Source organism: Nerophis ophidion, linkage group LG09, assembly GCF_033978795.1.
Source record: "Nerophis ophidion isolate RoL-2023_Sa linkage group LG09, RoL_Noph_v1.0, whole genome shotgun sequence".
NCBI classification, from domain to species: Eukaryota; Metazoa; Chordata; class Actinopteri; order Syngnathiformes; family Syngnathidae; genus Nerophis; species Nerophis ophidion.
Genome location: NC_084619.1, coordinates 24156005 through 24228093, shown reverse-complemented (window position 1 = coordinate 24228093; position 72089 = coordinate 24156005). Strand labels below are relative to the sequence as shown.

The 72089-nt window shown below is 41.6% G+C and overlaps 1 long non-coding RNA gene across 1 annotated transcript; it reads left to right on the top strand.

Annotated features, from left to right (window-relative positions):
* Nucleotides 1-18306: 18306 nt before the first annotated feature.
* Nucleotides 18307-40703, top strand: LOC133558786 (uncharacterized). Its single transcript, XR_009807996.1, has 4 exons — nt 18307-19079; nt 26151-26232; nt 26582-26645; nt 39822-40703. It is a non-coding gene; the product is annotated as an uncharacterized LOC133558786 (long non-coding RNA).
* The last annotated feature ends 31386 nt before the right edge of the window (nt 40704-72089 follow it).

Sequence of the window (72089 nt, the reverse complement as noted above, 5' to 3'; positions counted from 1 at the left end):
CTGCTGTGAAATATGTCAGCGCTACATATTGTTTCATCAATGGTCATAAAATCCCCCATTGGCTGTTGGATTGATTTATGTGACACGGCCTTGTTCATCAGGCTAAGTGAAAGGCGATAACGGATACGGCCTGGCCTCCTAATGGTTAACCAAACTGTAGGTCGGCATGTGATAGTGAGGCCGCCGCTTGGTGCAGAGTTCATATTTGTTGTCTTTGGAACTTGGCTTAGAGCATCGAGTGGACTCTTTGACTTGAATACGCAAACCGGATCTGTTTGCATTGTGCATACATCATCGCCGTGTGCTTGTTTGTCCAATTTTTTTGGTTTTAGAAGCAACGTATTACGCATAAAACAGGTTTTGTACTAAAACATCACTCAATGTTGTGGGTGTATACGTCCACATGTGCCAATTCGAGCGTTATAATCCTTGCAAGGCCAACTGTCATCAGTGTTTGCATAAAACGTCGCAATCAGCAAAATTCCAGGTTTACGGGCCAATTTACATACTCTATTTGCAAATATATCTTTATTGCCAACTGTCTGACAGTATGATGATCCGAGGTTGAGGTGTTGTGTGTCATCGTGTAAACAAAAGAGGTGTGGTCTAACGCGGAACTTTTGAAGGACGGTTTTGAGATACGTCATGCTGTTTGTTTTTTTTGCAACATACTTTTTTGACACGGTATGCATTAGAACAGGAAACATGAATTATGAATAAAAACTCAAAATTATAATTTGAAAATTGTTTTTTTATTTTTGTTTTATTTTTACCCAACAGCCACTAACTAATACCCAGCAATCCTCGAGGAGCAGCAAAGTGTCCCTAAAGTCAAGAAATTACATTTTCAACATTTTCATTAAATTAGAATATAGAGAAATTACATATTCTACAATACAATTTTCAATGTTTGTGGTGAACGTGTTGCAATAACGCCACAGTTTCATCGTTTCCCTTTAGTATTCTGGTTCAACCAAAGCAAAGTGAAAAAAAGAGTTGTGGTTTGAAGTGGAAGTACACGTTTTGATGAACTTGTTATGAACATGCCATTAATATTTGGGGTGTTTGGGCACATACTTCTAACAGGACTTACTATTAATTCTAATTATGTTGAAAATGTATGTAATATGGAGATACATTTTCGTTTTCTTTTACATCTGAATATTGACTTCAGTTTGTCCTAGGAAGTAGTTTACTTCTATTGTCTTGTCCTCTGTTGAGCCCTGCAAAGTATTGTACTTATTATTACACATCCCCTGTTTGATTGTAATGTGCATTCTAATTGTGTACTTGTCAAATTTGGAGGTGTTGAAACTGCTAATGCTAACCGGTAGCATGTGTAAAGCGTATCCAGCGCATTTGTTTTAATGCCTTTTTTTTTAATGCCGGGATGTCACTGAGAAGCTATTTTGTATCCCATGTAAGTTATTCACCGACATACTTTCTTTCTGTATGTCCAGTTTACATTGCTTGAAGTAAAGACTCTTATAAGGACCTCAACTGGAGTCTTTATTGACAACCTTTTCGCGGTCTGCTAAGCTAGCAAGAGGGGACTCTTTAGCGGGAGCGCAACAAGAACAATTCTTTGGCGTTGTTGTGTCACCTTGGCATTCCGCTTCAACCAAAGCCGAGTGTCTTCACTCGCCCTCCGAAACTGAAAGTAAGACATGTGGTTTAAAGTGGAAGTACATGTTTTGATGGACAGCACAAACAGTAAATGTCGATACTTAGAAATATGCCATTAATAATTGGGTGTTCTGAGTACATGCCTTTAACAGGACGTACACATGGACTAATTATAATTATTTTGAAAAGTGAAGACATAGGATTTGTGACAACAGTATCTGTGCTGTCCAGTAGTTCCATTTTTTTTCACTTCTGAGTACACACTGAGTTCTGTTTGTCCTTTTTTGATTGATTGATTGAAGCTTTTATTAGTAGATTGCACAGTACAGTACATATTCCGTACAATTGACCACTAAATGGCATCACCTGAATATGTTTTTCAACTTGTTTAGGTCGGGGTCCACGTTAATCCGTTCGTGGTACAAATATATACGATCAGCATAATACAGTCATTACACAAGTTAATCATCAGAGTATATACATAGAATTATTTACATTATTTACAATCCAGGGGGTGGGAAGTTGAGTCATCAACAATTATATCATCTGAGAAATGGAAATTTTAACAGTGTAGGTCTGACTTTGTAGGATATGCACAGCGAGCAGTGAACATAGGGAGCTCAGAAAGCATAAGAACAAGTATATACATTTGATTATTTATAATCCTAGGGGTGTTTTAGTGCGGTTTTGAAGGAGGGTAGAGATGCATTTTCTTTTACACCTGTTGGGAGTGCATTCCATATTGATGTGGCATAGAAGGACAATGCGTTAAGACCTTTGTTAGGTCAGCTTCTGGGTTTAACGTGGTTTGTGGAGCTCCCCCTGGTGTTGTAGTTATGGCAGTCATTTACGTTAAGGAAGTAGTTTGACGTGTACTTCAGTATCAAGGAGGTGTAGCGAATTTTATAGACTAGGCTCAGTGCAAGTTGTTTTACTTTGTCCTCCGACCTGAGCCAGCGCACTTTGGACAAGTGGGTAGGAGTGAGGTGTGATCTGGTCTGGAAGTAACCTTATAGCTTGTTCTAGGATGTTTGGAGTCTAGATTTGAGGGTTTTGGAGGTGCTGGGGTAACAGGAGTGGATGCGTAGTCGAAAAAGGGTTGAATGAGAGTTCCCGCTAGAATCTTCACAGAGGAGATTCTGTAGAGAAATCTTGTTCGTTGGTTGACCTTTTCGATTACCTTGGTTGCCATTTTATCACAGGAAAGATTAGTCTCTAGAATGGAACCGAGGTAAGTGACCTCATCTTTCCTGGTGATGAGGTCCTTGATGAGTTGCCGTATTTAAGAAGTGGTCTATTGCCATTGTCTTGTCCTTTGTTGAGCCCTGCAAAGTGTAACTGTAAGTTTTGTTCTTACTATTACACACATGCTGTTTGATTGTAATGGTTATCTTAGTTGTGAATGAGTCAAATATGGAGGTGTTAAAAGTGCTAATGCTAACCAGTAGCATGTGTAAAGTGTATCCAACGTATTAGCGTCAAGCTAGTGCATTCGTTTTAATGCAATTATTTTATTTTGGAATGTCACTGAGAAACTATTGTGTATCTAATGCAAATTATTTATCAACATATTTTATTTGTGTAGGTCAAGTTTTACATTGAAGTAAAGGCTCTTAAAAGGACCTCAACTGGAGTCTTCATTGACTACCTGTTAGCTGTCTGCTAAGCTCGCAAGAGAGATGTTAGCAAAAGCACAATAATGCTATTGAGTTTTTTTTAATCCATAGTTACATTAGAGGTGTAAAAGTGGGAGACATGATGCCAGTTGTTGCACTAAACCATCTATGTTTAGCACAATAATACGCCAAAAGGAGAATCTGGACCACATTTACCCGCTCCCGTTTGAACTGATCTGCTTGGTTTAATTTTAGAGCTGTCAGGGAAAACAAGGTCACAGCAAGTGTTGTATTGAGGACATACTTTTTTTTTTTTTCATCAATCAGTTTCCCTTTAGAGTTCAGCTTCCTTTGAGGCCAGTAATGAAGGCTTCTCTTCCCGGCAGTGGAAAGGAGAGAGCTGCAACCAGCAATTAGGAGGAGCATGGCGACATGTGTAAAATGTCCCTTTTCTTTGCCTGGACGGACCATAAAAGGCTGCGATGTTAACTTGATTACAATGTGCCTTCTCTCCGAATGGGGGGGTTCACTGAGTTTAGGGAGAAACGGAGGTCATAGAAACATATTTTTGCTCCATCCCTCCGTTTGACACAATGTATTCTTGTGGGGATAGGTTGATTGGCAACACTAAATTGGCCCTAGTGTGTGAATGTTGTCTGTCTTTCTGTGTCTGCCCTGCAATGAGGTCGTGACTTGTCCAGGGTGTACGCCGCCTTCCGCCCGATTGTAGCTGAGATAGGCGCCAGTGCCCCCCGCGACCCCAAAAGGGAATAAGCGGTAGAAAATGGATGGGATGGATGGATGGTTCTGCTGCAGCGTTGCTGAGAATCAAGTCTGTGGAATGGAAATGAGGACTCTCTCGCTCTCTCTTTCTCTCTCTCCCTCCCTCTCTCTCTCCACACATTGAACCAAGCTATGCCTCCAATGTTTTTCTCACATCTTGGAGTGTTGCCAAATCTTATAAGTGGAGCAGCTGAGCGAGGAGGAGGAGAAAGAGAGGAGGAAGAAGCAGGGAAGACGAAAAAAAAAATTGCAGGAAAGCGGGATTGGAAACAGGCGATGTGAGAGACGAAAACAAAGCATGGAGCAGATCCCGAAAGCATTTTTAAGCAAAGCACGACACTTGCTATTTTTCATTTTTATTTTTCAACCTTAGACGCTTAGCTCAGGATCAGCTGATAAGATGGCGTGCTGCTGCTGCTAGTACTACGCCACGTGAAAAACAGGATATGTCCTGTTTAGAACATTATAGCTTAAGCCATTCATACGAGACAAGCTGTCGTGTTCCACAAATGATGGGATTTCCAGCTGCCGTATTCCCCCCAATATATATATATATATATATATATGTATATATATATATATATATATATATATATATATATATATATACACACACACATACACTGTACAGGCCAAACGTTTTGGCACACCTTCTTCTCATTCAATGTGTTATCTTTATTTTCATGACTATTTACATTGTAGATTGTCTCATCAAAACTATGAATGAACACATGTGGAGGTACATGTACTTAACACAAAAGGTGAAATAACCGAAAACATGTTTTATATTCTAGTTTCTTCAAAATAGCCACCCTTTGCTCTGATTACTGCTTTGCACACTCTTGGCACTCTCTCGACGAGCTTCAAGCACACCTGTGAAGTGAAAACCATTTCAGGTGACTACTTCTTGAAGCTCATCGAGAGAATGCCAAGAGTGTGAAAAAATGTAATCAGAGCAAAGGTTGGCTATTTTGAAGAAACCTTTTTTTGTTAAGTACATACAGTAACTCCACATGTGCTTATTCATAGTTTTGATGTCTTCAGTAACAATCTGCAATGTAAATAGTCATGAAAATAAAGAAAAATCATTGAAAGAGAAGGTCTGTACTATATATATATATATATATATATATATAAATATATATATATATATATATATATATATATATATATATATATATATATATATATATATATATATATACACATATATATATGTCTCTTACATGCCAGTCCAGTTAATTTAGATTTTCTGGCCTACATGAGCCAGGCTAAGAGTAAAAACACAGATTTTCGGTTGCCTGCATCGCTACTTTACTCAGGACTGAAAATGTCAAACTTGTTAAAAATGTTATGCAATGGTGGTTTTCACAGTCAAAGGCGTATCTAAGAATAATACTTCTGTAATGAATAGTCCACATTTAATGAAAATATGTCAAACAGCAAAACTATTTTTTTTTTATTACTCATGATCTCAGTACAAGAAATTTGATCAAAGGCAAAAAACAGAAGATATAACAAAATCTTTGCTATTAATTATTTCCTGTCAACGAGAAAAAAAAAATCTAATTTTTTTTATCAATATCATCAACTAGAGGACAATAATACAAATGTTGGTATTGTTCCAATACAAAGTACAGTAAGACCTCTACTTTCCAGCTTAATTGGTTCTCTTAACTCAAAATACTTGTATCTCATATCAACCTCTCCCATTGAAGTTAATTTGAGTTAACATAATTGGAACCTGGGCAAAAAGCACCATTTTAACATGCCTTGTGAAAAGAAAACACAAACATTTAGGTGGGAAATATTGTCTAAAAACAATAGAACAGAACAGAATGCAGTACTAACAACTACTGTAGTTTTATGAAAAATGGAAAGTGGACTTCTACGATATCTCCTTCCAGCTGCTTCTCCATATTTTAATTGATAAATGTCCCTTGTTTAGATGTTATTTTAACATCCTTGTCTGGTGTTAGACTACATTGCATACAGAATACATTCTGTTTCAGCATGATGTTGACTAGCAGTGATACGTTTAAATTGCCTTGCCAGGTTTTCAACACGCTCTGTCATTGTTTAACGATTTCTTTGTCTTAATTCATTAAATACACACTCACTTTTTTACTTTTAATGATTGGAAAACAAATTTTTTGTCAATCCCTAGCTATTAGCCAATGATAGCGATTTAAGCCAGATATTTTGGGTGGCTCTTACGGGGTTCACTGGGACATTTGCTACGCCAACTCATGGTGCGGATGCTTGTAACTAAGGTTTTTGGTTGCAACTCAAAACATAACAATTAGCTGAGGGACAGCTCTTTTACTATTACTCTCTTACGTCGAGGTACCACTGTAAATACGGCGGGACCAGTGATGCCAATACTTGATTTATTTGTAAAGAATTTTTTTTCTTTAAATTTGTCAATCAAGCCAAGCTCTGCTTTTTCCCACTGCTTTCCGGACATGTTGTAAAGAAAAAAAGAGATGCATCATATTGAAATTGTATACAAGTTCGAAATAAACTTCAACAGAATCATAATTTTAATGACAACAAAATAAGATCATGAAGATTTAACATGTTAACTATATTTACCGGTAAATACTATGATATAAGGAAACTTAATATTGACACGAATAATGGAATGATTGCCAAAAATTACACACAATTGAGCAAAACAAAGTCAGTAGTTCCAAATAAGCAAACCAAAATTTTGATTAACTGAAATTTAAATCATTTGGCTTGTTGCACAATAAACATTTTTTTAAATAAATATATATACTACATTGAGTTGAGTTGAGTTGAGTTTGAGTTTATTTCGAACATGCAAGCATACAACAAGATACATCACAATTTTGAGTTTCTCTTTTCAACATGTTCGAAAAGGAGTAGGAAGAAGCAGAGCTCATTTAATGCTACCCTTTTTCTTTTACATTACAGTTGCTAAAACTTTTGTTCACTTCCTGTTCTCAATGTATTCACAATATACTCCATAAGTAATCACAATAAAAATAAATAATTGTTGAAGTAAATTTTATCCCATACGATGAGATAAGTAAGATTATTTTGAGAATGAAAGAAGGAATGGGTGAATAAAATCAGAATGTTTATCATGGTTCTTCTTTTTTGTAATTTGTAAACACTTTAAGTTTGAAGAGTTTCTTGAAGTGGATCATATTAGTACATTGTTTGATTGCTTTGCTTAATCCATTCCATAATTTAATTCCACATACTGATATACTAAAGGTCCTAAGTGTTGTACGTGCGTACAAATGTTTTAAATTACACTTTTCTCTAAGATTATATTTCTCCTCTTTTGTTGAGAAGAATTTTTGTATATTATTGGGAAGCAGGTTATAGTTTGCTTTGTGTATAATTTTAGCTGTTTGCAATTCCACTATGTCGTGGAATGTCAGTATCTTTGATTCAATAAATAAAGGGTTTGTATGTTCTCTCTATCCAACATTATGTATTATTCTAACTGATCGTTTTTGTGATAACACAACAACAAAAACACAGATTTGTGGAAATAAACATAAAATACAATTACAAAATAAATAAGACAGTGCTGGTATTGTTATCAATATTGTCTCAATCTGCAGGATTCTATTGTCAACCAAAGGACTCCTGCTGAGCCTTGTTGGGGGTCTATTTTTATCTGGCAGTCTGTCCTCTGCAGGTACTACTAAATAATACACATATTTTAGCTTTTATGACTTTGACAGCACTTCATGCAACTAAAAACCATTGTGGATAGCCAGACATCAACTGCCATTTCCCAATGTTCCCTATTGCCCCTAAAACCATCCAGTCATATGTCTGCAACTTCTCAATGAAGAATGGGGGCTTGCTGATTTACCAACCCATATAGTGGTACCTCAACCTAGAGTACTTTGACAGCTGGGCTAATTGTTATGCTTTAAGTTGTTGAGTTACAAGCATATGCGCCATTAGCTGGCATAGCAAATGTCACTGTAAACTCCGTAAGAGCCAAACAAAACATCTGGTCTTACTCGCTAGTATTAGCTTCAAGCTAGAGATCGACATAACTTTGTTTTCAAACCACGGTAAAGAGGATAAGATAGTAAGTGTGAAGGACGGTGCTTACAACAAATGGATGCTATTCATTTAATACAAAAATAAAAAAAACTTTAAAAAACATGACCAAGTTTGTTGCCAACTTGGGACACATGTATCACTGCTAGTCTGCACCTAGTGAAGAAAAAGGACTCAGCCAAGGATGTTGAAATTATATCCTAACAGCGGTCATTCATCCATGAAAATTTGGTAAAGCAGCTGGAAGGAGATATTGTAGAAGTCCACTCCAAGACCAGAAGGCGGGCCCGCATTAGACCAGTTTAAAAATCTCTGCATTGGCTCTCTGTGTGTTTCAGGATCAATTTTAAAGTTCTTCTTATTGTTTATAAATGTTTTTTATGGTATTGGGCCTTCTTATCCTACAGATTTGCTTTTACCCACAAACCCTTGTGAAACCCCGCAGCACTAGTCTTCTAATTATTCCAAAACTCAGGACACAAAATCACGGGATGGCATCTTTCCATTTTCATGGCCCCAAGTCTAAGGAAGAGCTTGCCGGAATACCTCAGGGCTGCAGAGAACGTTCATGTTTTTAACAGTAGGCTTAAGACCCACCTATCTTATTAGCAGTGACGGCAAAGCTACTTGAAAAATGTAGTCAACTAAGCTACAAGTTACTCTCGAATAATTGTAGCTATGGTACAGGGGAAGCTATACCCAGAGAATTGTAGCAAGCTATACTACAAGCTACACAGCAAACAGTAGCTTTCTACATCAAAGATACATTTAACGGCATTTCTATATATGGAACCCCATGTTTAATATCAATGTTGATGTAACCGAGAGTGTACAAATGGACACAATAGGGGTCCATTACTATTAACTATCTGTCATTTAGCTGGGGACACACTACAACTACCTCTAGGGGTCCCCGCTCCCAACTGTATGTATGGGATTAAGGTGGGAGGAGTATATTTATAGCTAGAATTCACTGACATTCAAGTATTTCCTTAATATATTGAATTTCAGTGTTCATTTATTTACACATATACACAAACATAACACTCCTCTACTCAAGGTTGTATTTGAAAGTGTAAACCGCCTTCCGCCCGATTGTAGCTGAGATAGGCACCAGCGACCCCAAAGGGAATAAGCGGTAGAAAATGGATGGATGGATGGATGCTTTGCAGCCAGTAGCAAAGCCTTTGAAGGAGCATAGGTATGGGCAGCATCTGTGACATTTAATTTGCAGGAAAGGAGTGAGTTTAGGGTTGAATTGTCCATCTTCGTTCAGTTCTCTTTCACTATCTTTTTTTGGACATTACTACTTGCCGTAGTTTTGAAACAATGCATGATGGGAATCCAGATGTTGTGTGTTAGTGTATTAACGTGCCGGCTGGAATAAACATGCTGAGAAATAGCTACGTGCCTGCCTACTTTATGGGTTATAGATAAACCCTATGGAAAACGGAGACATATATAATAGTCTCCTTCTTGTTGTGTGTGCAGTTGCGCTCTGAGCTCCAAAAGCCGTAGATGTTATAACGTGACTGGGCCGGCACGCTGTGTCTACTGTTTTGTCGAATCTGACATTGCTGCGTTGCTTCAGTAAAAGATCTTTAACTTTTTGATATGTCTTCATCCAATATGTCAGCTGGTCTGTTTTGGATTTCCCAGCATCGCTCTCATAAACATCACAGGTTGACTTCCATGTGAGTGGTTGAAGTAGCAGGCCATTCAAGATAACGGACAAGTGGTTTATCCAATCACATACTGTACAATGATTTTTTACTTATAAGGCCCCGCCTTCTGAAATACATCTCCTATTGAAAAGTCCCAGATCCTTGTGTGGAGCTCAGCAAATTACAAGGATCTGTCGAGAGTCAGGTTATAATCTGTCTCCCCCTCAGCAAAACCTCCATCATGAACCTAAATCCAGCAAAGGTTGCTTTACAGAAAACACAATACACTTCTACAAACGTGTGTTCATTAGATTAGAAACACATGTAATGTCCTGCGAGCTGAGGCGATTGTATCTGAGTTTGGGGGCTGTGTCTTTGTCTTTGTGTGTGCAGGCAAAGAAGCCCTCAGAGTCCATGTAAGGTAAACACCAGCCTGCAGACGCTGGAGAGGAAACACAAGTCGTTTGTTCCATCTCCGGCGCGGCGATGTAGTAAAACGCTTTACCGTCTGAACGCAAAACGTCCTCGCTTTGCTGGCGTGTATCTGACGAGGGAGCGGCCCCCTGGGCTGATGAATGGCTCGCTTTCTGGGGTGTGTCAGCAGATCTGCGGTGATGTATTATGGGATGCTCGCAGCAGCTCATTTCCTGCTGTCCTTGTCTGTTCTTCCCCGGCTGCCGCTTAGGGGCCTCAGCCCCACCTAATTATTGGCCTTTCAAGTCGGGTTGAGCGGAATCAACATCCTCGCCCGCACACCGACCAGCACGGTTGTACTCTGGTGTTGTCGAATAACAAAGCCGACGACTTCCTGAGAGATCCCGCTTTCATCTCTTTGACGCCGCGCAGATAAGAGCGACGCGAGATGTTGTGTTTGCTGATGTACTGTAGCTTGTTACATAACCGGGTCGGAGCTGGCGTCCGCCAAAGCGGCAAAGAGATTGTACTCTCGCCCTCTTTTCTCTGTCATTTTGCCAAATTGGCGTCGCTGTGGAACATTCGGAGCGAGCCAGGCCTGTGTTTGACAGGTGGCTTCTATTATTGGAGTCGGCGACGTCGAGTGTGTTACACAACTGTCGCTGGGACCGCTTTATATAGAGGGGCTTTGCCCCATTATCTGATAACCCTGGCTTGGCAACAGGTGTTTAGGACTAACCGCATAGCTCCAGTCTGGAGGCAGGATTCCCAAATGTACTGATCCTATAAAGGAGCCTAATGACAGGTTACTGGGTGTACAGTATACTGCTCTGTAATGATATAATCACAAGGCAGAAACAGCAGCCGCTCCCCACCCTTGTCCTCCTCTCTGGCTGGAATGTGCACTGGGAGAAAAATGATCCAATGTCATCCGGAATGATGGAAGCTTGGCTGTTGAGCCAGAGGGATATGTTCAGTGGAGGGAGGAAGGCGGAGGGGGGTGAGTGCGGATATTTCTGTTTCAGTGTGAGTTGGAGTAAGTCTGGGCACCCAGCCAAGCATGCTGATGAAGGAGACGGGTTGGGGGGAGCGAGAGAGAGAGAGGAGGGAGTCCGAGACCTTTTTGGGCTGTCAGCTTCACTAGCACACAGCTGCTTCTGGAAAATTCTGCACCCTGCCCCACTAAACCATCAGGCATGACACGAATAACAAGAGCCCAGCCCAGTCGAGCCGTCGACAGCGGATAGTTTTTCTTTTCGGACGCCCCGGCCTTGAACACAGTGGAAAAAACAACAATGGTTTGGGGTGGGGGGGATCACGGGGGCACAATGTGGGAAATGAAATCCAGGCTTTAGAAGGCTTTGTCTGGACCAGGACGCAGTCCACACAGAGCCTGCGGGCGCTTTGGGAAAGGCCATGTCGCAAGATGCCAAATGATGCGTTTTGATGGGGTCACTTGTTCACTAGCCAGTCACTAATTGGAGAAGATGAAGCCTTTCCATTACAAGTCAAATATTTTCATAGGTAGGACTAGGGTTGTACGGTATACTGCTCGGTATTACTATAGTACCGCTATACCAATGAATCATATTCGGTACTCTACCACCTCTGAAAAGTACCGGTCCACCACCAGAGGTGGGTAGTAACGCGCTACATTTACTCCGTTTACATCTACTTGAGTAACTTTTGGGATAAATTGTACTTCTAAGAGTAGTTTTTATGCAACATACTTTTAGTTTTACTTGAGTATATTTATAGAAAAGAAACGCTACTTTTACTCCGCTCCATTTATCTGCAATCAGGTCGCTACTCGCTACTTTTTTTTATCGATCTGTTAATGCACGCTTTGTTTGTTTTGATTTTGTCAGACACGCATTCAAAGTAGGAACTACGCGTGCCTGCGTTTCACCAATCACATGCAGTCACTGGTGACGTTGGACCAATCAAACAGAGCCAGGTGGTCACGTGACCGTCACACGTAGAACCCGACATGTTGAAAAACTTATTGGGGTGTTACTATTTAGTGGTCAACTGTACGGAATATGTACTGTACTGTGCAATCTATTAATAAAAGTTTCAATCTATCAATGAATCAATCAAAAGTGTAAACGAAAAAAGACACTTTTTATATCAACCGTACTTCCAACCCTAAGCCAAAAACTGATCGCACAGTTCCTGTCTTCACAATAAAAGTGCCGCTCCATCGCGCCTGCGCTAACAAAATAAGAGTCTCCGAAAGCCAGCGCAAACAAGCTAGCAAGCTACGGAGTTTGCCGCCAATGTATTTCTTGTAAAGTGTATAAAAACAAATATGGAAGCTGGACAAATAAGATGCCAAAAAACCACGACTTTCATGATGTATTAGACAGGAAGGAAGAACTTTTTTTCTCCTCCATTTGAAAACCGGGACGTTATCAGCACTACTGTCAGGTAATACACCAACTTATATTTTTGTCTTCATTAAAGATAGGAATCTATACGTTAAACATGCATGTATATTCATTAAAACACCTTTGACATGTGAACAAAAACGGCAAAATAAATAAATATAAATGATATACTGTATATATAAAGGTATGTATATATATATGATATGTGTGTATGTATATGTATATATGAGGTAGATCACCTCGACTTGGTCATTTATTAAGTAATTGATAAACGTTGAAAATCTTATTGGGGTGTTACCATTTAGTGGTCAATTGTACGGAATATGTACTGTACTGCAATCTACTAATACAAGTTTCAATCAATCAATCAATCAATCAATCAATCAATCAATCAATCAAGGCCTACTGAGCCTATGGTGCTGTTAAGTTATTGTGGCTCAATTTGCCTTAATTTTTATTTTATTTTAATGTATTATTATTTAATATATAATATTGTTTTAGTTGCTTAAGAGATATTCCTGGCTGTGAATTTGCTCATTGCTATTTTTATGTTTTTGTGCATTATTTGTTGCCGTTATCATTAAACAAACAGGTTACTCATCAGTTACTCAGTACTTGAGTAGTTTTTTCCCAACATACTTTTTACTTTTACTCAAGTAAATATTTGGGTGACTACTTCTTACTTTTACTTGAGTAATAAATCTCTAAAGTAACAGTACTCTTACTTGAGTACAATTTCTGGCTACTCTACCCACCTCTGTCCACCACCCCCCCGCACCCCCGTTGTCACGTTGTGTCATTGCCAGTTTACGAGCAAAGTATCATGTTTGGTAGTGCACAATCACGGAGTACTTACAAGCAGACACAGTGTGTAGACAGAAAAGGGAGAACGGACACATTTTGGCTAAAAAACGAACGATAAAAGTGAAGTTATAACAGTGAAACACCCTCAGGAAGAAGTGCTTTTAGACATGGCTAGCTAGCTAGCCGCTAAAGTCCAACCCCGGTCGTCAGTGTTTTAGCTACTTCTAAATCACTAATCCTCGCCTCCATGGTGATAAATAAAGTACGTTTCTTACAATTATCATCCCTGCAGGACGAGGTATAGCTAAACATGCTTCACTACACACCGTAACTCATTGGCGTCAAAATATAAACATACGCCATTGGTGGATCTACACCTGACATCCACTGTAATGATACCAAATACAGTAGCGTATCTAGTCAATAATAGTATGCTTATGTCGATATTGTCTGGCATTGCAACATCTTTTATTTGTGTGCTGTGTGCTTGCGGTGCAGTCATGTCGTGCCCGGAAGCACATCCATTGTGGGCAAAGGTGGGTAGAATAGCCAAAAATTGTACTCAAGTAGGAGTATTGTTACTTTAGAGATTTATTACTCAAGTAAAAGTAAGGAGTAGTCACTCAAATATTTACTTGAGTAAAAGTAAAAAGTATGTTGTGAAAAAACTACTCAAGTACTAAGTAACTGATGAGTAACCTGTTTGTTTAATGATTACGGCAACAAATAATGCACAAAAACATAAAAATATCAATGAGTAAATTCAGAGCCAGGAATATATCTTAAGCAACTAAAACAATAATATATATTAAATAATAATACATTAAGATAAAAAAAATTAAGGCAAATTGAGTCACAATAACTTAACAGCACCATAGGCTCAGTAGGCAATCATTGATTGAATGATTGAAACTTGTATTAGTAGATTGCACAGTACAGTACATATTCCGTACAAATGACTACTAAATGGTAACACCCCAATACATTTTTCAACGTTAATCAATTACTTAATAAATGACCAAGTTGAGGTGATCTACCTCATATATTTACATGTACATGCACAGTGTATGTATATATATATATATGTATTTATATATATATATATATATATATATATATATATGATATGTGTGTGTATTACACACACATGTCATATATATATGTATATATATATATATATATACACATATACATACAGACATATATATATACACACATATATATATATATATACACATATACATACAGACATATATATATACACACATATATATACATGTGTGTATATATATTTATACATACATACATTTATATATACAGTATATAATTTATATTTATTTATTTTGCCGTTTTTGTTCACATGTTAAAGGTGTTTTAATGAATATACATGCATGTCTATCATATAGATTCCTATCTTTCATGAAAACAAGAATAGAAGTTGGTGTATTACCTGGTTCTGATGACTTGCATTGATTGGAATCAGACAGTAGTGCTAATAACGTCCACGTTTTCAAATGGAGGAGAAAAAAAATTCCTCCTTTCTGTCAAATACCACATGAAAGTTGTTGGTTTTTGGCATCTGATTTGTCCAGCTTCCATATTCGTTTTTATACACTTTACAAGAAATACATTGGCGGCAAACTCTGTAGCTTGCTAGCTTGATTGTGCTGGCTTTCAGAGACTGCTGAAAACAAAGTTTCATTGTACTTGTGCAATGACAATAGAGACCTATCCTTAATTTCTTAGCGCAGGCGCGATGGAGCGGCACTTTTATTGTGAAGACAGGAACTGTGCGATCAGTCTTTAGGCTTGTGACAGGAAGTACAGTTGAAATAAAAAGTGTCTTTTTTCCTTTACACTTTTGATTGATTGAAACTTTCATTAATAGATTGCACAGTACAGTGCATATTCCGTACAATTGACCACTAAATGGTAACACCCCAATAAGTTTTCCAACTTGTTTAAGTCGGATTCGACGTGTGACGGTCACGTGACCGCCTGGCTCTGTTTGATTGGTCCAACTTCACCAGTGACTGCATGTGATTGGTGAAACGCAGGCATGCGTTGATCCTAGTTTGAATGTGTGTCTGACGAACCAAAATAAACATTAACAGGTCGATAAAACTCAGTAGCGAGTAGCGAGCTGAATGTAGATAAATGGAGTGGAGTAAAAGTAGCGTTTCTTCTCTATAAATATACTCCAGTAAAAGTATGTTGCATAAAAACTACTCTTAGAAGTACAATTTACCCAAAAGTTACTCAAGTAGATGTAACGGAGGAAATGTAGCACGTCACTACCCACCTCTGGTTGTGGGCGGGCTGATCTATGTCAGCACAGCATTAAAGTTGTTAGCTATTGTCCGATGTACAACTTTAAATGTTTGTTGAGCCTTTTTTAAAACCTTTTTTCTAGTTTTGCTAGCTCAATATGAGTCCACCTACTCGGTGGCCCAGTGGTTAGAGTGTCCGCCCTGATTTCCGTAGGTTGTGAGTTTAAACCCCGGCCGAGTCATACCAAAGACTGTAAAAATGGGACCTATTACCTCCCTGCTTGGCACTCAGCATCAAGGGTTGGATTTGGGGGTTAAATCACCGGGCGCGGCCACCGCTGCTGCCCACTGCTCCCCTCACTTCACAGGGGGTGAACAAGAAAATGGGTCAAATGCAGAGGACACATTCCACCACACCTAATGTGTGTGTGACAATCATTGGCACTTTAGCTTTAACTTACAGGGGAACATTATCACCAGACCTATGTAAGTGTCAATATATACCTTGATGGTGCAGAAAAAAGACCATATATTTTTTTAACCGATTTCCGAATTTTAAATGGGTGAATTTTGGCGAATTAAACGCCTTTCTGTTTATTGCTCTGGAGGCGATGACGTCAGAATGTGACGTCGCCGAGGTAATACAGCCGCCATTTTCATTTTCAACACATTGTAAACATTGGGTCTCAGCTCTGTTATTTTCAGTTTTTTCGACTATTTTTTGGAACTTTGGAGACATCATGCCTCGTCGGTGTGTTGTCGGAGGGTGTAACAACACTAACAGGGAGGGATTCAAGCTGCACCACTGGCCCGAAAATGCGAAAGTGTCTGCCGCCAGACCCCTATTGAATGTGCCAGAGTGTCTCCACATTTTACCGGCGATGACAGACATGACACAGAGATGTATGGATAACCTGCAGATGCATTTGCAACGATAAAGTCAACAAAATCACAAAGGTGAGTTTTGTTGATGTTGACTTATGTGCTAATCAGACATATTTGGTCGCGGCGTGACTGCCAGCTAATCGATGTTAACATGCTATGCTAATCGACGCTAACATGCTATTTACCAGCGGTGCTAAAGCAGACATGGCACAGAGATGTATGGATAACCTGCAGATGCATTTGCAACGATAAAGTTAACGAAATCACAAAGGTGAGTTTTGTTGATGTTGACTGCCAGCTAATCGATGCTAACATGCTATGCTAATCGATGCTAACATGCTATTTACTGGCGGTGCTAAAGCAGACATGGCACAGAGATGTATGGATAACCTGCAGATACATTTGCAACTATATTACGTATCCTTCCACTTACCAATCGACGGATTTAAGTTGCTCCATTATCACATAATGCGAAAGTCCTGATCGTTTGGTCCGCACATTTTACCGGCGATGCTAACGCAGCTATTCAGCCATGCTATGGCTATGAATAGCGTCAATAGCTATTCGCTCAATAGCTGCAGTTTCTTCTTCAATACTTTCATACTCCAACCATTCGTTTCAAAACATGCGTAATCTGTTGAATCGCTTAAGCCGCTGAAATCCGAGTCTGAATCCGAGCTAATGTCACTATATCTTGCTGTGCTATTCCCATTGTTTGTTTACATTGGCAGCACTGTATAACGTCACAGGAAAATGGATAGTGATTTCGAAGATAGCGAAGATAAGGCACTTTAAAGCTTTATTTAGGGATATTCCGGGACCGGTAACATTTTGAAAAAAAATTCAAAAAATACAACAAGCCACTTGGAAGTGATTTTTATTGTTTTTAACCCTTTTGAAATTGTGATAATGTTCCCCTTTAACAAAGAAAGCAACGTACAAGCGAGTACATTCAGCAAGTATCCAAAGCGTTGTTATGCTCTCCCCTTCCCCTCCCTTCCTCCGCATGCAAAGAAAAACAAGTTAAAGTGGATGTTTTTATGCTTTTATATTTAACAACCCTTTTCTAGAACCAATTGAGTCTGCATACGGAGGTTCCGCTGTGTGCTCTCATGCCAAGTCGGCAGCAGCAAAACAAAGCCAGCAATCTGCATCCATCATGACCAGTAACCACTTGCCTCTGGTCTAAATACAGACTGTGTATTGATGTGTGTGTGTGTGTGTGTGTGTGTGTGTGTTTGATGAGATAATGCTAGCCTTTATCGTCCCATGTGGTTGTTAGCCATGCACGGCCCTGCTTGCCTGCCCGGTGTTGACATTTCCCTCCCCAGCCTGTCTGAACACATCGAGCAACGGCGGCTCCCGTCAGGCTGCTTTTATGGCCGATAGAGAGATGAGTCACATCTTGCCTCCTCCTCTGCCCGGTAGTGCTCTTACCCTCAACGCCTGCCGTTCCCGTTCTCAAGGCCTTATGTGTACATGCAGCACATGGTGGATTATATAAATAGCAGGGAACGCGTGGCTCGTCACTGACGGCTGACATTTTCGTGCCCCGGCAAGCCGCTGATACAGTTGGCGCTTGGCACGGATTCCTCTCCTGGGTTTATCCATCTGTCGGTGACGAGCCCGAGCCCTCCTCCCCCACCCTCCTCTCCAGCTATGTTCTTGTAACGTAACACGAGGATCACCTTTCGCTCTATTCATCATTGCATGCGAGCGCTGCGTGACGCGCGGCCCTCCCCTCATGCTATGTTTTTTGCTCTGGCGCAACAACAAATGCACAATCCGCGCGGGTCATTCGCTCCTCTGAAGACGGCCAAGGGATGACAGGAATTGTGTGAAGCGGAAGGACGGGAGAATGTGAGCTCGCCGTGCGGGCAGGGTGCTTCCTGGAAGCCTGCCAATTTCCAGAAGCACGGCATTGCAGCATGTCAATATGCCTGTTGCCACGGAAACAAGGACTGGCATAGAGATCCTTGTCGTTAGTCTTTGCTGCTTTTCCTTACAAAGACCCAGCAAAGTTGTGCTGTGGTTGTATCGCTGCCTCTACTCATTGGGCCGCATTCAGCAAACGTTCCTAAGAACAATTTTGTTCCTAGGCCCACTTAAGAAGTTTTTAAAGGGGAAAATTATCACCAGACCTATGTAAGCGTCAATATATACTTTGATGTTGCAGAAAAAAGACCATATGTTTTTTTAACCGATTTCCGAACTCTAAAAGGGTGAATTTGGCGATTTAAACGCCTTTCAATTGTTCGCTGTCGGAGCATTGACCTTTCACCCGTAACAGCACAACAGGAAGCAACCCGCCATTTTCTCAAACACATTACGCGTGCTTGCTAGACCTGCTAACTGGCACGGGAATACTTCGGCAGCTACATCCAGGGGCCTGTGAAGCAGGGGAGTATAGTAGCAGCGGGGCCCGTCAACGGAGCAGACACCAGCGGTGTGATCGGAAACGCGGATGCCGAGCGGGGCTAAAAACAAAGCAGAAGGCTAATCCCCACAGAACACAACTTCCCTTCATCCTGAAGCCGGATTTAAATGGAAGATGCGAGACTACTGGTCTGGGTAAGGAGTCAATTAAATTAGAACAAGTTTTTTCTGCTTTGATTGTTTCAGAGTTGGACATGTGTTCTACTGAGGTGGCTAACTATGATGTGTGCAGTTTATCAAAGCAACAAACAAACAATCGGAAAATTCCCGTCGTATCAATTCCTTGATATGGTCGTAATTATACTAAATGCACTGGGTAAATAAACACAACATTATTAATATTGCTACTACGGATAATTTGATAAAAAATTCCCTAAAATAGCCCACTACCTATAATATAGGTTTTTTAACATAAGATCATTGTCTCCCAAAACGTTGTTAGTTAATGATATCATCAGAGACAACAATCTTAACGTCATCAGTCTCAGCGAAACCTGGCTTAAACCAAACGACTTTTTTGCGCTAAATGAGGCATATCCTCCTAACTTTACACATGCGCATATTGCCCGTCCTCTTAAAAGGGGTTGGGGGGTTGCACTAATATACAACGAAAACTTTAACCTTAGTCCTAACATAAATAATAAACATAAATCGTTAGAGGTGCTTACTATGAGGTCTGTCACACCGCTGCCTCTACACCTGGCTGTTATCTACCGCCCCCCAGGGCCCTATTCGGACTTTATCAATGAATTCTCAGAGTTCGTTGCTGATCTAGTGACACACGCCGATAATATAATCATAATGGGGGACTTTAATATCCATATGAAAACCCCATCGGACCCATCGTGCGTAGCGCTCCAGACTATAATTGATAGCTGTGGTCTCACACAAATAATAAATGAACCCACACATCGCAACGGTAATACGATAGACCTAGTGTTTGTCAGGGGTATCACCGTTTCCAAAGTTACGATACTCCCGTATACTAAAGTATTGTCCGATCATTACCTTATAAAATTAGAGGTTCAGACGCATGTTCGTCGAACTAATAATAATAATAACTGCTATAGCAGCCGCAACATTAATACGGCCACAACAACAACTCTTGCTGACCTACTGCCCTCGGTAATGGCACCATTCCCAAAGTATGTGGGCTCTATTGATAACCTCACTAACAACTTTAACGACGCCCTGCGCGAAACCATTGATAACATAGCACCGCTAAAGTTAAAAAAGGCTCCAAAAAAGCGTACCCCGTGGTTTACAGAAGAGACTAGAGCTCAAAAATGATTATGTAGAAAGCTGGAACGCAAATGGCGCACGACTAAACTTGAGGTGCACCATCAAGCATGGAGTGATGGTTTAATAACTTATAAACGCATGCTTACCTTAGCTAAAGCTAAATATTACTCAAATCTCATCCACCGTAATAAAAACGATCCTAAATTTTTGTTTAGTACGGTAGCATCGCTAACCCAACAAGGGACTCCTTCCAGTAGCTCCACCCACTCAGCTGATGACTTTATGCAATTCTTTAGTTAGAAAATTGAAGTCATTAGAAAGGAGATTAAAGACAATGTGTCCCAGCTACAACTGGGTTCTATTAACACAGATACGATTGTATATACGGCGGATACTGCCCTCCAAAATAGTTTCTCTCGTTTTGAGGAAATAACATTAGAGGAATTGTTTCAACGTGTAAATGGAATAAAACAAACAACATGTTTACTTGACCCACTTCCTGGGAAACTGATCAAGGAGCTCTTTGTATTATTAGGTCCATCAGTGCTAAATATTATAAACTTATCACTTTCTCGGGCACTGTTCCCCTAGCATTCAAAAAAGCGGTTATTCATCCTCTTCTTAAAATACCTAACGTCGATCCTGACCTCATGGTAAACTACCAACCGGTGTCTCACCTTCCGTTTATTTAAAAAATCCTCGAAAAAATTGTTGCGGAGCAGTTAAATGAACACTTAGCGTCTAACAATCTATGTGAAACCTTTCAATCCGGTTTCAGGGCAAATCACTCCACGGAGACAGCCCTCGCAAAAATGACTAATGGTCTATTGCTAACGATGGATTCTGATTCGTCATCTATGTTGCTGCTCCTCGATCTTAGCGCTGCTTTCGATACCGTCGATCATAATATTTTATTAGAACGTATCAAAACACGAATTGGTATGTCAGACTTAGCTCTGTCTTGGTTTAACTCTTATCTTACTGATAGGATGCAGTGTGTCTCCCATAACAATGTGACCTCGGACTACATTAAGGTAACGTGTGGAGTTCCCCAGGGTTCGGTCCTTGGCCCTGCACTCTTCAGCATCTACATGCTGCCGCTAGGTGACATCATACGCAAATACGGTGTTAGCTTTCACTGTTATGCTGATGACAGCCAACTCTACATGCCCCTAAAGCTGACCAACACGCCGGATTGTAGTCAGCTGGAGGCGTGTCTTAATGAAATTAAACAATGGATGTCCGCTAACTTTTTGCAACTCAACGCCAAAAAAACGGAAATGCTGATTATCGGTCCTGCTAGACACCGACGTCTATTTAATAATACAACTCTAACATTTGACAACCAAACTATTAAACAAGGCGACACAGTAAAGAATCTGGGTGTTATCTTTGACCCAACTCTCTCCTTTGAGTCACACATTAAAAGCGTTACTAAAACGGCCTTCTTTCATCTCCGTAATATCGCTAAAATTCGCTCCATTCTGTCCACTAAAGACGCTGAGATCATTATCCATGCGTTTGTTACGTCTTGCCTCGATTACTGTAACGTATTATTTTCGGGTCTCCCCATGTCTAGCATTAAAAGATTACAGTTGGTACAAAATGCGGCTGCTAGACTTTTGACAAGAACAAGAAAGTTTGATCACATTACGTCTGTACTGGCTCACCTGCACTGGCTTCCTGTGCACTTAAGATGTGACTTTAAGGTTTTACTACTTACGTATAAAATACTACACGGTCTAGCTCCATCCTATCTTGCCGAATGTATTGTACCATATGTCCCGGCAAGAAATCTGCGTTCAAAGGACTCCGGCTTATTAGTGATTCCCAAAGCCCAAAAAAAGTCTGCGGCCTATAGAGCGTTTTCATTTCGGGCTCCAGTACTCTGGAATGCCCTCCCGGTAACAGTTCGAGATGCCACCTTAGTAGAAGCATTTAAGTCTCACCTTAAAACTCATTTGTATACTCTAGCCTTTAAATAGACTCCCTTTTTAGACCAGTTGATCTGTCGTTTCTTTTCTTTTTCTCTGGTCCGGTCCGATCCGGTGGCCATGTACTGCTCGCCTGTGTATCGGCTGGGGACATCTCTGCGCTGCTGATCCGCCTCCGCTTGGGATGTTTTCCGGCTGGCTCCGCTGTGACCGGGACTCTCGCTGCTGTGTTGGATCCGCTTTGGACTGGACTCTTGCGACTGTTTTGGATCCATTATGGATTTAACTTTCACAGTATCATGTTAGACCCGCTCGACATCCATTGCTTTCCTCCTCTCCAAGGTTCTCATAGTCATCATTGTCACCGACGTCCCACTGGGTGTGAGTTTTCCTTGCCCTTATGTGGGCCTACCGAGGATGTCGTAGTGGTTTGTGTTGTGGTTTGTGCAGCCCTTTGAGACACTAGTGATTTAGGGCTATATAAGTAAACATTGATTGATTGATTGATTGATTACATACACCAAGTCAAATCAGCTTTGTTATTTTCCATTTTTTCGACTGTTTTCCATACCTTGGAGACATCATGCCTCGTCGGAGGGTGTAACAACATGAACAGGGACGTATTCAAGTTGACTTACGTGGAGTGTGCTAATCAGACATATCAATGGTCACAACATGCTAATCGATGCTAACATGCTATTTAGGCTAGCTGTATGTACATATTACATCATTATGCCTCATTTGTAGCTATATTTGCATCCAGCCTCTCCCTCCACCCACATTTAATGCCAAACAAACACATACCAATCGACGGATTCAAGTTGCGAAAGTCCCTCATTTGTTCTGTTCCGTCGTAGCATCGCTACTGACGATAACGATGCTACGACAGAGATGTGTGGATATCCTGCGACACTCAAAGCAGATGCATTTCCAACGATAAAGTCAACAAAATCACAAAGGTGAGTTTTGTTGATGTTATTGACTTATGTGCTAATCAGACATATTTGCTCACGGCATGACTGCCTGCTAATCGATGCTAACATACTATTTAGGCTAGCTGTATGAACATATATGCATCATCATGCCTCATTTGTAGCTATATTTGCATCCAGCCTTTCCCTTCAACCACATTTAATGCCAAACAAACACATACCAATCGACGGATTCAAGTTGCACCAGTGGTCAAAAGATGCAATCGTTGGTTAGAAGGCGATCGCCGAATTCATCCTCGTTGTCGTTGTCTGTCGTGACATGGCTCAATAGCTTCAGTTTCTTCTTCAATTTATTTTTCGTTATCTGCTTCCACACTCCAACCATCAGTTTCAATACATGCGTAATCTGTTGAATCGCTTAAACCGCTGAAATCTGAGTCTGAATCCGAGCTAATGTCGCAATATCTTTCTGCTCTATCCGCCATTTTTGTTTGTATTGGCATCACGCAGTGACGTCACAGGAAAATGGACGGGTGGATATAGCGATGGTGAAAATCATGCACTTTGAAGTAGTTTTTCGAGATATTGCGTGATGGGTACAATTTTGAAAAAAACTTGAAAAATAAAATAAGCCACTGGGAACTGATTTTTATTGGTTTTAACCATTCTGAAATTGTGATAATGCTCCTCTTCAAGGAGATTTTTGTATTCCCAATGTTTTCGGGTACACCGTGGCGCAGTTGAGAGAGTGGCCGTGCCAGCATTCTGAGGGTTCCTGGTTCAATCTCACCTTCTACCATCTTAGTCACGTTCGTTGTGTCCTTTAGCAAGACACTTCACCCTTGCTCCTGATGGGTCCTGGTTAGCGCTTTGCATCAATGTGTGAATGCGTGTGTGAATGGGTGAATGTGGAAATAGTGTGAAAGCGCTTTGAGTTCCTTAAAAAAAAGGTAGAAAAGCCGTATACAGGTAAAACCATTTACCATTCTTAGCTGGGATTTGTTCGTAGGTAAGAACAAAATCTATGAGGGCTCCAGAGGCTTATTTGTTCTTAAGCCTGACAAGTTCCCTCACTTCTAGTCTACTGCGTCGTTTTGATCAGGAAACACAACATTTCTGCGATTTTGACCATGAAAATTACCAAAATATACAGGAATCACACCAAAATCACATAGAAAGCATAAACCAAAAGAGAAATATTAAAACATATTTTATTTTATTACTTCGTTTTGGAACATCTCATGGTTAAGCCACCTGGTGGCAGGTGAGGCCCTGCCTCACTTGCCTCTCCTGACAGCACGTCACTGTTTCCACCACGGGATTATAAAATTTTTTCTTCTGTAATCTGTTTGTCTTTTCTCCGTGTTTTTGATGTTGGGCTTTACCGCCAGAATTGTGCCCTTATATGGGGAATTATGGGCGTTTACCTATGCAAATTACAGAATTAAGGGAATTTACATATGCATATTGGGGGAATACGGGTGTGTTTATATGCAAATTACGATAGACACGCACGCGCTAATCATTTGGCATTCACCAACTTAAGAACAGCAGGTGGGAATAATTTGGGCATTTAAGAACACGTCATGGATTTGAATGGACTCCTCTTAGGAAGAAAGATAAGGGGAAAAGTTAGGAACATATTGCTAAATGGGGCCCATTGACCATTGCAAAAGTGCATAGATACCACAAAAGCAACCTGGGCAGGGCATGGCGACCTGTGCAGTTGTGTTTGTTGTGTTTGTTACTTTTCCAATGTGTCTGTTTTTTTTTTGTTTTTTTTAAAAACTAAAGAAAATCTGTGTTATTTTTATATTTCAGAGAGCACGTCGTCTTTTACGACCTTACCAGTGTTGGCAGGGTGTGAATCTGCGCGTCCTCGCACATGTTATCAGTGCAGTGATTGTGTCCTGCGGCAAACAACTTGGCCGTGAGTTATTCACTGGCAGGTCTGTAGTCTTCTGCAGCAGGCGTTGCAAAAGAATGACCTCAGCAATGTCACGCGGCGCAGCGCCTCTGTTGCAAAGTCACAACTCGCGACATGTATCATGTTGTTTGAGACACTGGAGTGCTGCAGCGAGATCATCAGTCCACGTTAGGGGTCGGCAACCCAAAACGTTGAAAGAGCCATATTGGACCAACAATACAAAAAACTAATCAGGAGTCGGAAAAAATGAAAAGCCTCATATAAGTGTTATAATGAAGGCAACACATGACATACGTGTCTATATTAGCTATAATAGCCTACTATCAAAATGACTATGTGTTTCAGGCTGAAGCAAATCTTCGTTGACAGAAATATTTAAATTTAGTATTTATTCTACACATTTTTACAACATTAGAAACCATTAGTAAATCAGAGGCTACTCAGAAGGTGAGATAACTCCTGAAAATGACTGCCTTTTATTGGCCAAAGGTATAGATGTGTGTGTCCAAGTTAAAGGAAACGGCAGACTGCCTTCTTTTAATAGATTTATTACAATATTTGGCAAGCTAGGTAATCTTTGCTGTGGTCTGGAACAACATTGCACACAAACAACTATCAGAAATGCAGCCAATATTACATACCGATAATGTGTCATGAGACATGCAAATATATATTAAATACACAGAGGACATAAATAACGGAAATTAAATGTGATCAAATACACCTACAAACGAGGCATAATGATGCAATATGTACATACAGCTAGTCCAAATAGCATTTTAGCATTGATTATCTTGCAGTCATGCACTGACCAAATATGCCGGATTAGCACTCCGACAAGCCAATAACATCAACAAAGCTCACCTTTGTGCATTCACGCACAGCATGATTTGGTGGACAAAATGAGACAAAGAAGGAGTGGAAGATTTTACATGTAAACAAACTGTTGCATCACAGTGCACTCTACGGTGAGTTCAAGAACCGACAAAATTATTAGGACAAAACGATGTTCACCAAATACTCTCATCAGTGAAGCATACACACAAACATAATAAACAGTGGGCTTTCTAACAAGGGAAGGTTTGTGTCATGTTTGTCCTCAACCAAAAAACATACTGAAACGAAAAATATATTTTTCTCCCCTCTTTTTTCATTTTCAATCCTTTTTTAGAAATGCTCCAGGGCCGCATGCAGCTCCAGAGCCACGGGTTGCTGACCCCCGGTCTATGTCAACATTGAAACCTTGATCTGAGGTGCTACATCTACACTTCCTTGAAATGTAACCATATTCGTATATTGACTATATATTGTAATTGATAACAGATTAAAGGCCTACTGAAACCCACTACTACCCACCACGCAGTCTGATAGTTTATATATCAATGATGAAATATTAACATTGCAACACATGCCAATACAGCTTTTTTAGTTTACTAAATTACAATTTTAAATTTTCCGGGAGTTTCGTCTTGAAAACGTCGCGTAATGATGACGTGTACGCAAGACGTCACGCGTTTTTAGGAAGTATGAGGGCTGCACACACACACAGCTAAATGTTGTCTGCTTTAACCGCATAATTATACAGTATTTTGCCGTCCATAGCTGCCGTCGACTCCCCTGAGACATGGCGTCAAGACACCCGTGGACGTACACCTCCGACTATCAGGTACTATTTAACTCACTAAAACACTAGCAACACAATAGAAAGATAAGGGATTTCCCAGAATTATCCTAGTAAATGTGTTTAAAAACATCGGACTCCGTCCCAATGTAATCACGTTTTTTTTTAAACTCGTTATTTATTTTTATTCTTATTTTTTCCAGTCCGTTTATATCAATATCCTCAAACACGAATCTTTCATCCTCGCTCAAATTAATGGGGAAATTGTCGTTTTCTCTGTCCGAATAGCTCTTTTTGTTGGAGACTCCCATTAAAAACAATGTGAATATGTGAGGAGCCATCAAACATGTGACGTCATCGTCTGCGACTTCCGGTAGAGGCAGGGCTTTTCTCTTAGCACCGAAAGTTGCAAACTTTATCGTGGATGTTCTCTACTAAATCTTTTCAGCAAAAATATGGCAATATCGCGAAATGATCAAGTATGACACATAGAATGGACCTGCTATCCCCGTTTAAATAAGAAAATCTCATTTCAGTAGGCCTTTAAACATAATACATGCATTATGACAGATTCAGCCTAACATGGTGCTATCTTGACAACAATTGTTATTGTATTGTTTTGACTTGACCATGAGTAAACGGACGAAGATTGATGTTTGGCTGGATATAATCACTTTGTTTGGAGGGGTGACGGTGCTGAGGAACAAGCCATTACATATGGACTAAGAGTGGGCGACTCGATCTAGATATATTTACACTATAAAACTGTCAAAATTATTGAGTTATCTCATGTGATTAATCTAAAAAAAATATTGCATAATAATCACACAATTTATTTCTACCAAACATGCCTTAACCGCAGATTAAGCTATTATACGGCCATTTACAACCGCAGATTAAGCTATTATACGGCCAGTGATCAGGTCATTGAATCCGTCAGTGCAAAGATGACTGAGGACACATTATGACTGGGGATTTCACTTCAAAACTCACCCTTACTGGTCTTACATTAAAATTGTTACCAAGTTTTGAACAAACAAATAACATGCATTCAAGTAAAAGCTTTTAAAATATGTTCCTGTATCATTTGGAAAATAAAAATACATTTCAGTCCAAGTATTGGGCTTTTTTTTTTTAATAAATTTGAATCACACCAGTGAGTCATAACCTGTGATTAATCATGATGAATCCAAACTCAAAAGTGTGATTAATCTGATCATATAAAGCACTAAATCAAACTATTAGATTTTAGTGTGCTTAAGATTGATATTTGTCAGGTTTATACCATGTTCATTTGCATAAATATCTGTTTTTGTTTACCACGCCTTCCGCTCCAATGCAGCTGAGATATCATATTCATATTCATAGTTTGCTGACAGTGTTATGTATATATTTTTATATTGTTTACAAACTCAGGGAATATTTTATGGTAACAGAAAGACTTTGTTGATAAAAGTATTTTTTCTTAGTTTTTTAGTTATTTTGCACTATTGACTTTTTACCCAGATAATTTTATGTAATAGAAGGAAATAATTTTGATGTTTTGTTGATATTGTTACATTGTCATATGTTGTATTAATAGTAATGCTCTGAAATTATTATTTTTTTATATATCAGATTAATCACATTTTTGGATCTTGACTAATCGCGATAATTGCAGTACATTACACACAATAATATTTGGATTTAAATGTAATTTTATTCATCAGTACTGCATGTCGTGCATTTTTTTCCAATGTTTTACTTGAATGCATGTCCTTTATTCGTCCAAAATTTGCTTATATTGTTATTGTAAATAAACAAACAAAGACTCCTATTTAGTCTGCTGGCATTTGCAGTAACATATTGTGTCATTTTCCATTCTATTATTTTGTCAAAATTATTAAGAACAAGTGGTAGAAGATTATTTATTAATCTACTTGTTAATTTACTGTTGATATCTGGTTATTTTGTCTTTTAACATGTTCTATCTACACTACTGTTAAAATATAATAATCACTTATTCTTCTGTTGTTTGATACTTTACGTTAGTTTTTGATGATACCACACATTTGGGTATCAGTCTGATACCAAGTAGTTACATTTGTCATATTCAAAGTCCTCATGTGTTCAGGGACATATTTTAGTTTATCATAGTTTATTAACAGTACGTGGTCGGTTCAGTTCCCTATTCTGTATATCTGAAGGACAGTTAAAGTTCTCCCCTGTCACTGGGCGCTCTTATCCAAGTCTGGCTCCGTCTGAACTCATATCACTGGAGGTGAAAGGTCTTTTGCCAACTATATATATTTTTATATATATAGTCTCTCCATCCTCTGTGTGCCTGTAAGTGGTCTCGGAGCAGCTGCACAAGTGTCACAGCTTGCTTGGGGATGCAGATCAAAGTGCTGATATGTCTTGTTATTTTGGGTTCTGTGCTGCCCCGAGGCGCCGAGAATATTTGGAGGACAGCGGGCAAAGATAGTTGGAGAGATAAGTGGTGCTGCGGCCAAAGGGGATCTTGGCTCAAAGGTCCACCCAGCATGCAACGTGAGCTCCACAAGCACATGATATTGTGGGGATTGTCAAAGGAGGAGAGAAGTGCTGACATGGGCAAGCTGACTGATGGACATAGACATGAGACACAGCTTGAACTCCGGTATTTTCAGCCGAACTGGCGATGCATTGTGTCTTCCAACACACTTCAGCAACAACAGATGTCATCTCAAGGCCCTCAGAAGCACAGTTGCTTTGAAATTACACCGTTTCCTTTGCAGGCCGCGACAAATACATTTGGCCACCCCTAGTGTTGTACGGTATACCGCTATTAGTATAGTACCGCAATACCAATGAATCATTTTCAGTACTAAATCGCCTCTGAAAAGTACCGGTCCCGCATCCCGCGGCGCCCTCGTTATCGTTACGTCGTGGCATAGCTGGTTTACGAGCAGAGGAGCATGTTTGGCGGCACACAATCACAGAGTACTTCGAAGCAGACACATCGTGTAGATAGCAAAGGGAGAACGGACGAATTTTGTCAATAAAGATGAAGGTGAAGTAATAACGCTTAAACGCCCTCATGAATAGATGCTTTATTGCATTGCTAGCTAGCTAGCGGCTAACGTCCATCCGCCGTTGGTAGGGATTTAGCGATTTCCTAATCGCTGATCCTGGTCTCCATGGCGACAAGTAAAGTAAGTTTCTTACAAGTACCATCCCTGCAGGACGAGGAATAGCTAAACATGCCTCACTACACAGCATTGCTCACTAACGTCAAAATGTTAACTAACATCCATTGTAATGATACCAAGTACAGGCACATATCCAGTCGATACTACTATGATTACTTTGATATTTTTTGGCATCACAACATTTTTCGTTTTTGTAAAATGTATATTATGTTTAGAAAGTCAGGAAATATGTCCCTGGACACATGAGGACTTTGAATATGACCAATGTATGATCCTGTAACTACTTGGTATCGGATTATAACCCAAATTTGTGGTATCATCCAAAACTAAATGTAAAGTATCCAAATAAAAGAAGAATAAGTGATTATTAAATTTTAACAATAGTGTAGAAATAACATGTTAAAAGAGAACGTAAGCAGATATTAACAGTAAATGAACAAGTAGATTAATAATCCATTATCTACCACTTGTCCTTAATAATGTTGACAAAATAATAGAATGATGAATGACACAATATGTTACTGCATATGTCAGCAGACTAATTAGGACCCTTTGTTTGTTTACTTACTAATAAAAGACAAGTTGTCTTGTATGTTCACTATTTATTTAAGGACTTAACTGCAATAAGAAACATACAGTATCTTTAATTTACCCTAAGATTTTTTGTTAAAATAAAGCCCATCCATCCATCCATTTTCTACTGCCTATTCCCTTTGGTGGTGCCTATCTCAGCTACAATCGGGCAGAAGGCGGTGTGCTCCTTGGACAAGTCGCCACCTCATCGCATTAAAGTAAAGCCAATAATGCAATTTTTTTGTGGTCCCCTTTATTTAGAAAAGTATCAAATTAATTTTGGTATCGTTGCCGGTACCAAAATATTGGCGTCGTTACAACACCAGCCACCACAAATAGATTTGGCGCTCCCTGTTCACATTCAGTCATAAACCCAACAGAATTGGGAATGTCTGTGAATGTAGATTTTCATTACAATGCTGTACAGCAGGTGGCGGTATGCGTCGCACCTCCACTTCTCACACAGCTCATAAGCACCTGGTCTGCCAGAGATTAAGAAGATGTTGCAAGAGGAATCTAGATACTTTAAAAACATTTTTTTTCAAAGCAACACAACAAATCTAGTGACTTTTTGTGGTCTTATTGGACACCTTTGGAGACTTAAGCACAGGACTATTCAACTAGCGAGTTCACTTCAAAACATGGGAGGGACGTTAATGCAGGGGTGTCAAACGTACGGCCCGGGGGCCGAATCAGGCGGGATGAGTTTGCTAAGTATAAAAATTAACCTGACATTTTTGAATGAAAGAAACTGGATGTCATAATAACAATTACTTGTATCTTTGTAGAAGAGGCTACATATGTTCAAATAAATCATCTTCCTCCACTGATGTTAGTACATCAGTGGAGGAAGATGATCAAACTCCATAAATAACATACTGTAATTTGATTTTAGGTGTAGTTTTTTTTATCTTGATATATTGAAAATTAACACCAATGAGTTGACTGATGAACATTATCACATAATTTATTCAGAAAATATAAATAACGACAAGATAGAATACTATTGACCGCAACATGTAAAATACAAATGTTCACTGCTGTGGACGTTGGTCTTTAGGAGGTTAAAAGTTCAATGCAAGGATCTACCAATATGATTACACTGGTACCACAGGAGCGTTCTATTGTAATTTTAGGAATTTGCTGCAAAAACATTAACGCAGGGATGTCAAACTCATTTTAGGTCGGGGGTCACATGGAGAAAAATCTACTCCGAAGTAGGCCGGACTGGTAAAATCACAGCACGATAACTTGAAAATAAAGACAACTTCAGATTGTTTTCTTTGTTTAAAAATAGAACAAACACATTCTGAAATTGCACAAATCATAATGTTGTTGGGTTTTTAAAATGTTGTTTCTTTAATTTTTAACTCTGACAACAGAGGATGCTGGCTTTCAAAATAAGACTAATAGTGAAGTTAGACGTCGGTTCATAGCAGTCTGGAAATGTGGCCGCTAAAACAATTAACTGATATTTGAATAGCCCTGCTTGAACAAAAAAACATGGTCTGGTCAATGAGCAGCAGGCGCTGCATGTTTGTCATATTACAAAAATGACGAAAAAAAAATGACGAAAGAAACTTTGCATTTAGTATTTTTTTAATGTACAGTAGTACCTCAACTGGGGCTTCACGGTGGGACAGAGGTTAGTGCATCTGCCTCACAATACGAAGTTCCTGCAGTCCTGGGTTCAAATCCAGGCTCGGGATCTTTCTGTGTGGAGTTTGCATGTTCTCCCCGTGAATGCGTGGGTTCCCTCCAGGTACTCCGGCTTCCTCCCACCTCCAAAGACATGCACCTGGGGATAGGTTGATTGGCAACACTAAATTGGCCCTAGTGTGTGAATGTGAGTGTGAATGTTGTCTGTCTATCTGTGTTGGCCCTGCGATGAGCTGGCGACTTATCCAGGGTGTACCCCACCTTCCGCCCGATTGTAGCTGAGATAGGCGCCAGCGCCCCCCGCGACTCCAAAAAGGGAATAAGCGGTAGAAAATGGATGGATGGATAGTACCTCAACTGACAAGCACGTTGTGTTCCTCGACCAAGCTCGTAACTCAGAACATCTCAAAGCAGAGAAATACATTCAATTTGTGCTTGACCCTCACAAAATACCACAATTTTTACTTGTAACATGCCTTTTAAAAAGAAAATGTTTGTTGTTTGGGAATATGTAGTTGCATATCGCGGTAGCTGGCTGCAGCTTGTGTGACATAGACTGACGCTATGGCAAGGCTGCTAACAAGTAGGACATATTTTTCACGATGTATTTCTCTGATTTGGTCATCTACTTCTTCTGCTTTGCACTGACGCTCTTAGTTCCAATGGTTGGAGGGCAGGATTGTGTCGATCTCTGAGGGGCGTTGAAACGTCAACTGTCAAATCAAAACATATGCTTACTTCTTGTGTAAAACAAAGCCCGAACAATAATGTGCAACAAAATATTATCTCTATATTACTAAAACGGCGTAACCTTCTTACAAATATGACTTCAACAGACTGTGAGAATGCTTGTAATCCAAGATATGCTCCAAGCCTAAAGGGGAAAGGCACTTTTCTGGAATTTTGTCTATCATTCACAATCCTTATGTAAGACAAAAACTTTTTTATTCTAAATAGTACATTTATGCAATTAAAAGTCTGCTTTCAATGGAACCTATAGGCTGTATTCTGCCTATAAAAGCCCTTAACAAACATGCAAACACCTACATTAGGTTTTATATACAGGATACATGTACAAATCTAATGTAGTAACGGGCATGTTCATTATAAAATTTAATGTTTACGTGTTTTTGATCATTTTTAATTTCAAAAACACATCACAACGTTCGCTTTTTTCCCCACTACTATTTAGTGAAAACTTCATAAGAGCCAACAAACATAATAAAACATCACAGACTGCACAATGTCTGCTGTCTTTAGAATGCCGACTGCTAGAATCTTGTTATATTCCCGTTTAGATGAAGAATGACTCATAATCCTTGCGAAAAATAAGGGGGTGGAACCAAGCATCTTTTCAAGTTGTTTTTGACATTTTCGGGTCTAAATTGGCCGTCGAAGTGTACCAACATGTCTGATTACATCCCCGTCTTTCTACTATCCAGGTGGGAGGCAGGATTTATGATCTGTAACAAACCTCCACGAGCAAAGGAAGCAAGGAAGTAGCTGACCACTCAATGATGTAAACATGGGCACAAACACTAGTGATCACAGCGCCGCTATAAATAATTTGTCTACGTTAACGCTTATAACAACAATATCACTAATAATTGTTTAATATTTTAGTCACAAAATGTAAATGGAGTATTGTTGGTGCTTTTTAGATGTTTTTTTATTGGGTTTTATGGGCGGAATAGAGGACCTCCTATTGGCTCCGCTGTAAGCGCACTTTTATTTATGTTTATTTAAAGTTAAAATGCCTTAAAAAGACATATGTCATCATGTATTTCATAATGATTGTGAATGACAGACAAAATAAATAAAACAAATGCAGTTCCCCCTTAAAGGATGAGAAAAAGCTGAGCGACAGCTGGTATCTCAAATTACTCGTGAATTGAGGTACCAGTGTGCAATTTTTCTTTTGATGTTTTTTAGTCAGTTTTTGTCTGTCCACCAGTGTTATTCCTCTCTCCAACATTAAAATTACAAGCACAAGTATTATGATCAATTATGCTAATCATACCATGACGTTATGTAGCCCCCTAATCTACTTACCACCACCAAAATTAGATTGAGGTCCTGTGGGAAACACTGCAACAGAGGTCCCACATCTGATAAGACTACTGTTACGGCAAAAAGGCTGTGGAATGTTGGCTTTATCTTACCTATATCCTCCTTTAGCGTTCACTAAGAGCAGACAAACATTACAGGGAGACAGAACAGGATCGCTGATGGGTCTGCCAACTTCCGGCGCCCCTTACAAAAAAGGTGAGAAACGGGTAAACAGCGAGGCCAAGGGAAAAAAACCCTCATAGCCATAGCATACATAAACATGTGTAACAGGGAAACATCAAAGAACACAAAGGGCATTCAAGACTAAGCACCCAATCAGACCGCTCTGACATCATCTCTATGCTGCTCACTATGCCGGTTTACAAAGAAATTGCTATGTCAGCAAGTCTTGCAGTCCTGAATGTCTTTCTTTCTCCGGCATTGCTTTTTATTTTCAAAGCAATTTCAGTTTGTGGTCATTGTTGAATGCAGCATTTGCAGTGTTTGTTTAATGAGCATACATATATATAAGAAAAAGTTGAGTTCTACAGACACACTTCTACAAACTACAATAACAGAATATTGCTAAACCGATATGATGATACAGTGTCAATCATTGCCCAGACCTGATTACATTGTTACATCTAATTTAAAAAATGTGTATGCTCGAAAAACACTTAAAACCTTTAGTACAACAGTATGTGGAAATAAAATATGGAACGGATCAACCAAAGAAATCGAAGAAAGCACCAATATGATTCAGTTTAGGAGATGGTTCAAACTACGAGTGTTCACAAAGTACACAGAACAAGATTTATGATGAACATCTTGAACCCCTTTTTTCCCTTTTTTATTGAGACAAAGAGTATTTATGTATTTAATATTTGTATGCTTTGGCCCTGCGATGAGGTGGCGACTTGTCCACGGTGTACCCCGCCTTCCACCCGAATGCAGCTGAGATAGGCTCCAGCGACCCCCCCCCGCTACCCCCAAAGGGACAAGCGGTAGAAAATGGATGGATGGATGGATGGATATTTGTATGCTTACTATGGTATATTTTTGTATTTATTATTTATTTGTTCACTGTTCTGTTAGAGAGAACAAGGAAATGGGGTAAAATTGATAAAATTGCCATGGTATGAAAAGGGGTAGGATTAAACAAGCTGTGCTTCTTCCTACTCCTTTTCGGACGTGCTGTAATGAAACAACTGGAATTGTGTGATGCATTATTTTGTATCGTATGCATGTTTGAAATAAACAGAAACTGAGCTGAACTCAATCGTGCAGGTGTACATGCGGTAGTACCGTATTTCCTTGAATTGCCGCCGGGACTTCCGGTAGGAATGTCAGAGAGACCTGAAACAAAAACCTCTATGTAGGTCTCATTTAGACCTACATTTTAATAACTGACATCCTTCAGCAAAAATCAACAGGAAGTAAAAAATTACCCCTTCAAAATAAAAGATTTGTAAACACCCGTCACCTTTTTTCAAACGTTATCCTCCTCTGAGCTCGTTTGTCGTTTCAGCTTCAAACTTGCACAGGAGAGAGTTTGAACCATTCTGATTAAAAGTTATCGAAAGAGTTTTGATTACTGCTCCGGTTTTGATTTTACTCGCCTTCAAAAAAACCCTGCGCAAAGTTTCCTAATAAATGTCATTTTTGCCTCTTTGAGCTATAATTTGACCCCCTTAAAATGCTTCAAAGTGCAAGTTAAAGCTCTACTAGGCAAAGCGAAAGCCATTTATCAACAACATCCAGAAACGCCGATCTGTAATTTGACCCCCTTAACATGCTTTAAAACTCACCAAATTTTAAACACACATCAGGACTGGTGAAAATTGCCATCTAATAAAAAAAACAAACCCTGAAAATCAAAATTGCGCTCTAACGCCCCCTAGGAAAAAACACAAGCAAAACTGCTTGTAACTTCTGATAGGAAAGTCGTAGAAACATGAAATAAAAACCTCTATGTAGGTCTGACTAAGACCAGGGCTTGAGTCGCGGACCCGACCAACGCTGCTTGCAGCTTTAATTACTTTAAAATCTCTTCTCACTCCCACACTCACCAAAGGCATGCAGTAAAAATTAGAGTGTGATGTAAGCTTGGACCTTAAATCCTACTGAATAGCTCTTAATCTTCTTCCCTCGTTGCGATTTCAAATTACCGGTATTGAAATCAGCCTCCTCCGTTTTGAAAATGATGACAGGGCAAGTGTCACTCGTGACGTCACGAGTTTGACCAGGCGGTAATACTAAGCATGCACTACTGATTATTTTGCGAAGCGAGTTTGACCCGGCAGTAATTCAAGGCAGGCGCATACTATATACCCTGTGGCAATTCAAGGAAATTCCGTATTAGAGAAACGGTGATTTCAAAGTCGCTCTCAGATGCGATTGGAAATCCATCAAACCCATGAAAGATGCATTGATCATCCGTATAAATGGACCTGCTACTTGCAGTTTTCTTAGCAATATTTCTAAATCATAAAGCAATTAGACCTTTAGCTAATTTAGAAGGATTCTTCTTGAGCAAGGGTGGAGATTAATCTCAACTTTCTCCACTTAGTGGAAGTTGCAGTGCATCTGTTAAAAGGCCCCGGCGCACAACAGCAGCTGCTACCTGCCACAAATGTTAATGTCAAACATTATATTACCATTAACTCTCTCTGCCGCCGCTAAATGTTATCATAGATCTTCACCCAGACAAAACACTCCCATTTCCATTCAAGTCACAAGAGGTGGCAAAAACAAACCCCTACATTGACGCCAAAAAAAAAGAAAGATGCCGTGTCATTCACTTAATTACACGTCCCTTCAGGCGCACACCTTAAAAGCTTCTTGATGAATTTGTTTGCCACTTTTAGAAAATGATCAAAGATTTCCTGTCTTCTTGTTCCAAAGTTGCATGTGCACACCGTGACACAATATTAATTAAGAGGGATACTCAGAGATTGCGCCATAAATCATTGCCATCATTTTCCCCCATGTTTGCACTGCCATTTCAATGCCTTTCTTGTTCCTGTCATAACAGTGAACAAGTCAGATATGAGAGATAAGACACAGAAAGGCAACTGCAGTATTGTCATTTTACTCTCTGAGGAGTCTGACAATAGAGCGGAGAATAACTGAGTTGTTCTCGCCGCTGCTGCCATGCTCGACATCCAGGACATAAATGCAAATTTGAGTCTTTCACTTAATCTTTGAAAGTCCCTTGACATTATCTGCAGAGCAGCCGGTAGAATACATAATGATGTTTTGGGATTCTATTTCTGCACCCATAAAATGGTGTTAATGCTTAACTGGATGTCCTTGTACCTCAGAGAGTCACTGATTCTCTCTGAGGGTGTTTGAAGAGACTGGAATCAGGGAAATCTAACATCACATGGCCGCCCAGAAAAGCATATATCCACAATAGTGTCTCTGCCACCCCTGCAATATTGACACTTTTTTTTAATTTGGGGAAAGCAGGTAGCTATAGGTACTTTCACTAGTTTCCCCGGCCAGGTGGGGTTCCAATTAAAGGCCTACTGAAACCCACTACTACCCACCACGCAGTCTGATAGTTTATATATCAATGATGAAATATTAACATTGCAACACATGCCAACACGGCCTTTTTAGTTTACTAAATTGCAATTTTAAATTTCCCGGGAGTTTTGTCTTAAAAATGTTGTGTAATGATGACGTGTACGCAAGACGTCACGGGCTGTTAGGAATATGAGCGCTGCACACACACACAGCTGAAAGTCGTCTGCTTTAACGGCATAATTACACAGTATTTTGGACATCTGTGTTGCTGAATCTTTTGCAATTTGTTCAATTAATATTGGAGAAGTCAAAGTAGCAAGATGGAGTTGGGAAGCTTTAGCCTTTAGCCACACAAACACACGGTGATTCCTTGTTTAAAAATCCTGCAGGTGGAAATTTACTATGGATCAAAGCGCGGTCAAGCTAACATGGATCAAAAGCAAATGTCAACCAGCAGGTTTTGGTGACAAAATTGTGGTTAAAAAGTCGCTTCTTACCGGAGAAAAGCTGAGCTTGTGCCGTCCATAGCTGCCGTCGACTCCCCTGAGACACTGCGCGTCGAGACACCCGCGGACGTACACCTCCGACTGTCAGTGTGACGGACTCCCAGCCGTCCTCGTGTGGGTTGCGGTGACACTGGACACACGACACGCCGTAGCAGGTTTGATTTACTTTTATTATTTGCAGTCCTGGGTTCAAATCCGTGGAGTTTGCATGTTCTCCCCGTGAATGCGTGGGTTCCCTCCGGGTACTCCGGCTTTCTCCTACTTCCAAAGACATGCACCTGGGGATAGGTTGAGTGGCAACACTAAATTGCCCCTAGTGTGTGAATGTGAGTGTGAATGTTGTCTGTTTGTCTGTGTTGGCCCTGTGATGAGGTGGCGACTTGTCCAGGGTGTATCCCGCCTTCCGCCTGATTGTAGCTGAGATAGGCGCCAGCGCCCCCCGCGACCCCAAAAGGGAATAAGCGGTAGAAAATGGATGGATGGATGGATTTCGCACAACCTTTCTTCGGGACAGTCGGGCGCGCCCATTTCTAGTGCGCCGGTCCTGCTTCTTGGTCGCGCTGCTGCCTCTGTGGCGGGGACTCATCTTGTCGTGCTCGGTTGTCGTGGTCGGGTTGCAGTGGTTTCCTCCTCTCTCTCTCGATCGTGCCCCCTTCGCCTCTTCTAAAGTCTAGGAGCAGATGCGCAGATTGTGAGCAGGTGTGTGTCCTACGCACCTGACTCCGATTGCCGTCCTGCCGCTCCGTGTGCGTCACGCCTCTCCTCGCCGCCGCATGCCCCGCCTCCTGGCCTCCATTCTGGTCCAGAACGCCTCTGTCCGCCCGCTGTCGGCCCGTCGGCTGCGTCTCTCCACAATCAGGTACTATTTAACTCACTAAAACACTAGCAACACAATAGAAAGATAAGGGATTTCCCAGAATTATCCTACTAAATGTGTCTAAAAACATCGGAATCCGTCCCAATGCAATCGCGTTTTATATTTTTTAAACTTTTTTTTTTCTTTTTTCCTAGTACGTCGCTATCAAAATCCACAAACACGAATCTTTCATCCTCGCTCAAATTAATGGGGAAATTGTCGTTTTCTCCGTCCGAATAGCACTTTTTGTTGGAGGCTCACATTATAAACAATGTGAATATGTGAGGAGCTCTCAACATGTGACGTCATCTTCAGCGACTTCCGGTAGAGGCAGGGCTTTTCTTTTAACACCGAAAGTTGCAAACTTTATCGTGGATGTTCTCTACTAAACCCTTTCAGCAAAAATATGGCAATATCGCGAAATGATCAAGTATGACACATAGAATGGACCTGCTATCCCCGTTTAAATAAGAACATCTAATTTCAGTAGGCCTTTAACTGGATGTCCTTGTACCTCAGAGAGTCACTGATTCTCTCTGAGAGTATTTGAAGAGACTGGAATCAGGGAAATCTAACATCACATGCCCACCCAGAAAAGCATATATTAACAATAGTGTCTATGTCAACCCTGCAGTATTAACACTTTTTTTAATTTAGGGAAAGGAGGTAGCTAAAAGTACTTTCACTAGTTTCCCCGGCCAGGTGGGATTCCAGTTAAGGGACCTATCATCTTTACTGTATTTGGTGACCTAGAAATGACACAAATTAATCTTCACACTGAGAAAAAAAAATAAGAGACCCTCTCGCTCCTTCATTGTTGTTTTTTGAAAGCATCTTGTTCAAACTGGTGTGTTGAATATGCTTTGTTTTTTTGTAGTTTCCTGCAACACTATTTTAAAGTGAAAACTGACAGCCTATGGAACGGTATAGAAAGTGGATGGATGGCTCTATAATGCCGCAAGAAGAGAAACCACAGTATTTCCCCCACCATTATATTTAGCAGGGAGGCCAGGCCTCCCAATGACACCCCCTGCACCCTAAAAAGGCTTTTATTTTTGTTTTGGTTTAAATTTAATTTTTTTATACTGCACCGTATCACAGACATACGTAAATTAAGGATACCTCTAGTAGATAACATGTCCTTTTTTTATTAAACCAACTAAATAGCTTTTTTTTTTTTACACAAAACCAATAATGGATATCATGCTTTGTGAATCCATAATCGATTGGTTGTGTCACGCCTATGGTTCATGTTTTGTTTTGGTCATGTTATGTTTAGTTTTTTGGACATTCAGTTCTTGCGTTTGTACTTCCTTGTTTTCTTTGTCACCATTGCTACTCATTACTTTCCACCTTGTCTCCAAGTCACGCCCCGGTCCTCAGTTCTCACACCTGTTAATCATTATCATTGGTATTATTTAAACCGGTAGTTGCAAAGTGTTTAGTCTGGCAGCTTCACATATTCCTGATATTCCTCCATGCCATGCCATGCCTAGTTTCCCTTCCGCTCATGCCACGTAAGTTTTTGTTATTCATGCCACTGTGCAAGTTTTTGTTCCATGTCAATAGTCATGCCATTGTGCTAGTCTTCTTTTTTCATGCCACAGTACAAGTGTTTTCTTTTCATGTTTGTAGTTTGTAGCATTTGTGCTAGTCTTTTGTTTTTTCATAGCCAAGTGTTTGTACCTCCTTGTGAGCGCCCTTTGTTTGCCTTTTTTGAATTATAGTGTTAATAAATCAAAATGTACCTTAATTCACGCCTGGCTCGTCCCAAATTCTTTCTGCGACGAAGAAACAATACAAATCCAAGTCCAAGTTTGACAGGTTGATTATTTTACCCAGCCCTAATGATGAGGTAATTCTTACTGATTTATAATTATAAACGTAAAGAGGGCCGTGACATTTGTTACAAGCAGCCCTCTGATAACAGCCATAACGGCGATGTGGCCCTCAATGAAAACATGTGTGAGAACCCCTCAGAAATTAATTGGCTTTCTATTGTTTTGTATTCTGAGGTGGACCTCAGAGGCAAACCTCTCTGCAAAGTGGAAAATGAAAGGTGTAGTCCTTCTGATTAAAAAAAAAATAGCTCAATCAATAATAAATCAATCAAAGTGTATTTATATAGCCCTTAATCACAAGTGTCTCAAAGGGCTGCACAAGCCACAACGACATCCTCGGCTCAGATCCCACAATGGGAAACAATGACAAACCTTGGAGGGGACCGCAGATGTGGGGACCCTCACCCCTGAGCCCTGGGTGCAATGGTTGTCCAGTGGATCTAGTTAATAGTGTGAGAGTCCAGTCCATAGTGAGGCCAGCAGGGGGTCGTCTTGAGTGGGGATAAGTCAGCAGCAAAGAGACATCCCCAACTGATGCACAGATGAGTGGTCCACCCTGGGTCCTGACTTTGAACAGCTAGCGCGTCAATCTGTGGTGGATCTAGTTAATAGTGTAGTGGGGCCAGCAGTTGAACAGAAAATAACCCTGTTGGTGAAGTTAATAGAAATTAATAGAAACATTTATTTTTATATGGTAGATACGGTCAATAAGAGGGATTACCCACACAAGGCTGTGGAGTGTCTCTGTGAAAGGTGTGGAAAACCACTCGGATGAAGAGTTCTTCTTTATATTAGTCAAGCACAAATTAGTGAAATGGCAGCTCAGTTCGTCCACAGTCGTTGCCTTACTTGACTTTGCCTTTGTCTTGAACTCAGACTGCTGTGTTATTTTAGCTCCTTATGTGATCAGTGTTCAACACCAAAGGGATTTTCTGAGCTTTCGCCCTCCCACAGTCCTCCTCAGACCCACAAAGAGAGTATTTCACTTGAGAAAAGGAAGGTCAGTGTTCTGTGTCGTCACACTTCCAACTCACAGGACGAATCCTGGGAGCCAATCTCCGAGAGACAAAGGCGTCCTTTGTGGAGGCAAAAACAAGATGACATTTGTTGTTGCACTGTTGGCTGTGATGTCACCGACATGGTTCCTCATCTCTGTCACCTCTGAGCCCCATCTCCAGCGCCATGGTCAGCAGATGCATACCAACTACAAGCTCCATTTTGCTTCACGGACTCACCCACGCCCTCGCCTACACAGACCAGAGAACACAAGGGTTTGTATTCATCCAGTATCACAAAAATAGATCAGTTGCTTCATTGTTCTCTGAACCTAGTGAGGGGGTTGTCGAGGCCACATGAGTATCGAGCTTTTGTAACAAGCTGAGACAGAAAAATACTAGAATGGCGCAGAGCACAGCCAGGTTTGAGCTATTGAATAATGCTGAAATAGAGCACCGTATCTGTGTTTGTTTGTTCAGCTGTAGCTATTAGTAGGCCATTCTCTGGTGATGTAAGATGTTACAAATGTAAGGGAAAAATAGGAAACTCAATCTACTAGGGAGTAGGGTTGTACAGTATGCTGATATTAGTATAGTACCGCAATTCTAGCGAATCATATTCAGTACTATACCGCCTCTGAAACGTACCATTCCCTCAACCCCCCGCTCCTGCATCGTCGTCACGTCGTGACATTGCTGGTTTACGAGCAGAGGAGCCTGTTTGGTAGCACACAATCACAGAGCACTTACAAGCAGACACAGTGTGTAGACAGAAAAGGGAGAACGAACGCATTTTGGCTTAAAAACAAACAATAAAGGTGAAGTTATAACACTGAAACGCCCTCAGGAAGAGGTGATTTAAGACATGGTTAGCTAGCGAGCGGCGAAAGTCAATCCGGCGTCAGCAGTGTTTTAGCGACTTCTAAATCACTAATCCTGGTCTCCATGGCGACAAATACAGTAAGTATCATCCCTGCAGGACGAGGAATAGCTAAACATGTTTCACTAAACACTGTAGGATGATACAATAGTTTACCGGCATCAAAATGTAAACAAACGCCATGGGTGGATCTACACCTAACATCTTCTGTAATGATATCAAGTACAGGCGCGTATCTAGTTATTACTACTATGATTACGTCTATATTTTTTGGCATCTTCTTTCGTTTTTTTTTAATTATATTATGTTTATAAACTCAGGAGATATGTCCCTGGACACATGGGGACTTTGAATATGACCAATGTATGATCCTTTAACTACTTGGTATCGGATTGATACCCAAATTTGTGGTGTCATCCATACCTAATGTAAGGTATCAAACAACAGAAGAATAAGTGATTATTACATTTTACCAGAAGTGTAGATAGAACATGTTAAAAGAAAAAGTAAGAAATATTAACAGTAAATGAACAAGTAGATTAATTATTCATTTTCTACCACTTGCCCTTAATAATGTTGACAAAATAGTAGAATAATAGAATAATAAATGATACAATATGTTACTGCATATGTCAGCAGACGAATTAGAAGCCTTTGTTTGTTTACTTACTAATAAAAGACAAGTTGTGTAGTATGTTCACTATTTTATTTAAGGACTTTACTACAATAAAAAACATATGTTTAATGTACCCTAAGATTCTTTGTTGAAAATAAAGCCAAAATCAATTTTTTTGTGGTCCCTTTTATTTAGAAAAGTACCGAAAGGTATCGAAACAATTTTAGTACCGGAAAATATTGGTATCGTTATAAAGCTGCGCGTAGGGTGGTTCAGACTGAACAAGATTGTTGAATTTTCACCAAAATAAAGGTCTCTTCCTCGCCACCTCACCCCTTTCACATCACAATTACTGTCCAAAAGTGTAATGGTTATCAATTTACCCATAATATTGTTCAACGTGTTCAAAATATCCCCGCACTTTAAAAATATCCTGTCATTTCAATGAATGACGCAGGATCCTAACACACATACATCTGATTTTTTCCTCTTATGCTCATTGAGTAGTCGGCTAGCAAGTTTTAATTATGTATTTGTAGAGGTGGCAATCTTTGGGCACGTCACGATACTTGGTGTGACAATTCGATTCAGGATCAATTCTGGATTCAAAGCGATTCTCCTAAAATATTATTTGGTATGTAAATTATGATAACATCTTTTCGAAACAGGTTACAGGTTCCCATAGTTCCTCTTGGCTTCTGACGTACGACTTATATGCGCAGACCTAAAAAAACGTACTTTTAAGAATGTATTTTTAAAATTGAACTTACAAAAAATCACATTGTTGATCAATCTACTACAAGAGCATAAAGAAATCCAAACTAACCCAATCCCAGCTTTTCAACACTTTGAATACAAATTTACAAAGCAATTGAAAAGAGATACAAATGCAGATACCTATGACACTACAAAAAAAGGAAAACCAAAAATGAATAAAAGCATCAGTATCAATAATATTTATATCATTATTATTGATAGATGTTTACTGTTTTTAATTGAAAAACGTTTGCAGTAAAACAATAGAAAATTTGCAAAAATACCCATTAAATTCTTGGAAATGATTAATCGATTAATAATTGATAGGAATAAAAATTTTGATTTTGATGTGATTCGATTTTTTGGAGCACCCGTATGCATTGGACTCTCAGACACAAGGTATAAGCTTTTATTAAAGGAATTTTTGTATATCAGCTTTTCCCTGACATATTTTATTTGGCTTTGATGTTTAATGTTGATTGGTTTTTCTGATGCAACTCCCCCCATTTATCTTGGTAAGGAATCGGCAATTTACATTTCCAGTGTTGGGGCCCTATCCGGGAATCGAACCCGAAACGTGAACACGGAAGGTGTGTACCTTTAAACCACCAAGGCTATTCATGGTATGACAATAAATAGTAACAGTAAATAGGACATTTATGATATAAATATAGCATTTCATCCATATTGCAAAAGTTCAATGAAAATGGTTTATGTAGTTGTTGCAGGGACTTGTGGTCAGGGGAGAGAAATAAAACAATACATACAATAAATATTACTATTTTTTCATTATATTGTTATAATAAAAATTGAATGATTCCAATCATTGTTCAAATATTTTTTGTATAAACTGGCAATTTCCTGATCATCTACAGGGCAGAAATCTGAGATGAGGATGCAAAGCGTGCCTTCCCTCTCAGTGCACTGCGCTCAGTGCTGAGGGCACTCGGCTGAGTACAAGGTATAAACCTTTGAGTCTGACACGAGTCTAGTCAAGTTGACTTGCCGCAACATTTACACCATGACTTAGTAATTTATGGAAAGTAATTTATGTTATGAAAAAATTGCTATTTACATGTTATTTTCACGTTTGTTGTACAGTGTCATTTATTGTATGTATGCAGTCCTGTACTTTGGTGCATGTTGTTTCCGTGGGTCCGAATAGGGAATGGACAGGGGAGGAGAAAACACTTGTGAACGTGAAGGAGCTGTTGTTGTGTGTGGAGCTTGAATAAAATGGAGTTTGTCCTGGCAATGTAGTGCTTCTAGCAAGGAAGACAACAAAACTTTGCTACTCACACACACAACTCAACTGTAACCCGGTATGAACCCACAGTTGTGGAATGTGGTGAGAGACCAAATATTAGGATTAGTGCAGGGTTCGGCAACCCAACATGTTGAATGAGCCATATTGGACCAAAAATGCAAAAAACAAATCTGTCCGGAGCCGCAAAAAGTTAAAAGCCTTATGTAAGTGTTATAATGAGGGCAACACATTAAGTAAGTGTCTCAGAGGGTTAGACAACTCCTGGAAATGACTAGCTTAAAACTGCCAAATGTATAGATGTGTATGCCCAAGGTAAAGGAAAGGACTGTCTTCTTTTAATGGATTTTTTACAATCTATGCAAGTTGGGTAACGTTTGCTGTGGTCTGGAACAACATGGTAACGTTTGCTGTCGTCTGGAACAACACGGTAACATTTGCTGTGATCTGGAACAGCATGGCACACAATCAGAAATGCAGCCAATATCACATACAGACAATGTGTCATGAGACATGCAAATATAAATTAAATCCACAGAGGACGTAAGTAAAGGAAATGAAATGAGCTCAAATATACCTACAAACGAGGCATGATGATGCAATGTATACACATAGCAAGCCTAAATAGCATGTTAGCCTGGATTATTAGCACTCCACACAAGTCAATAACATCAACAAAGCTCAGCTTTGTGCATTCACGCACAGCATAAAACGTTTGGTGGACAAAATGAGACAAAGAAGGAGTGGTATAAAACATGTCTTTCTGTGGCAGTGACGGAAAAAGTTGTACATGTTGACAAACAACGGTGAGTTCAAGGACCACCAAAATTACTAGGACAAAACAGCGCTTGCCATATACTGTCATCAGTGAAGCATTCAATCAATCAATCAATCAATCAGTGTTTATTTATATAGCCCTAAATCACAAATGTCTCAAAGGACTGTACAAACCACTACGACTACGACATCCTCGGAAGAACCCACATAAGAGCAAGGAAAACTCACACCCAGTGGGACGCCAGTGACAATGATGACTATGAGAAACCTTGGAGAGGACCTCAAATGTGGGCAACCCTGCCCCCCCCCCCCCTCTAGGGGACCGAAAGCAATGGATGTCGAGCGGGTCTAACATGATACAAACATATTAAACAGTGGGCTTTCCAACGAGTAGGAATGTCTGTCTTATGTGTGTCCTCCTACAGAAACATTATTAAAACAACAAATATATTTTTACCATTCAAGGGATGGCGTGGCGCAGTGGAAGAGTGGCCGTGCGCAACCCGAGGGTCCCTGGTTCAATCCCCACGTAGTACCAACCTTGTCGCGTCCGTTGTATCCTGAGCAAGACAATTCACCCTTGCATGGCAGCTCCCTCCATCAGTGTGTGAATGGGTAAATGTGGAAGTAGTGTCAAAGCGCTTTGAGTACCCTGAAGGTGCAAAAGCGCTATACAAGTACAGCCCATTTATCATTTATTTATCATTTATCTTTTTCCATTTTTGAAAAAGCTGCAGGGAGCCACTAGGGCGGCGGTAAAGAGCCGCATGCAGCTCGAGAGTCGCGGGTTGCTGACACCTGGTTTAGACAAACAAAGGTTTCAGTTTTTATTTAGAAAATTAAAAAGATATAGAAATACAGTATTTGAAAACAACATTTTAACCTTAAAGTGATTTATATACTGATTGACCCTCAAAGTTAAATGTAAAAAAAATTAACCTCACTGCACGTCAACAAGTTGCGTTATTTCGCTAACGAACGCAACACTACCTTTTGCACTTTTGCCCTGGTCGAGGTTTGAGGAGAAATCCACGTAAAACTACAAGAACCCACTCTGATAGAGCCAACTAACCAGGATAGAAATGAACTCCTAACACAGGCGACCTGTGATGATGTCACTGATGTAATCCCCATGACAGGTGCGTCAGAGTTTTGGCCTTTGGCTGCTCCCAGTGCTGTGTTCCCTGCAGGCATGGGGGGCGAAATGAGCCACAGCGGCTCCCTGCATCAACACAACGAGCTGCACGACACCTTGGCGAGCATTAACACATCATGCGGGCCTCACTATATGTCGACAGGCCTTTATCCAAACCACTAGGTCAACATGCACTTTGCTGGCTAATTACCAGTGTGTGGGCCAGATGTCATTTGGCTGTGGCTCTGTAGTTAAGGCGCTAAAGAGTCAGGCTGCACATACACCTGTTACCTGAGATTAAACATTCAAATGCAGGGTGATCAAAGCGGGATTACTCGGCTAAACCTGATGAATATGAATGTTAGGAAAATCTGACAACTCCCCCCCCCCCGCCCCTCCTCTCTCAGTAATGCGATTGCTACAGGAGACGATGGTTTCTTTTATATTTCCGTTGACCTTATTTTAAAGGTTGTTTAATTTACACCACTAATCTGTAGGGGGTTACCTGAACAATGACTGAAAACACGATCATAATTACTGTTCAACTTGGAAAGAAAGACGCTGCTTCGCTTTCTTTCAAAAATCTTTATGGTTTATAATCTGAATTTCACACTATAGCGGTAACTTATTTTCACACTTGTACAGCCATCAGGGAAAATGTTTTACAAAATATTACTTGATTACGTTTTTTGTTTGGTAGTCTTTAAAGGGGAACATTATCACAATTTCAAAAGGGTTAAAAACAATAAAAATCAGTTCCCAGTGGCTTGTTTTAGTTTTCAAAGTTTTTTTCAAAATTTTACATCTCCCAGAATATCCCTAAAAAAAGCTTTAAAGTGTTTGATTTTCGATATTTGCGATGCGACTGTCCATTTCCCTGTGAAGTCATACAGTGCTGCCAATACAAACAAACAATGGCGAATAGCACAGCAAGACATAGCAACATTAGCTCGGATTCAGACTCGGATTTCAGCGGCTTAATCAATTCAACAGATTACGCATGTATTGAAACAGATGGTTGGAGTATGGAGGCAGATAGCGAAAACGAAATTGAAGAAGAAACTGAAGCTATTGAGCGAATAGCTATTGATGCTATTCGGCCATAGCATGGGTGTACCTAATGGAGTGGCCCATAGCATGGCTGCCGTATTAGCATCGCCGGTAAAATGTGCGGACCAAACGATCAGGACTTTCGCATCTTGTGACACTGGAGCAACTTAAATCCGTCGATTGGTAAGTGTTTGTTTCACATTAAATGTGGGTATCTAGCTTGTTAGCATCGATTAGCATAGCATGTTAGCATCGATTAGCTGGCAGTCATGCTGCGACCAAATATGTCTGATTAGCACATAAATCAACCACATCAACAAAACTCACCTTTGTGATTTCGTTGACTTAATCGTTGCAAATGCATCTGCAGGTTATCCATACATCTCTGTGCCATGTTTGCCGTAGCCTCGCCAGTAAAATGTGCAGACACTTCGGCACATTCGATGGGGTCTGGTGGCAGATTTCTTGCCACTTTTGCATCTTCGGGCCAGTGGTGCAACTTGTGTTGCTACTCCCTCCGACAACACACCGACGAGGCATGATGTCTCCAAGGTTCCAAAAAATAGTCGAAAAAAACGGAAAATAATAGAGCTGAGATCCGGTGTTTGTAATGTGAAAACAAAAATGGCGGGTTTATTACCTCGGTGACGTCACGTTCGCTACAAGACCGATAAACAGAAAGGCGTTTAATTCGCCAAAATTCACCCATTTAGAGTTCGGAAATCGGTTAAAAAAATACATGGTCTTTTTTCTGCAACATCAAGGTATATATTGACGCTTGCCTAGGTCTGGTGATAATGTCCCTTTTAAAAATATTTTAAAATCCCAAAACAAAACAAAACTGTAGTCTCGTTTCATTGAATCTTTATGTACAATGACATATTTGTGCAAAAGTAATAAAGGGGCCTGCGATGAGGTGGCAACTTGTCCAGTGTGTACCCCGCCTTCCGCCTGATTTTAGCTGAGATAGGCGCCAGCGCCCCCCGTGACCCCAAAAGGGAATAAGCACTAGAAATGGATGGATGGATATTAAAGGTGCTGTTTGCAACTTAAGCTAATTTTTTTAAGTTAAAAAAGTTAAACCACCAATGATTGTCACACACACACTAGATGTGGCGAAATTATTCTCTGCATTTGACCCATCACCCTTGATCACCCCCTGGGAGGTGAGGGGAGCAGTGGGCTGCAGCGGTGCCGCGCCCGGGAACCTTTTTTTTGTAACTTAAGTGAAGTGTAGTGACTTATATTTCTATAGCGCTTTTTCTCTAGTGACTCAAAGCGCTTTACATAGTGAAACCCAATATCTAAGTTACATTTAAACCAGTGTGGGTGGCACTAGGAGCAGGTGGGTGAAGTGTCTTGAACAAGGACACAACGGCAGTGACTAGGATGGCGGAAGCGGGGATCGAACCTGCAACCCTCAAGTTGCTGGCACGGCCCCTCTACCAACTGAGCTTTACCGCCCCTGGTTTAACAGAAGATATTTATTTTGTTCATCCATCCATCTTCTTCCGCTTATTCGAGGTTGGTTCGCGGGGGCAGCAGCCTAAGCAGGGAAGCCCAGACTTCCCTCTCCCCAACCACTTCGTCCAGCTCTTCCAGGGGGATCCTGAGGCGTTCCCAGGCTGGCCGGGAGACATCTTCCCAACGTGTCCTGAGTCTTCCCCGTGGCCTCCTACTGGTTGGACGTGCCCTAAACACCTCCTTAGGGAGATGTTCGGCTAGCATCCTGACCAGATGCCCGAACCACCTCATCTGGCTCCTCTCGATGTGGAGGAGCAGCGGCTTTACTTTGAGTTCCTCCCGGATGGCAGAGCTTCTCACCCTATCTCTAACGGAGAGCCCCGCCACCCAGCGGAGGAAACTCATTTCGGCCGCTTGTACCCGGGATCTTGTCCTTTTGGTCATGACCCAAAGCTCATGACCATAGGTGAGGATGGGAACGTAGATCGACCGGTAAATTGAGAGCTTTGCCTTCTGGCTCAGCTCCTTCTTCACCACAACGGATCGATACAGCGTCTGCATTACTGAAGACGCCGCACCGATCCGCCTGTCGATCTCACGATCCACTCTTCCCTCACTCGTGAACAAGACTCCAAGGTACTTGAACTCCTCCACTTGGGGCAAGATCTCCTACCCAACCCGGAGATGGCACTCCACCCTTTTCTGGGCGAGAACCATGGACTTGATCTTGGAGGTGCTGATTCTCATCCCAGTGGCTTCATACAGCTGAAGATCCTGGCCAGATGAAGCCATCAGGACCATATCATCTGCAAAAAGCAGAGATCTAATCCTGTAGCCACCAAACCGGAACCCCTCAACGCCTTGACTGCGCCTACACATTTTTATTTTGTAAATGTCAATTCGTAATTCGTAATTACTAATTATATTATGTAAAAATTGTTCGTCGGCCTGAGGTGTTTAGGCTTGTCCCACACCGCTGTCTTGTGCACATACACAAAAGCAGACTCAGAGAGGTAACTTACAATTTACAATCATGTTGTTGTTACTTTAAGATGAATATTCATTGATAGCTAAAGTTAGTAGCTAAATTTTAAACTTTGGAAGTGTGCCATATGCGTGTGTATTACGTAGGCATGGTTAAGTGCTAAAAGTATAAATGGGGCGAGGGATAAAATGCTTACAATACATTGGAAATTTAGCGCCTTCTATGTAACTGCATAAAGTTGGAGTATAAACAATTCAACTGGAAACTAATTAATTTAATTAAATATTTACATACTGCCGGTCCTTAGCTTTCTAAAAAATTACAATTGAGTTAACCAGTGCTCAGACTTATCAAGATATTACCAAATTATTATCAAATAAATCCTAAAATGTATTTTTTTTATGTTGCAGTTTGCTTGCTGTATTTTGATATAAAGGTTTACCTATGATGATATGAATCTACATTTAAAACGCTTCGTCGTGTTCTAGGTCAGATGTTCTCAATCTTTTCTCACCGTCGAACCACCTCAGAAAACTCCTGGCCGCCATCACGACAGGCATTCAAATACAGTAGCATAGTGAGCCTATGTATTAATTAAAAAGAAAGCAGAGGTTTTATTTAACAAGTGTATTACATTTTTTTTTAACATTACATACATTTTGAACAGTAACACCGTGTTTGACGATTGCAAAATAAAAAACTAATCACTTAATTAAATGTTTTTTGTGTGTGTACCACTAGATGGAGCCTGAGTATCACTAGTGGTACCTGTACCACAGTTTAAGAATCATTGGTCTTCTAGATCAGTGTTTTTCAACCACTGTGCCGTGAGATACAGTCTGCTGTGCTGTAGGAGATTGTGTAATTCCACCTAATTGGGTTAAAAATATTTTTTGCAAACCATTAATTATAATCCGCAAATAATGTGCCGTTGTTGAGTGTCGGTGCTGTCTAGAGCTCGGCAGAGCAACCATGTAATACTCTTCCATATCAGTAGGTGGCAGCAGGTAGCTAATTGCTTTGTTCAATCAATCAATCAATGTTTATTTATATAGCCCCAAATCACAAATGTCTCAAAGGACTGCACAAATCATTACGACTACAACATCCTCGGAAGAACCCACAAAAGGGCAAGGAAAACTCACACCCAGTGGGCAGGGAGAATTCACATTCAGTGGGACGCCAGCGACAATGCTGACTATGAGAAACCTTGGAGAGGACCTCAGATGTGGGCAACCCCCCCCCCCTCTAGGGGACCGAAAGCAATGGATGTCGAGCGGGTCTAACATGATACTGTGAAAGTTCAATCCATAGTGGCTCCAAGACAGCAGTGAGAGTCCCGTCCACAGGAAACCATCTCAAGCGGATCAGCAGCGTAGAGATGTCCCCAACCGATACAGGCGAGCGGTCCATCCTGGGTCCCGACGAGCGGTCCATCCTGGGTCTCGACTCTGGACAGTCAGTACTTCATCCATGGTCATCGGACCGGACCCCCTCCACAAGGGAGGGGGGGACATAGGAGAAAGAAAAGAAGCGGCAGATCAACTGGTCTAAAAAGGAGTTCTATTTAAAGGCTAGAGTATACAGATGAGTTTTAAGATGAGACTTAAATGCTTCTACTGAGGTAGCATCTCGAACTGTTACCGGGAGGGCATTCCAGAGTACTGGAGCCCGAACGGAAAACGCTCTATAGCCCGCAGACTTTTTTTGAGCTCTAGGAATCACTAATAAGCCGGAGTCTTTTGAACGCAGATTTCTTGCCGGGACATACGGTACAATACAATCGGCAAGATAGGCTGGAGCTAGACCGTGTAGTATTTTATACGTAAGTAGTAAAACCTTAAAGTCACATCTTAAGTGCACAGGAAGCCAGTGCAGGTGAGCCAGTACAGGCGTAATATGATCAAACTTTCTTGTTCTTGTCAAAAGTCTAGCAGCCGCATTTTGTACCAACTGTAATCTTTTAATGCTAGACATTGGGAGACCCGAAAATAATACGTTACAGTAATCGAGACGAGACGTAACAAACGCATGGATAATGATCTCGGCGTCTTTAGTGGACAAAATGGAGCGAATTTTAGCGATATTACGGAGATGAAAGAAGGCCGTTTTAGTAACGCTTTTAATGTGTGACTCAAAGGAGAGAGTTGGGTCGAAGATAATACCCAGATTTTTTACAGAGTCACCTTGTTTTATTATTTGGTTGTCAAATGTTAAAGTTGTATTATTAAATAGAGGTCGGTGTCTAGCAGGACCGATAATCAGCATTTCCGTTTTTTTGGCATTAAGTTGCAAAAAGTTAGCGGACATCCATTGTTTAATTTCATTAAGACACGCTTCCAAATGACTACAGTCCGGCGTGTTGGTCAGCTTTAGGGGCATGTAAAGTTGGGTGTCATCAGCATAACAGTGAAAGCTAATACCGTATTTGCGTATGACGTCACCTGTTGATGTCGGGAACATGGTGTGTCGTGATCACAGTATGCAGGCAACAGCGGGAGGCAGCGTGCAGGTAAAAAGGTATCTAACGCTTAAACCAAAAATAAACAAAAGGCGAGTGCCGCTATGAAAAGGCATTGAAGTTTAGGCATTGCTATGCAGAACGGAACTAAAACTGAACTGGCTGCAAAGTAAACAAAACACAAAATGCTGGACGACAGCAAAGACTTACAGTTGAGGCAAATGTTTGCTTAATTCCAGTATGACTGATCTGATCCTATGGTCAGAGTGCAGAAGTGTTGCTCCAGTGACGTCAATCTCCAGAAATAGCTGAAGGTATTCGGAGCGGAATATTCACAATGGCATTTTGTGATGTTTAAACTGTCTTTTTACATACTTTGCGGATTGTATATACGATTGGATATTGTTTAATGGATGCAATGAAAGGCCATCATGCATATAAAGCCAACTTGTTTTTCCACTCTACTGGTACTTTAAAAGGTTTATATGTAGATTTATTCTGTATTATACGCTACAATGTATCGTAATGAATGTGTCTGGCAAGTAGGCAGTTACTTAAGGTAAATCAAAGAAAAGGTAGGCGTAATTGTAACAGTGTAAAGGGTCCTCTCTGACAGGCTCAGTGGTGCTGATGAATATTGGCGGCCAAGGATCCTGACCTCTGCATGACAGTAGCAGCTGCATCTGACGTGTCCTAAAATATGACTTTGGTGTCTGACCAAGCGGGCCAAAGCCTTGCGTGACACCAATTGTGTCATTTGAAGCCAAAATATGCAATGTGTGAAAATAGAAACGCTCACTGACTTGCAACAAGGAGACTAGCGCTGGCCATTGTTGTCATGGAAACATGCTTTTCTGGTGCATCTCCGTTCACGTGCTGCTTTCAATTACCCCTCTCATACAAAACCCGTTTTCATATGAGTTGGGAAATTGTGTTAGATGTAAATACAAACGGAATACAATGATTTGCAAATCCTTTTCAACCCATATTCAGTTGAATGCACTACAAAGACAAGATATTTGATGTTCAAACTCATATACTTAAATTTTTTTTGCAAATAATAATTCACTTAGAATTTCATGGCTGCAACACGTACCAAAGTAGTTGGGAAAGGGCATGTTCACCACTGTGTTACATCACCTTTTCTTTTAACAACACTCAAGAAACGTTTGGGAACTGAGGAAACTAATTGTTGAAGCTTTGAAAGGGGATTTCTTTACCATTTTTGTTTGATGTACAACTTAAATTGTTCAATAGTCCAGGGTATTGTTGTCGTATTTTACGCTTCATAATGCGCCACCCATTTTCGATGGGAGATATGTCTGGATTGCAGGCGGGCCAGGAAAGCCACGCTGTTGTAACACGTGGCTTGGCATTGTTTTGATGAAATAAGCAGGGGCGTCCATGATAACGTTGCTTGGATGACAACATATGTTGCTCCAAAACCTGTATGGACCATTCAGCATTAATGATGCCTTCACAGATGTGTAGGTTACCCATGCCTTGAGCACTGATACACCCCCATACCATCACAGATGCTGGCTTTTGAACATTGCGCCTATAACAATCCGGATGGTTATTTTCGTCTTTGTTCCGGAGGACACCACGTCCACAGTTTCCAAATATAATTTGAAATGTGGACTCGTCAGACTACAGAACACTTTTCCACTTTGCATCAGTCCATTTCAGATGAGCTCGGGCCCATCGAAGCCGGCGGCGTTCCTGGGTGTTGTTGATAAATGGCTTTCGCTTTGCATTGTAGAGTTTTAACTTGCACTTACGGATGTAGCAACCAACTGTAGTTACTGACAGTGGTTTTATTAAGTGTTCCTGAGCCCATGTGGTGATATCCTTTACACACTGATCTCGGTTTTTGATGCAGTACCGCCTGAGGTATCAAGGGTCCGTAATATCATCGTTTACGTACAGTGATTTCTCCAGATTCTCTGAACCTTTTGATGATTTTACGGACCATAAATGGCAAAATCCCGAAATTCCTTGCAATAGCTCGTTGAGAAATGTTGTTCTAAAACTGTTTGACAATTTGCTTACAAATTGGTGACCCTCGCCCCATCTTTGTTTGTGAATTACTTAGCATTTCATGGAAGCTGCTTTTGTACCCAATCATGGCAAACAACTCTTCCCAATTAACCTGCACACCTGTGGGATGTTTTGAATAAGTGTTTGATGAGCATTCCTCAACTTTATCAGTATTTATTGCCACCTTTCCCAACTTCTTTGTCACGTGCTGCTGGCATCAAATTCTAAAGTTAATGATTATTTGCAAAAAAAAAATTTTTTATGAGTTTGAACATCAAATATGTTGTCTTTGTAGCATATTCAATTGAATAATGATTTGCAAAAATAATTTGCAAATCATTATATTCCGTTTATATTTACATCTAACACAATTTTCCAACTCATATGGAAACGGGGTTTGCATTCGTATCCATCTCTCCAAGCGAGAACTGTCGGCAAAGAGTCCTTCTTCTTGTCACATGACGCAATGTAGGAATTACACAAGTGTGCCTTATTTCTTGTTGATTCCATCATTCATACGTGAAATGTTGTAATGGTTGCCAGTTCTTCGGCTTCAACAGCTGGTGTGATTCAGGAGGCCTCTTTATTTATTGAGGCTTCTTCGGTGTTGGCTCATGAGTGTGTGTTTACAGGCAGAGTGTGTGAGCACAGATATGAGTCAGCACGCAGGAATGGCAGGCGGAAGCTGCGTCCTAATTATACAAGGTGATGTTATAATGAGGTAACGCCACATTCTGGGTGAAGTCATGTTGGTCTGTTGGCGTTCTTAATGAATATTGCAAAGTCTTTATTCCCCGTCACTGACAGCCATCAGTTGCCAGATTTCTGTTGTTTGTATTGCATTATTATGATCAACGTCATAACACTTTTTTCACATCACCCCATTTAAAGCACATTTATTTGGTTAAGGTCATTAAAGGCCTACTGAAATGAGATTTTCTTATCTAAACGGGGATAGCAGGTCCATTCTATGTGTCATAGTTGATCATTTCACGATATTGCCATATTTTTGCAGAAAGGATTTAGTAGAGAAAATCGACGAAAAAGTTCGCAACTTTTGGTCGCTAACAGAAAAGCCCTGCCTTTACCGGAAGTCGCAGATGATGACGTCACCCATTGAGGGCTCCTCACATCCTCACATTGTTTTTAATGGTAGCCTCCAACAAAAAGAGCTATTCGGACAGAGAAAACGACAATTTCCCCATTCATTTGAGCGAGGATGAAAGATTTGTGTATGAGGATATTGATAGCGACGGATTCAGATGTTTTTAGACACATTTACTAAGATAATTCTGGGAAATTCCTTATCTTTCTATTGTGTTGCTAGTGTTTTAGTGAGTTTAATAGTACCTGATAGTCGTAAGGGTGTATCCACGGATGTGTTGAGGCCAGTGTCTGATGGAAGTTGACGGCAGCTGTATGGACGGCACAAGCTCAGCTGATCTCCGGTAAGTGGCGACTTTTTACCACAATTTTCTCACCGAAAACTGCTGGTTGACATTTGGTCGTGATCCATGTTCGCTTGACCGCTCTGATCCATAGTAAAGTTTCACCTCCGAGAATTTTAAACAAGGAATCACCGTGTGTTTGTGTGGCTAAAGGCTAAAGCGTCCCAACTCCATCTTTCTACTTTGACTTTTTCATTATTAATTGAACAAATTGCAAAAGATTCAGCAACACAGATGTCCAAAATACTGTGTAATTATGCGGTTAAAGCAGACGACTTTTAGCTGTGTGTGCGCAGCGCTAATATTTCCTAACAGTCCGTGACGTCATGCGTGAATGTCAGCATTCGGCGACGTTTTCAACAAGACACTTCGCGGGAAACTCAAAATTGCAATTTAGTAAACTAAAAAGGCCGTATTGGCATGTGTTGCAATGTTAATAGTTCATCATTGATATACAAATTATCAGACTGCGTGGTGGGTAGTAGTGGGTTTCAGAAGGCCTTTAAATACACTATATTACCATACGTATTTGACCACCTGCCTTGACTCACATGAACTTGAGGTGCCATCTCATTCCTAACCCATAGGGTTCAATATGATGTCGGTCCACCTTTTGCTGCTATTACAACTTCAACTCTGTTGGGAAGGTGGTCCACAAGGTCGCGGAGTGTGTTTATAGCAATTTTCCACCATTCTTTCAAAAGCGCATTGGTGAGGTCATACACTCATGTTAGTCGAGAAGGCCTGGCTCTCAGTCTCCGTTTCTAATTCATCCCAACGATGTTCTATCGTGTTCAGGTCAGGACTGGGCTTCCCTGCGTAGGCTGCTGCCTCTGCAACCCGACCTTGGCTAAGCAGTAGAAGATGGATGGCTTTATTTTAACAAAAAATCTTACGAAACCTTAAACATATGTTTATTATTTAAGTTTGACCTTAAATTAATTATGTGAATATAGTAGAGAACTTGTCTTTTATAAGTAAGGAAGCAAACAAAGGCTCCTAATTTAGCTGCTGACATAAGCAGTAACATATTGTGTCATTTTCCATTCTATTATTTTATCAAAATTATTAAGAACAATTTATAGAAAATGAATAATTAATCTACTTGTTCATTTACTGTTAATATCTGCTTACTTTCTCTTTTAACACGTTCTATCTACACTTCTGTTAAATTGTAATAATCACTTATTCTTCTGTTGTTTGATACTTTACATTAGTTTTGGATGATACCACAAATTTGGGTATCAATCTGATAGCAAGTAGTTACAGGATCAGACATTGGTCACATTCAATGTCCTCATGTCCAGGGACCATCCATCCATCCATCCATCCATCATCTTCCGCTTATCCGTGGTCGGGTCGTGGGGGCAGCAGCCTAAGCAGGGAAGCCCAGACTTCCCTCTCTCTAGCCACTTCGTCTAGCTCTTCCCGGGGGATCCCGAGGTGTTCCCAGGCCAGCCGGGAGACATAGTCTTCCCAACGTGTCCTGGGTCTTCCCCGTGGCCTGCTACCAGCTGGACGTGCCCTAAACACCTCCCTAGGGAGGCGTTCGGGTGGCATCCTGACCAGATGCCCGAACCACCTCATCTGGCTCCTCTCGATGTGGAGGAGCAGCGGCTTTACGTTGAGCTCCTCCCGGATGGCAGAGCTTCTCACCCTATCTCTAAAGGAGAGCCCCGCCACACGGCGGAGGAAACTCATTTCGGCCGCTTGTACCCGTGATCTTATCCTTTCGGTCATGACCCAAAGCTCATGACCATAGGTGAGGATGGGAACGTAGATCGACCGGTAAATTGAGAGCTTTGCCTTCCGGCTCAGCTCCTTCTTCACCACAACGGATCGATACAAGGTCCGCATTACTGAAGACGCTGGACCGATCCGCCTGTCGATCTCACGATCCACTCTTCCCCCACTCGTGAACAAGACTCCTAGGTACTTGAACTCCTCCACTGAACCCGGAGATGGCACTCCACCCTTTTCCGGGCGAGAACCATGGACTCGGACTTGGAGGTGCTGATTCTCATTCCGGTCGCTTCACACTCGGCTGCGAACCGATCCAGTGAGAGCTGAAAATCCCGGCCAGATGAAGCCATCAGGACTACATCATCTGCAAAAAGCAGAGACCTAATCCCGTGGCCACCTAACCGGATCCCCTCAACGCCTTGGCTGTGCCTAGAAATTCGGTCCATAAAAGTTATGAACAGAATCGGACAGCCTTGGCGGAGTCCAACCCTCACTGGAAACGTGTCCGACTTACTGCCGGCAATGCGGACCAAGCTCTGACACTGATCATACAGGGAGCGGACTGCCACAATAAGACAGTCCGGTACCCCATACTCTCTGAGCACTCCCCACAGGACTTCCCGAGGGACACGGTCGAATGCCTTCTCCAAGTCCACAAAGCACATGTAGACTGCTTGGGCAAACTCCCATGCACCCTCAAGAACCCTGCCGAGAGTATAGAGCTGGTCCACAGTTCCACGACCAGGACGAAAACCACACTGTTCCTCCTGAATCCGAGGTTCGACTATCCGGCGAAGCCTCCTCTCCAGTACACCTGAATAAACCTTACCGGGAAGGCTGAGGAGTGTGATCCCACGATAGTTGGAACACACTCTCCGGTCCCCCTTCTTAAAGAGAGGGACCACCACCCCGGTCTGCCAATCCAGAGGTACCGCCCCCGATGTCCATGCGATGCTGCAGAGTCTTGTCAACCAAGACAGCCCCACAGCATCCAGAGCCTTAAGGAACTCCGGGCGGATCTCATCCACCCCCGGGGCCTTGCCGCCGAGGAGCTTTTTAAATACCTCAGCGACCTCAGCCCCAGAAATAGGAGAGTCCACCACAGATTCCCCAAGCACCGCTTCCTCAAAGGAAGACGTGTTGGTGGGATTGAGGAGGTCTTCGAAGTATTCCCTCCACCGATCCACAACATCCGCAGTCGAAGTCAGCAGAACACCATCCGCACCATACACGGTGTTGATAGTGCACTGCTTCCCCTTCCTGAGGCGGCGTATGGTGGTCCAGAATCGCTTCGAAGCCGTCCGGAAGTCGTTTTCCATGGCTTACCCGAACTCTTCCCATGTCCGAGTTTTTGCCTCCGCGACCGCTAAAGCTGCACACCGCTTGGCCCGTCGGTACCCGTCCACTGCCTCCAGAGTCCTATGAGCCAAAAGAACCCGATAGGACTCCTTCTTCAACTTGACGGCATCCCTCACCGCTGGTGTCCACCAACGGGTTCTGGGATTACCGCCACGACAGGCACCAACAACCTTGCGGCCACAGCTCCAATCAGCCGCCTCGACAATAGAGGTTCGGAACATGGTCCACTCGGACTCAATGTCCCGCACCTCCCTCGTGACATGTTCAAAGTTCTCCCGGAGGTGTGAATTGAAACTCTCTCTGACAGGAGACTCTGCCAGACGTTCCCAGCAGACTCTCACAATGCGTTTGGGCCTGCCAGGTCTGTCCGGCATCCTCCCCCACCATCGCAGCCAACTCACCACCAGGTGGTATTCGGTAGAAAACTCCGCCCCTCTCTTCACCCGAGTGTCCAGAACATGAGGCCGCAAATCCGATGACACAACTACAAAGTCGATTATGGAACTGCGGCCTAGGGTGTCCTGGTGCCAAGTGCACATATGGACACCCTTATGTTTGAACATGGTGTTTGTTATGGACAATCCGTGACGAGCACAAAAGTCCAATAAGAAAACACCACTTGGGTTTAGATCCGGGCGACCAATCTTCCCAATCACGCCTCTCCAGGTTTCACTGTCGTTGCCAACATGAGCGTTGAAGTCCCCCCGTAGGACAAGGGAATCACCCGGGGGAGCACTTTCCAGTAGTCCCTCGAGTGTACCCAAAAAGGGTGGGTATTCTGAACTGCTGTTTGGTGCGTAAGCACAAACAACAGTCAGGACTCGTCCCCCCACCCGAAGGCGAAGGGAAGCTACCCTCTCGTCCACTGGGTTGAACTCAAACGTGCAGGCTTTGAGCCAGGGGGCAACAAGAATTGCCACCCCAGCCCGTCGCCTCTCACTGCCGGCAACGCCAGAGTGGAAGAGGGTCCAGTCCCTCTTGAGAGAACTGGTTCCAGAGCCCTTGCTGTGCGTCGAGGTGAGTCCGACTATATCCAGCCGGAACTTCTCTACCTCGTGCACTAGCTCAGGCTCCTCCCCCCCAGTGAGGTGACGTTCCACGTCCCAAGAACTAGCTTCTGTAGCCGAGGATCGGACCGCCAAGTGCCCTGCCTTCGGCTGCCGCCCAGCTCACAATGCACCCGACCTCTATGGCCCCTCCTATGAGTGGTGAGCCCATTGGAGGGATGACCCACGTTGCCTCTTCGGGCTGTGCCCATGGGGCCCGGCCACCAGGCGCTCGCCATCGTGCCCCAACTCCGGGCCTGGCTCCAGAGCGGTGCCCCGGTGACCCGCATCCGGGCGAGGGAAAACTGAGTTAATTTTGTTGTAATTCCATAGAAGTCTTTGAGCTGCTCTTTGTCTGATCACTCACCTCGGACCTGTTTGTCTTGGGAGACCCTACCAGGGGGCATGAAAGCCCCCAGACAACATAGCTCCTAGGATCATTGGGACACGCAAACTCCTCTACCATGGTAAGGTAGCAGCTCAGAGAGGATACCTGATACCCCACAAATTTGGGTATCAATCCGATAGCAAGTAGTTACAGGATCAGACATTGGTCACATTCAATGTCCTCATGTCCAGGGACATAGTTCCTGAGTTATAAACATAATATACATTTCAAAAGAACGGAAGAAGATGTTGTGATGCCAAAACATATCGACGTAATCATAGTAGTATCGACTAGATAGGCTACTATACTTGGTATCATTACAGTGGATGTCGGGTGTAGATCCACCAATGGCGTTTGTTTACATTTTGACACCGGTGAGCTATGGTGTGTAGTGAAACATGTTTAGCTATTCCTTGTCCTGCAGGGATGATACTAGTAAGAAACTTTGTTTATTTGTCGCCATGGAAACCAGGATTAGTGATTTATAAGTAGCGAAAACACTGCCGACTGGGGCTAAACGTTAGCCGCTAGCTAGCCATGTCTTAAAGCAGCTCTTCCTGAGGGCGTTTCGGTGTTATAACTTCACCTTAATCGTACATTTTTAAGCCAAAATGCGTCCGTTCTCCCATTTCTGTCTACACACTGTGTCTGATTGGAAGGACTCTGTGATTGTGCGCTAGCGAACAACCGGTACTTTTCGGAGGTGGTATAGTACCGAATATGATTAATTAGTATCGCAGTACTACTGTACAACCCTAATCCACACACGGCAAAAAGTCTGTGTTAAAAAACAAGAAAAAAAAAAAATATATATAAGGGTATTTTATTTGAACTAAGCAAAATTATCTGCCAATAAAACAAGAAAATTTGACTTGTCAAGACTTTGCAAAAAAAGTACAATTAGCTAACCTCAATGAACCCAAACATACCTTAAAATAAGTATATTCTCACTAATAACAACTGTACTACTATGCAAGTACGTATTTTCTTTTGTTTCATTGAAAATAAAACAGCAAAATCCATTTGGCTGTTATTTGTTTTAATCCATCCATCCATTTTTTACCGCTTGTCTCTTTCAGGGTAGTGGGGGGTCACTGGAGCCTATGTCAGCTGCATTTGGGCGGAAGGTGTATGAGACACAATTGTGTCAGTCATTTTTTTTTGTCATGCTTGAAATAAGACATTATTACTTTAAAAAAGTAGTTTTATACTTGTGAGTGTTGATGACACAGCTTTGCAACAGTTGATATTCTAGTTCCAAGCGTGTTTTACTCAATATAGGTCATAAAATCTCAGCAACAAGCTGTAATATCTTACTGAGATCATTTAGGACCAAAACCCTTAAAACAAGTAAAACACTCTAACAAAAAATCTGCTTAGTGAGAAGAATTATCTTATCAGAAAGAAGATAAACAAATATCACCCTTATCTGACATATTTAATCATACTTAGATTTCCGTTTTTGCAGTACACTAAAGTGTACTTTGTCTACAATGCATATTGAAATTTAAAAGACTAGATCTAGCATCAAAGAAAAACTGCATTGTGTGGCAGGAACAGAACATCTTTCCTTCACTTCTACAATAATATTCTGTGTATTAAATTCTGCATTGAAAAAGCTACTTCCTAGTTAGACAACATATGATAGAGGAGGCTACTGCAATATCTTGGAAGTGCTATTGTATGGCAAATAAACTCAAATCTAATAAGAGAACAAGACATAACAACTGAACATGCAGCACCGTTATCACAAAAAGCTCCTTTTTAGACGTTACAATAAAACATTTAATTGTATTATCAAATAATTAACATTTACTAACACACAAAAAAGGACCAAGAATTGGTACTGTCCCGGCAAGAAATCTGCGTTCAAAGCACTCCGGCTTATTAGTGATTGCCAGAACCCAAAAAAAGTCTGTGGGCTATAGAGCGTTTTCTGTTCGGGCTCCAGTACTCTGGAATGCCCTCCCGGTAACAGTTCGAGATGCTACCTCAGTAGAAGCATTTAAGTCTCACCTTAAAACTCATTTGTATACTCTAGCCTTTAAATAGACCTCCTTTTTAGACCAGTTGATCTGCCGCTTCTTTCTTTTCCTCCTCTGTCCCCCCCTCCCTTGTGGAGGGTGTCCGGTCCGATGACCATGGATGAAGTACTGGCTGTCCAGAGTCGGGACCCAGGATGGACCGCTCGCCTGTGTGTCGGTTGGGGACATCTCTACAATGCTGATCCGACTCCGCTTGGGATGGTTTCCTGTGGACGGAACTCTCGCTGCTGTCTTGGATCCGCTTTGAACTGAACTCTCGCGGCTGTGTTGGAGCCACTATGGATTGAACTTTCACAGTATCATGTCAGACCCACTCGACATCCATTGCTTTCGGTCTTCTAGAGGGGAGGGGGGTTTGCCCACATTTGAGGTCCTCTCCAAGGTTCTCATAGTCATCATTGTCACTGGCGTCCCACTGGGTGTGAGTTTTCCTTGCCCTTATGTGGGTTCTTCCAAGGATGTCGTAGTCGTAGTGGTTTGTACAGTTCTTTGAGACATTTGTGATTTAGGGCTATCTAAATAAACATTGATTGATTGATACTGTTCAGTACCACTTTTCAGAAATTGGTACCGTATCGGTTTAAATATGAACGGTTCCCATCTTTCGCTACAGCATTGGGCCCAATGCAAAAGTCCCAGCCATAATGGTTTTATACAATTGCACTAAACCACAAGAATAAACATATTGATATCATAACCGTATCAATTACTAATGGCATGTTTTTGTCTTTATCGTGCAATTGTAGTAGTAGTATTTGTAATATTATTTTGATGTCCTCTTTAATAGTGTCAAGTAGGGTTGTACGGTATACCGGTATTAGTATAGTACCGCGATACTAATGAATCATATTGGGCACTATACCGCCTCTGATAAGTACCGATCCGCCAGCACTTGACACATGAGGACTTTGAATATGACCAATTTATGATCCTGTAACGACTTGGTATCGGATTGATACCCAAATGTGTGGTATTATCCAAAACTAATGCAAAGTATCAAACACCAGAAGAATAAGTGATTATTAAATTTTAACAGAAGTGTAGATAGAACATGTTAAAAGAGAAAGTAAGCATATATAAACAGTACATTAACAAGTACATTAATAATTCCTTTTCTACCACTTGTCCTTAATAATGTTGACAAAATCCAGTAATAGAATGGAAAATTACACAATATGTTACTGCATATGTCAGCAGCTAAATTAGGAGCCTTTGTTTGCTTACTTACTAATAAAAGACAAGTTGTCTTGTATGTTCACTATTTTATTTAAGGACAAACTTGCAATAAGACACATGTGTTTTATGTACCCTAAGATTTTTTGTTAAGATAAAGCCAATAATAAAAAAATTTCCAGGTCCCTTTTATTTGGAAAAGTACCAAAAAGTATCGAAATATTTTTGGTACCAATACCAAAATATTGGTACCGGGACACCACTGGTGTGAAGTAAATCTGAGTACATGGTAATACAACTCTTGTATTGCATCTCATTAGGTTGTGCCATGCGAGTTACTTATTTGAATCAATACTAATGAAAATGAAGCATTATGCCAACTTACATTTTCCCCTAGATGCCTTCCGCATTTGAATGTCGAGCTACGCATAGGAAGACTCTTTTGTATTGTGTATTTTGAGATCCTCGTCGCCTACAAGATGAAAGAACCACGCGAGGGTGCACAAACGGAAACCTGAGCATCATCCTATTGATGAAACGTGACAAAGTGTTGTGTCAGCGAACTGGCTGATACAGCAGTAAATTGGACATGAGAGAGACACAAAGAGGTGTGCAGGGAGGATCTGAGGGAGCTCGGCAGCCACGGGGCGGGGGTTTGGGGGATGGAGGCAATACCTGAGGCGCAGTATACCAATACATCATTATTCAGAGAGGAGCTTTGATGTTTGGACTGGGTGGATCTCGGCGAGAGGCAGTTCTAATTAAAACACTAACAATGCAAGCCCAGATACCCCAAAAAGAAGCGAAGACTTTGAAGAGTCACTGAATGCCCCACAGCTGGCTGCCCATAGATAAGAGCCGATACTGGGCTGATGGACTCTTCAAGTGTGCCGTCATACAAATGAGTGTTTTCGTGCCACAACTTTTCTTCTCTCCAAGGGTGTGAGCCTCCGACAAGTAAATGATGTGCTGTTGTTGAGTGTCAGTGCTCTCTCGAGCTCGGCAGAGTAACTGGGTAAGACTCTTCCATATCAGTTGGTGGCAGCAGGTGCTAATTGCTTTGTAGACGTCGGGAACGGCGGGAGTCAGTGTGTAGGTAAAAAGGTAAAATTGAGTACATGCTTAAACCAAAAATAAACAAAAGGTGAGAGCCCCTAAGAAAAGGCATTGAAGCTTAGGGAAGGCTATGCAGAACGAAACTAAAACTGAACTGGCTACAAAGTAAACAAAAACAGAATGCCGGGCGACAGCAAAGACTTAGTGTGGAGCAAAGACGGCGTCCACAATGTACATCCGAACATGAAATGACAATCAACAATGTCCCCACTAAGAAGGATAAAAACAACTGAAATATTCTTGATTGCTAAAAGAAAGTAGATGCGGGAAATATCGCTGAAAGGAAGACATGAAACTGGTACAGGAAATTATCCAAAAAAGAGAAAAACCCATCAAAATCGGAGCACAAGACAAGAACTTAAACACTACACACAGTGTTTCAGAATGTGTAATTAAATTATGGAATGGATTAAGCCAGTGTTTTTCAATCTTTTTTGAGGCAAGGCACATTTTTTTCATTAAAAAATGCCGGCGACAAACCAGCAGCAGAAAACGTTAAATAAAAAAAAGAAACTTTGTGGACGCCGTAAGTTTTTGCTGTCATCCAGCATTCTGTTTCTGTTTACTTTGTAGCCAGTTCAGTTTTACTGCCGTTTTGCATTGCCATTGGCTTGTACTTTCATTCATTTCTGGTTTAAGCATTACATACCTTTTTACCTGCACGCTGCCCCCTGCTGTGGTCTGCACACTGGGATCACAACAAACCATCCTGAACTACCAGCTGCCTGAGTTTTACACAACACAGACACTAAGCAACTGCACATTATAACTATTGATTTGCAAAACATTTTTTGGGACCAATTAGGTGAAATTGCATAATTTCGCACGGCACACCAGACAGTATATCACGGCACACTAGTGTGCCGCGGCACAGTGGTTGAAAAACACTGGATTAAGCAAAGCAATCAAACAATCTACTAATAAGATGCACTTCAAGAAACTCTTCAAACTTAAAGTGTTTACAAAGTACAAAGAAGAACAACCATGATAAACATTCTGAATTCATTCATCCATCCATTCTTTCAGTGTCAAATAATCTTACTTATCTCATCGCATGGAATATAACTTACTTCACCAATTATTTATGTATTTATTTATATTTATTGTGATTATTTAAGGAGTATATTGTGAATACATTGAGAACAGGAAGTAAACAAAAGATTTAGCAATTGTTATGTAAAAGAAAAGGGGTAGGATTTAATAAGCTCTGTTTCTTCCTACTCCTTTTCGAACATGTTGAAAAGAGAAACTGGAAATTGTGATGTATCATGTTGTTTGCTTGCATGTTCGAAATAAACTCAAACTCAACTCAACTCAATTCAACACACAGGAAAACAGCAAAAAAAAAAAAAATTGAGTCAGGGCGTGATGTGAAAGGTCCTGACAGTACACCTACTTTGAGACAAGAGCTATGGTGATGCATGGTTGGTTCTGGTTTAAACCAGGGGTCACCAACCTTTTTGAAACTAAGAGCTACTTCTTGGGTACTGATTAATGCGAAGAGCTACCATTTTTATACACACTTAAATAAATTGCCAGAAATAGCCAATTTGCTCAATTTACCTTTGATAAATACATCTATATATATATAAAAAAAATGGGTATTTCTGTCTGTCATTCCGTGGTACATTTTTTTCCCTTTTACGGAAGGGTTTTTGTAGAGAATAAATGATGAAAAAAACACTTAATTGAACGGTTTAAAAGAGGAGAAAACACAAAAATACAAATTTAAATACAATTTTGAAACTTTCGACTCTTTAAAATTCAAAATTCAACCGAAAAAATTGAAGAGAAAAGCTAGCTAATTAGAATCTTTTAGAAAAAATTAAAAAAATAATTTATGGAACATCATTAGTCATTTTTCCTGATTAGGTTTATTTTAAATAGGTTAAAATCCACTTTGAAATAAGATTTAAAATTGATTCTAGAGATTTTCTAGATTTGCCGGAATAATTTTTTTGAATTTTAATCATAATAAGTTTGAAGAAATATTTCACAAATCCATCCATCCATCCATCCATTTTCTACCGCTTATTCCCTTTCGGGATTGCGGGGGGCGCTGGCGCCTATCTCAGCTACAATCGGGCGGAAGGCAGGGTACACCCTGGACAAGTCGCCACCTCATCGCAGGGCCAACACAGATAGACAGACCACATTCACACTCACATTCACACACTAGGGACCATTTAGTGTTGCCAGTCAACCTATCCCCAGGTGCATGTCTTTGGAAGTGGGAGGAAGCCGGAGTACCCGGAGGGAACCCACGCATTCACGGGGAGAACATGCAAACTCCTCACAGAAAGATCCCGAGCCTGGATTTGAACCCAGGACTGCAGGAACTTCGTATTGTGAGGCAGACGCACTAACCCCTCTGCCACCGTGAAGCCCTATTTCACATATATTGTGTTTAAAAATCCTAAAATCCTTTTTAAGGTTGTATTCAATCTCTAAAATTGTCTTTATGAAGGTGTTAAGAAGCAAAGTAAAAAAATAAATTAATGTATTTAAACAAGTCTTTAAAATATTTTCTAGGATTTTCAAATTCTATTTGAGTTTTGTCCCTCTTAGAATTAAAAATGTCGAGCAAAGCGAGACCAGCTTGCCAGTAAATAAATACAATTTAAAAAATAGAGGCAACTCACTGGTAAGTGCTGCTATTTGAGCTATTTTTAGAACAGGCCAGCGGGCTACTCATCCGGTCCTCATGGGCTACCTGGTGCCCACGGGCACCGCGTTGGTGACCCCTGGTTTAAAGTCATATCCAACAATTGCGTCAATGACTTTTTACTGTCAACAGAGTTTTGTTTTTTAATGATTTCTGCTTGTAGTGTACCTGCGCATTTTTGCAACGCACACTGAGATAGACGGATGAGAGACGCAACTTTTTTTTTATATAACTGCAACAGCGGGACATCCTGAATGTCTCAATAAGGCAAAGAATACTTGCACTTCTGCTAATAAACTTTTACAAGAGCGTGGTCTGCATAGCATGGTTATGTCTTTCCTCATGTTGACTGAGGTTTATTGCAGTGAGAGGCACAAGTGGGCTGCAGCAGACACAGTGGGAGAGAGAAGTCTGATGCTGTGAGACAGTCGCATCTTAAATAGAACGTCTGCATGAAAAGAAGGGTCTAATTTTAACCTGGAGACAGAGGGGCTCATGAAATGGCTCCCCGCTTGACTACAGCTCAATTATTCATCGACACAAGAAGTCTCTAACTAAGAAGCTCGACACAATATCCCCCCGCCCCCTACAATGCTGTTTTATTCAGAGACACACCACCCACACACACTCGCTACCCACTCTACCCTTGTCATGAACTGTGCATTGCCCTCCAGAAATACAGGCTCGCGTTTGTGAAGATGACCAGAAATTCACGTAATGATGACACGTAGCTGTACAATACTGAGGACATATACAATAAGGTCACATTTATTGAGGGCCACTAAATATGAAAACATGATTAATGATGAACTTATTTCGTTTTTATGTCCATACTAAAAGCAATCCTATTGCACAGTCTGTGTCACTTTTCTATGCTACGTTTCAGCACGGTGCAGGTTAGCGTTGTAACGATAACAATATTTTGGCACTGGTACAAAAATTATTTTGATACTTTTCGGTATTTTTCGGTACTTTTCTAAATAAAGGGGACCACAAAAAAATTGCTTTGTTGGCATTATTTTAACAAAAAAATCTTAAAGGCCTACTGAAACCCACTACCTTACCGGAGACATCAATGGATTATTCGTCGTCCTGCAGCAGCTGTCATGTCAAAAAAGGCAACTGTGAGCTTGGCTCCTTGGCTTCTCTCTGAGACACTGCGTGTTCACTGCAGCCATCTGACCTCGAGGTATGTCTTTACAATCTTTAAAATCTCATTAAGACACTACTAAAACATTAAGCAGATAAGGGATCTGTAGGAGGGGATTGTGATTAGCGCACTGCAGGAGTGAAAGTAAACACCGCTGTCCAGGGTGCTGAGACAGAGCGCCATCAGACAGGGGCGGGGCATGTACTGACTGCGAGACACAGCTGACAGATGATTAGATTGCACAGGTGGTACGTGTTCGACTAATCATCTGCTGTCTTTAACAGTAAGCGGCCGGGTGCTGGTGAGAGAGGAAGCTGAGAGAGAGAGACTGAAAAGTCAAAAACAAAAACTGTATTGTGTTTATGATTAAAAAAACCCTCGTTGTAAACTCGACACGCTTGGTCTGACGTGAAATTGTGGAGCCGCAAGATAGCGACGTCTACATCTGGCACCCAACGAGAAAAAAAAAAAAAGGAGACAATGTCAACTCCGAGCCCAATAGCGGCGCTGGGGCAGCTTCTGGCGGAGGTGTCCACGGCAAACCATCGCCAAATGGAGGCAATGCAGGAGCAGATTGCGCCGCAGAGCCAAATACTGCGGGCGATGACCGAAAGGTCCGGAGCGGTGGCACCCGTGGAAGCGAAGCCAGCTTTGTCGGCCGTGGGGATGCACCGGATGGCGGAAGCGGAGGATCCACAATCATTCATGGACATGTTTGAGGCCACGGCGGGAGCATGTGCGTGGCCGGAGGAGGAGTGGGCTGTGGGGCTGTTGCCGCTGCTAGCGGGAGAGGCGCAGCGGGCGGCGCTCAGTTTGCCACCTGCGTCCCGGGTGAATTACCGGGACGTGAGACGAGCGGTGCTGGACAGAACGGGCTGATCGAAGGAGGATCACAGGCGCCGTTTCCGGGCACTACGGCTGGGACAGGAGGAGCGGCCGTTCGCCCTGGGACAGCAGCTGAGGGACGCGGCGACACGATGGCTGCAACCCGGACAGGTTGGTGATGTCATAGAGATGATAATACTGGAACAATTCTTGGAAGCGATCCCGGCGCGGACGTCCACGTGGGTCCGCTACCATCGTCCACAAGACTTGGCAGCAGCGGTGGCGTTGGCGGAGGATCACCTGGCAGTTCACCGCGAGAGGAGAAAGGAAGAAAAGGCCGCGGAAGCAGTGCAGGTGGCGTGTGCAGCCGGCCGAGGGAGCCCAGCCGTGGCCATGGCTTCAAAACAACCCTGCTGTGCTTTCTCTCCCTCAGGTCCCGGCCGCTGCCGACGCTGTGTCCCCCCCGCAAATTGCGCCTCGAATGCCTGGGCAGGCGTGCTCGAGGTGTGGGCGGCCCGGACACCTGCAGCAAGAACGTCCAGCGATGGAAGTGGGGCAGGTGATCCGGGTTGCCTACCCTTCGGTGCCCTCCCCAGGACCAGGAGAGACATACTATGTACCGGTAAGGATACAAGGGAGTATATATCAGGCGATGGTGGATTCGGGCTGCGAGCAGTCCATGGTGACGGCGATAGCGGAGAACGAGGAGCTGGGGCCGGAGGTTCCCCCCTTCCCTCTCCGCTGTGATAATCATCTGACGTCGTCACAGAAAGCAGACGTGGCCATCTTACAGCAACATTTTGCTGACGTGTTCTCCCCCCTGCCAGGCCGCACGACCCTCACCCAGCATCACATAGAGACCAGTCCAGGTGTAACGGTGAGGTCTCGGCCGTATAGGCTACCCGAACACAAGCGCAAAGTAGTTCGGGAGGAATTAAAAGACATGCTGTAATTGGGGCTAATAGAAGAGTCACACAGTGCATGGTGCAGCCCCATAGTTCTCGTAGGGAAGAAAGATGGGTCTGTGCGGTTCTGTGTAGACTACCGCAAGGTGAATGATGTTTCACGTTTTGACGCCTACCCGATGCCCCGGGTCGACGAGCTTCTGGACCGGTTGGGCACTGCTCGTTTTTTCACGACACTGGATTTGACTAAGGGCTACTGGCAGATTCCCTTGTCTCCAGAGTCCAAGGAAAAAACGGCGTTCTCCACTCCGGAAGGTTTATACCAATTCGTGACCCTTCCGTTCGGCTTGTTCGGTGCGCCTGCTACTTTTCAGAGACTCATGGACCGGGTACTGCGGCCCCACGCGGCATATGCTGCCGCCTATCTGGATGACGTCATCATCCAGGGGAACAACTGGGCGGAGCATGTGCAGAGAGTGGGGGCGGTGCTCGAGTCACTGAGGCGGGCGGGGCTCACCGCCAACCCAGCGAAGTGCGCGGTTGGCCGGAGGGAGGTACAGTATCTGGGGTACCACTTGGGGGAAGGTCAGGTGCGGCCTCAGATAGACAAAACCGCGGCAGTTGCGGCCTGCCCAACTCCGAAGACGAAAAAGGAGGTGAAGCAGTTTTTGGGGCTGGTGGGTTACTACCGGAGGTTTGTCCCCCGGTTTGCTGACCTGACCAGCCCACTAATTGACCTCACCCGAAAAGGTGCTCCAGATCTGGTCCAGTGGACGGAGCAGTGTCAGCAGGCATTGGAGAAGGTAAGGAAAGCACTTTGCGAGGAGCCAGTACTGCACATGCCTGATTTTCCCTCCCATTTTTTTTGCAGGTGGACGCGTCGGGCAGAGGGCTGGGAGCTGTTTTATCCCAGCAGAAGGAGGGCAACGACCACCCCGTCCTGTACATCAGCAGGAAACTCTCAGAACGAGAAAGTCGATATAGCACGGTGGAGAGGGAGTGCCTCGCCATCCGGTGG